The sequence below is a fragment of the Malus sylvestris genome, chromosome 13 (assembly GCF_916048215.2).
Source record: "Malus sylvestris chromosome 13, drMalSylv7.2, whole genome shotgun sequence".
Classification (NCBI taxonomy): Eukaryota; Viridiplantae; Streptophyta; class Magnoliopsida; order Rosales; family Rosaceae; genus Malus; species Malus sylvestris.
In genome coordinates this window covers 14,026,806-14,097,326 of record NC_062272.1, presented here as the reverse complement: position 1 = coordinate 14,097,326, position 70,521 = coordinate 14,026,806, and the positions used below count along the sequence as shown (strand labels likewise).

Here is a 70,521-nt window from a genome sequence, read left to right as displayed (position 1 = left end):
GTTTTTGTAAATTAAGTAGTCTGTGCTTGTCTCATTTTTTTGAGCCGTCGTACATTCCAGTTGTTAGTCTTATGCGATTCCGTTGAATGATGGTCCGGAATCGTATCCACTCGGATTCCGTTGAGAGATGGTTCGGAATCCCTTATATTCCGCGATTCCGTTGAGTGATGTTCCAGAATCGTATCTAACTTGAGTTTCATTTAGTTATTGTTATGTATTGTACTTAGCGATTCCGTTGAGTAAGGGTCTGGAATCGTATCCACTCAGATTCCATTAAGCGATGGTCCGGAATCCCTCATATTTCGTGATTCTGTTGGGTAAAGGTCCGGGATCTTACTCACCTTGGGATTTATTGAATTTGAATTGAGATGGCTTCAAAGGGGTAGGCTTCGGCAAAACTGTGTCGCTCTAACTCTACTTTTCATTGTGTTGTATGAGAAAATGGTTGTGAGATGTTGTGATTGGTTTTAGATGAACCGTTGGATGTCTGGGTGACTCCTTCGAGGTTTGCAAAAGTTGATATTGATTTCTTATGAATGATTTATATTCAAGATATGTAAACTGTGTTTGATGGTTGGCATTAACATTATTCTCACATACTTGATATTATTGTCACTCTCATAAGCTTCACAACTTATCCAGGTTGTTGTTTGCCTGGTACACCATTCTGATGGTGTAGGCACTGATCGTACAGGTGACAGGTTTGAGTAGACTCCAAGAAGTTTGTAGGTGGGGGTAGCAGTGCAGTTATTAGAGACTTTAAGCGTTAGGTTACCCTTGTTTCACTCTTGTACTTTATCTTTTGGGACTTTCTTTTGAGCACCTCATACGTGTTCTTAGTAAAGCAAAGATTATGCTTCTTTTTGGGATGTACATATTTGTAAATATTTTGTGGAGAACTTAGCCACCTGCACATTATTTTGGGTTATCAGTTAAAGTATTTCATTCCGTAACTTATACTGTATTCAACAAGCATTATTTCCTTGTCACGTGTCGATTTTCAACGTATGTTGGGATCAGGACGTGACAGAAATAATCCCTAGCTACGGGCTGAGGGACACGGAGCAGGCATTGGGCCGGGAGTTGGTAATCTCTGGCTATGGGTGCAGAGACCACGGTGTTGGCATAGGGTCGGGAGATATATATTTATTCAGTGATCTTACTAGTAGTACGTTACGCTAAGAGACGATTTATGAGACGTGTGATATTTTGTGTTCCACGATATGTCTCTTGAGATATTTTTGGCATGCTAGGATTCTTATTAAACTGTAAGGGTTAGTATCTTGATAACTGTTTTATTATTATTATATATATGAACTTGGTCCACTCACCTTTGTTTTGAACCCCTATTCAAGTCTTAGAAACGAGAACTACGACACAACGTACGAGGCATTCCCCTACCAGTAGTAGTCTATCACTCACATGAGTGATATCTTGTAATGACCTTTCCTTTTGTGATATTGTTTTAGATTGTATTCTGTGCACTCTAGACACTTCCTTAAACTTTATTTTTTACTTCTAGATTCTAATGATTATTCATGCTTATGTTCCTTCTAATCATTACTCTTGTATTCAGTAAATGACTTTCGTCACCCTTAGGTGCCAGCTAGCACATGCCTATCCGGGTATTCGGGGAATATCGGGGTCGGGATGTGTCAACTTCCCACCGTGGTTAATTTTAAGAGTAAATAATTTAGGCATGCCTGCAAAGTCAAGGAAAAAGGTTTTAAAACCCAAAAAGTTAACCCATGACCATGAGGACAAAAAGGTGAAAACAAAACCATGGGGACCATGAATACATGGTTTTTTAAAGGCTGCAATTGAGACCACAAATGAAGACAAAACCACATGCACATTGAAAACAATTAACAATGCAGGAAACCCACTACAAAACACAATTCCATAAACCATAAAAAAAAAAAAAAAAAAAAAAAAAGGGATTGCAACTCACAATTCCCTAAAATTCAAAATTGGAAAATTGGAAAACCTAAACCCATATTATCTACACTTTGAAAAAGGTAGGTTACTTACAATAAACTAGTGTTTCAGCTACTTCAATCCTCCTTTTTTACCACCACTTTGTCAGCGATGGCTTCATGACAATCTTGCCTAGAAATGGTGCCCCTTCTTTGATATGCAAAGGTGTGCGCAACGTACAATGGCATGCAACCGACATCGAGTTGGATCGACGGCGAGGTGGAGTGATGGCGAGGTTGAGCGACGGTGAGTTGGACCGACAGCGAGGTGGACTGACGACGAGTTGGTAGGGTTTCAGATAGAGATGGGGGATCGAGATTTTTGGGGATGTGGGCTTCGAGTGAAAAGTGGTTTTCACTTTTAATTGTTCCCATTCTAAATTTTGAATTTTGAAATTTTGGTTTTTTTTTTTTGAAATTTTAATTTCCACGTGGACCCCTTAGTGACACGTGGCACCCAGTCATTGTCCACATGGGCGCCACAACATTAGTTAAAGGGAGACTTAAAAGCCAGACTAACGGATGTATGAGACTGTCCCAAAATTAACACTTTAGGCATGGCTCTGGGATGAAAAAAAACTTCATGTATTAAATGTTGAAAACCACAAAACTTAAAGGTAATAAACTGAGATTTACCCTATAATTAAATTAATCGCAAGGGCACGAATCAATACTCGATGGTAATATAGATATGCAAGCACGAGGACATCAAATCCAACACCTAATACTCCTAGCCCCAATATTCTAATTATTAGCCATTGAAATTCTTATTTATGTTAAAATTTTCGTACACAAGTCTTATTGGTCTCGTCATGTGTCATAGTTCTACAAAAGTATGAATTCCAACTTACTTGTCCATTGAGACTCTTGTAGCCTTATTAGGCCATCTCTAATTGAAGAGGGTCAAAGGGATATGTTTAGCCTTATAGTTTTGCAAGAAATTATATTTTAAAGAATGGTGTCAGACCATATTTTATATCATCTTCAATCGAGAGGGTCAAATGGTCATATGCCAAACATAGCTCCCTTAATCATTTATTATTTTAATTGAATTATTATAATTAATTAAAGTAAACTACCATATTAAAATAAGATTTTTGAACATATTTTGAGTGTCACTTGTCGCCAAATAAATAAGCCTCCGAATTTCTTACCTTTATATAATCTCAATAATTTTTCGGATATGATTTCGAGTGACACGTGTCTCTAACATGAGTAACTCTCCAAATTTGTAGGATGGAATGGTGAAAAGGATGTGAGAAATGGTGTAAGAATGGCTTAGGTATTTATAGGAAAAAAAATTAGAATTTTTTTTTTAAATTTGTCCAAAAAAAAAAATCAAATTCCAACAGTAACCTTACGCCAGCTAACCATTGCTAGCTAATGCCAGGTAACCGTTGGCATTCAAATGGGTTGGGATGGAGGGTTGGCAGGAAATGACCATCCCACTGGCCTAATTTTGGTTTTTTTTGGCCCGGTGGGGCCCACAAGCCCATTGGCCTAACTCTCGATTGGAGACAGTTTTCATGTCATCATTTCGAGTTATTTTTAGCCCTTTGACCATTTGGTCAAGTCAGTTGGAGATGGCCTTAAGTCCTACCTCACTTTTTGGTTTGGTTCAAGCAAAACATGTAAAATTCCACTAAGCATAGAGAACAGAGAACAGAGAACATACAAATAAGACGAATATCCAACTCTTTCGAGCATTTACATATTCTAAATTTACAACTCCTAATTATATGGCACTTTAGAAAATATCTACTCTTTGGTTCAAGCCTCATGCATTCCCTACCAAATAATCTACTTTGTAAGCTTCAAAGATCATGTAAATAGATTGATAAAATGGTGATTAAGAATTTAACAATAGACTAAAACCCAATAGGTTGGCAATTAAAATTAAAGGAAATTCATACAAAGGGCTTCATCTAAGCTCTAGCAAAATAAATATTTTCAAGTAAAAGTAAAAGAAAGATAAAACCTGGAATCTATGACAATGCATGTCTCAGACTCTCAAGCTCTTCTTCTCTCTAATACTTGAGTATTGTATATTGAATATAGTGACCTTGTAGAGAGCTTAGGCATGCCTTATATAGTAGAGAATAACAAAAACCTCTATAAAAAGGTCTAAGAAAACTCTCTTGAAACAAAACAAAGTCCTAAAACAAGCTAGGAAAGAACTCCTTGACTTGGGACATATCATCCATTTTGCACGCTAGATTTGGAGGGTCGTTCCACCTTTTAAAACTTCTGGAAAATTATGGAAAACATAGATTTCGTGATAGTAAAGACAAAATATTCTTAAACGGGGATATACATTGCTAAATATTTAAATTTCTCGCCATAGTAAGGACAAATTTAGTGATCAAAATTGGGTTAGTTTGCGAGAATCGGAGAATATTGCCAAAAAGGCTTTATAGAGAGAAAAATGATTTCTCGCTACAGATTCCTTAATTTGCTGAAAGAACCATTTGTTGTAATGTATATTATGACACATGGTGTACTACATGACATGTTTCGGATACACATAAAAAATTTATCCATTTGAGATGTATAAGAGAAAATAATCAATTATTAATTATAAGAAAAAAAATTAAAGAGACCTATAACTAATAAATACAAATCATCCCTACCTATTTTACATTGCAATAATCAATCTTAATTAAAGTGCTTGATTCCTACATATAGAAATGAAACTCACCTATACTTACGTGTGAGTAGGAGTATTAAGGGCGTAAGATGGGTGTTGTACACGTATTAGATGATTTCTTCTTTCTTGATTACCATTTGACATTTGTCATTTGCCAAATACATGCAGTTTATACGTGCCAATTTAGCAGGTAGGAAAAGTTTTCCACAACAAAACATGCAGGTAGTGGTTCTTCTCTAAAAACACTATATCCCAGTGATCCGGAACTTTCCCAATACCAAACCCAAAAAATGGCGAGAGAAAAGAAAGGAAATCCAAAGAAAAGAACAGAAGGCAGTGCAGCAATCAGCAGCAAAAACAAAGAGAAAAGAGAAGAAGGATGCAACAAATTCCTACAACTTCCAAGGGCTTTGATCGTGGAGATTCTCTCAAGGGTATTGTCCATCAAAACCCTCCTGAATTGCAGGTGCGTTTGCAAAGAGTGGCTTTCCTTAATTTTCGACCCCGAATTTACTCGTCTCCACGCTTCAAGATCACCCATTGGCATCTTGATCAAGACCTATCCCCCTATAAGAAAATCTAGGAGACTTGATTTCACCCATATACTAGATTCTGCTGGTTCTGATTTGCAGCTCGAGAAAATAAGGTTTAGTCCCAAAAATAGCCTGCCCATCGGGGCCATGCCCGAATTTCGCTTGATAAACTCATGCAATGGCTTACTTTGCTTTTCTGGAGCTAATAGAGATTACCCCTGTTTTGTGTGCAATCCGATATTAGGTGAGTATATTACTATCCCACATACTGATAACACTCGAAATCGAAATAGTTGCTTTTTCGTTGGACTTGGTTTTAGCTCCGCGATGAATGAATATAAGGTGTTGCGAATGACCAATGGGACGGAGGCTGAGGTTTACACCATTGGTTCGGGAGTGTGGAGAAGTATTGGAAATGCTCCTGGAGACATTGATCAGTTGCCATTCAATGCTTTTCTGCATGGAGCGCTTCATTGGGTTTCATATAGTAGTAAAAGTCCCGAGTTTATACACTCTTTCGACTTTGAAACAGAACAGTTTCGACCCCTACCCGTCCCTAGCTTACCCGTGAATCAATTTTCGGATTGTTTCCTTTTGGAAGTGATAGGAGGCTGTCTCCATTTGTGTGTGTTTGGGGATGATTGTAGTAAATTTGACATGTGGGTAATGAAGGAATACGGTGTCCAAAAGTCTTGGACTAAAGTTCTTGTTTTCGAAAAACTGTACGATTGTGTAGAGGAACTGTGCTGTGATGTGTATGAACCAATTATGTATTTGAGTAATGGGGAAATCCTGATGTTATACAATAACCGCGCTATAGTTTGTTATAATGGAGAAAGAAAGAGTTTCAGGGAAATAAAGATTACTTGGACTCAGGCGCCCTTCGAGGCAATTGCCTACAGTCCATCCTTTGTTTCACTCTACAATGTCTCAAATGGTGAAGATATGAAGAGGTACTAAGTTTACATTCCAAATATAGACATGTAGTAACCTAGTTACATTTCTTTACTGCGACTTTTATTTTTCGCTTTCTGCATGTGGAATTTAATGTTTCTTAGGCAAATCCAACCTTCGAATTTAATGTCTAATTATCTTCTTGAGTCCTTAGCACTTCTACATTCCTAGTACTATTTGAACACCTTTGAGAAGAAAAAGATAACATGTTATTCATATTGCTCATAATACATGTAACAAGTTCACTGCCTATTATCTATTGAGACATTAAGTATAATTTTTCAAAATTTCTCATCATGAGCCCACTGGGGTAGCCCATTGGTGAGGGTGGGTAGGACGATGTACAGGAGCAGGTTAAGTCAAGTGTTCCACTTACCCATGTATGCTTGACTGCTGTTCAGACAGAATTGACGATCAGTTTTGTTATTGTATATTTTGTTCAAGCATTTTGTTAGCTAGGAATTTGAAAAAATACACGGATGCTTCAATAGTGGTTGAGACATTGGTCACTGATACACTCTTTTTGGCATGCTTACCATGTGTGGCATGAAGGGTACAACGACATGAAAAATCGCTGTTTGCTGAAGGGAGTTACAATTCTGCCAGTTCTTGGATGCCACCCCGAAAGTACACAAAACTGAACTCAGGTTGTGGCTGTCCTTTTGAAGAGGATCTTCCTTGAGCCGTAAGTTCTTCAGTGCGTTGTCATAGTTCCTATTATGAATCTGTTTTCTTGTGCCTGTTTGATGGTTATTATATCCTTTTAATTTCGTTTCCTGAATGAATGCTGAATGATTTTGTTTCTTTTCAGCTGGATTTCACTGAGTGCATTCACTCTATATGATCGGCACTTGGGTTTTGTTGTAATAGTTAAGGGTTCCCAATTTCTCAACAATGTTTTGAGTAGCTCTTCTTCGATCTCTTCCACAGCAGAGAAAGAAGAAGACTGTCTTTTTGTTAAGTAGCCATCAGAAAAATTCTGCTTGTAAATGCAAGTGATGGCTTGTCTAGAGGACAACGGCGATCGGAAACTTTTGTTAACGTCTGTTTTATAGTAATGTGTAAGTGTGAGCTGGGGGTTGCCCATATGGTGTCAATCTAGCCTTTTTTGTATGAAACTCGAACGAGGGGTCTCTCGTTTTTATTCGTTCCTTTTCCCGTTGCTTTTCGCGACGAGTACTAAATGAAGAAGCTTTCTCTTCACCTCTTCCTTATATATCACACGAACTAAGACTTAATGTGTTTGAGCAAAAAAAAAGACGTACTTTGTTAAATATTTGTAACACATTTGCACAAAAATCGAAAATTTCAGTTATCAACTGCATTTTGATCCACTGAAACAGATTTATGATGATTACAAACAAATTTCATTCAGCTTTTGGAGCTACTCAAATACGATTTTTACCACCTGCAAAAGTAAGAATAAAAACACTTAAAATACTTAGTACAAGGTACTTGTAGTATAATTAGCTCTAGCAATGTCATTTTCCACCAGGATTGAATGAATAATTTAGGTTAAAATCAATTTCTTGATATGATTTTTACCACATGCAAAAGTAAAAATAAAAAACACTTAAAAGACTTGCAAGAGTACAAAGTAATCATAGTAAAGTAATCGTAGTGTAGTCGGCTTTAGCAAGGTCGTTGTCCACAAAGATTGAATGAATAATTTATGTTAAAACCAAATCTTAATTAATTATTTGAAAACAAAGTTTAGAAAAGATGATTTTATAACCTAAAATATTAAAAACGAATTTAATTAAAAACAATTAAATAAATTGGTAAAGTAAATAAAACAAAAGAAAATAGTTTGAAGGTCTATTTAAGCATTAGGGTTCTGCCATCACCTTAATAATCCTACGTAGTTCTTCCAATTACTTATAAATTACTCATACATATTTTGAAAGTTAGGTTTTCCTAAATATGTCCTACTTGGAACCTCCAACATAGAACATATATCTAACATGCAACCCATATGTGGTGTCCAGATCAAATGTGAACGTGCAAGACTCATTAAGTTTTGTGAAAACTTTTTGAAAAACCATATAACCCTTAAGACGTGTCGTTCATCCTAAGAAGTTACACATATTAACCACAAGAAGTCTTAGTCAATTTCAGGAGTAGTCCTCTGCCAAAATTGCATTAAATTACTTTTCTAAATATCCTAATGGTGGCCAATCATCAAGACAAATAGATGTTACAAACACAGTTTCAAAATCTGCATGCATAATATCATAAGTAAATTGGAAAGAGACTACATATTATTGCTAAGGCTCGTGGTCTCGCCCTAGCAAACGGAATTAGTTACGAACAATCATAAAATAAAATATTAGTAAGAACATGGATAGAAAACACCTTGAAAATAAACTTGAATCATCAAAAGCTCTGTAAGCCGAATTCTCCAAAGTAGTCCGTTCTTCCTAAAGTAATGTGTTCATTTTTTTTAACCCTAATGGCTAAATAGCCTTATTTAGACTTACTACAAAATAAAATCCTATCTAAAAAATGTTTTCTAAAAACTAGGAAACATAATAGAATAAGGATGCGTTAGTTGCACCGGACTATCTCAGATTGGACTAGCTTCAGGGACTAAGCTGGACTAGTTTATACTAGACCAAGCTGGACTAACTTAGTGAAGCGTTTGGTGCAATATCGGATTAGAAGTAGGATAATAAAAATAATAAAATGAATTCTTTTTTTTTTCTTTTTCTATATCTTTTTCCTACTTGAAACCTCTTTTCCCTCTCCTATTTTTCTGTCCAAACTCATAGATTCCAATCACAGCTTTTCCTTCAGATAAAGCTCTCCGTCCAAATTCCACTACTTGCAACCACATCTTTCTCCTCTATTTGAATCGATAAAGCTCCCAAAACACAAACAATCAGAAACTCAATTTCAATCAAAATCGCAATTGCGTTCCTTGTATACCCAACGACACTCTGATTCGAGCATGACGAGGAAAGAGAAGGAGAGGATGTGATCTAGGTTGGGTCATGCAGATCGGCTCGGCATCTAGCAGGACGAGGAAAGAAAGGGAGAGAACGTGATCTGGGTTCGGGAGATAGGGAAATGACGCAAGCATTAGTGAGAGAACGAGAGAGAAGACAGGACGCGAGAGCACAGAGAGAGGGAAAAGGAGAGACAGAGAGATGAGAACAGCGAATGAGACAACGTTGTGAGGAAAGAGTTCTTAGCAATCCCATGGTTCAACGTCGAACTAATTGGACAACCTAACGAGGCCCGGAGTCTAAACGAGTCCGGGTTAGTCTCATTAAGTTAGTCCCCAAGCATACTAAACATGGGACAATAATCCTAGCCAGTCCAATCCCACTTAAGAAGGTAAAACAAACACACCCTAAGATAACTAGGAAATACATTCATATTCTAACTTTGGAAAATCTGCCCAGCCACAAAGAATCCCACGTTTCTGGATCTTCAAGGCTCCAAAATAGGCCCCAAACGACTAGAATTAAAGCTTGAGATGTCCCGAACATAATTGCAGAAGGCCTTGAACCCAAAAGACAGTGACAGTATTGCCGCAACTCCTTTATTGCTTCACCAAAAATTATCCGCTTGGTAGAAAAACTTGAAACTTTGATACAAATAAGTTGAGAGACTCAAGAACATCCTCCAATTGGAATCATTTCAAAATTTGTCCGTTTGACCACTTTTTGCTCCAAAGGAAGTCGAATGTCCCACATTAGAAATATAAATCAAAGTATTAAAATTCTCACAAAATAACCAATAAATTAATACTAAGAATAAGGCAATATATAATATAATATCGACTCATCACCCACAAAAGTTTTGGAGCTCCCAACTTGTTTGGAATCTTTCGATTCAACTCTAGTGAGCCTTGGCGCAATGAAAATGTCATTTTTTTATGACCAAAATGTCATGGATTCGAGTTGTAAAAATAGCCTCTTTGCAAAGTAAGTGTAAGGTTGTGTATGATAGACGTTCCTCCTCCATCCCTAATAAAGCAGGGAATCTTATTGACTTTTAGGGTCGTCCCTTTATCCTTTCTTGAGATATGCTCGATTGTATGTAAATAAATAAATACCAGTTTTTATTGCAAAAAAAAAAAAAAAAAAAAAGAAGCATTTCTAATTCATTGGAGAGGTGGGGATGAGGCCGTGAGGTGGTAAGTAGAGTCAAATAAAAAGTTTTCTTGTAAATTAATATTTTGTTTGTTTCTGCAATAAAAACTGAGATAGAGCTCCTAATGATCCTAGAACGGACAACAACCGTCGTTGGTCCCAATTATTTAGACCCTTCTCCAACTTTGCCGATATATTACTTGTAATAGTCTCATTTAACTAACTACTACAATGACTAACTATGATTAAGCTAATCAAGGTCATAACATTGCCTACCCCTTAAGAACAACCTTGTCCTCAAGGTTGAATGATTGAAAAACTTGTTTGAAACGAGCAGCAACTGAGTCTTCTAACATAAGTGTGGATTTCCTGTTTTTGTGAGGGGTGTGAGAATTCTTTTGAGCCAAAGTTGTGTTAACATCTCCAAAACAAGGGAGAGACTTGTTGATATACTGTGCTTCTTTCCTCCTATCTCCTGTAACTCTAGAATTTTCCACTTTTACGCTTCTCGTAAGGTCCACTAAATGAAGGCAATTGCGTGGAGTACCTCTAAAAGTATCTTTCCCCTTCACATGGACTATTAGGACACTATAGGAACAGCTGCTGCAGTCACTGAATGCGGTTGAACTAACCATACAATTCCTTTCACCAAATTTCATGAGCTTGAAGGCATCAATGGTAGACTTCACTGAATGCATCGTAGCATCTGAAATACTCCAACCATTATCCCCAGTGCGATTACTTCTCTTTAATTGGGCAATGAATAAGTCGTCTGTCAAAATCTGAACCATGTTGTATATTTTCTAATTCTCGTTCACCACCTTGTGATACCCAAGTGAGGCAGTAGACCACATCCCATGCATGTTTAGAAAGGATAATCCCATATTGAATTTGAGTAGAACAATGATTCCACTGTCATGGAAATTGAGGTAAGCAATGCCTACATTAGCATTTCTTGCACCTTCTTCAAGAATATCTATAATCTTAATGTTTTTGCACCATTTCACAAACTTATCCAAAAACTCCATTGACTGTAATTCAGTTTGTGTCGGTTATAGACTCTAAATTCTCATTAGTAGTATACATTACAGCCAATATGAGCAATTGATATCGATTGTTCACAAAAGTTGAAGATCCCTGAAAATGGACAGGTGCATACATAAAAGCTTCCAGTGCATCAGTCTTGGTGGCATAGGTCTTACCTGCAAGGATCATAAGCCTCCTAGAAGACACAATGCTTAAGCTTACCACCTGAAAGTTCGTAGTAATACATAGGTGCTTGCCATCTATCATCTCGGAGTCCACCAAATATATAGCACAACTGCAACAATCATTTACATCCACAACTCCCTTTTTTTCCAGTAGCATTTTGCAATGTTCTCTTCCATAACCAATTCTTCCACCATCGTAAAGCATTAAAGTAATAATTCTTTTGTTAGTGAAATATGCCAACACTAAAGCAATGGACTCAATGGCAGCCATCGATTTTATAGGTTCTCTTGAGCCTTCCACCAAATTGTCCATACAGTGCATCCTAACAATTCCAAGAATAAGAATTAACAAGTAGCATAATGCATATATAAGCTTCACACTAAACCATTGTTGGCCGAAGGCATCAAATAAGAATTCAGCAATGGAAATACTTCTGACAATGTTGAATGCATATTGTCGAACAGCTTCAGAAACATCTGCAACCTTAGCAAAAACTCTTATGGATTTGGCTGATTTGGTGAAGAGGTGATTTTTCAATTGCGTCACAGTTTCAGCGCTGTTTACAACTGACATTGGAATAAGATCAACACCTTCAAAGATTCTTAATTCAATGTCACGCCAATCCAGAATATACCGAGTTGGGAGCTCATAGTTCCTCTTGACCAGCTTAAGTCTATGATCAAGCCACTGAAATTACACTAACCCTTCATCATCCCTTGCTATGCAACCAAGTCCTTTAGGAGTATCAGGAGCAACCTTTTTTAACTCAAAACCTATCTTATCAGCTCGCAACTCCTGTATTCTTTCCTTTATTGCTAGCTTTATGTTATTATAAGATTTCCCAGTAATGGCAAGGAATGTGGGTACAGAAGAAACCATAATCATATGCCTTGCCAATTCAGCCATGTATTGCGGAATAGAGCTCTCTAGTACAATGGGAACATTTGTGCCAACAATAAGGAACATAGCTACAGTAATATTAGCTTCATTGTGCTCCTTGGACCAGTTTTCTTCATTATATGTTTCCAACTTGAAATCAGAACAGTGGAGCTGGATGGCAAGACAACCAAGTTGCTCAACTAAGGCTTTCTTTTTGTACCGCTCAATCTCATAAAGCAATGCCTTTCTTATGTTACGAGACACTGTTAACAAGTGCAAAAATCTTTGGACATTGAAAAGATTATCCATATGCTTACCCTCCTTGCACTGAAGATAGAGCATCAGCGTTACAGCTTGAGCCAATGCATCTCCAGGATCCCATACCGGTCAAAAGTTGAGGCTACTAGTGCACAACTGTTGACCCTAAAAACTACCAAGCCTACGTGGCGCGCAGGCCGAGTAACTAATGAGCTAACTACATCATTCGGTTGATGTGGGTTGTGCCAACTCATCAGTCGAGCTCGATCGAGGAGTAAAATGTGTTGATGTTGCATTGAGCGCACAGGGGACTTCTCGATCTTGTGACTGCGGCCGAGGAAGGAACACTCTCGGCCTTTAAGTTCTAGAGCCTGAAGACAAGGGTACTAGTTCTGCGAAGTTCATAAATCGTCGGTGTCGGATTCGGTCACAGTGATTATATTCGTAGTATAAGCATGCCGAATCGACACCAGACTATATGGGCATAAGTACTCAAAACAAATGTACGTCTTGATTGTGAAAGTCGTTCAACCGTCAGAATGCCGAACTCTAAAACCTACTTGTGAATAACCAATAATAAACAACTCGGAGTTCAATGTGCCGAGCCCAGTATTCGTCACACCTCACTTCGTCGAGAAGGCTAATAAGATGACCTCTGCCAATAAGGACTCGAAAATCCTTCTCGACTGAGACTTGGATAAATAACCAGTAGGTCTCGACGCAGTGCTGTTTATCCAAACTAAAGGTGTTCCGCGATCGGCTAATTATACGGCAACAGTGCTGTTTATCCAAACTGAAGATGCTCACCGATTGCCTTCACAATGCTGTTTATCCAAAATGAAGATATGTCGACGGAAAAAGAAAATAAAAATCTCAAGGTTGTTGAGAGGTTTCTCGAAAACAAAGGTTTACGCATGGCAGTTTGTGTGTTTAATTAAAGGGCTTTAATGATGTCATCTTCCCTCTATTTATAGTAGTCAACCTGCTTCCGATCGAATCATAAACTTACTCGGACTAGAACTCATTCCCCCGATCTAACCTTATCTCGGCTACTCCTACTTCTACTAGGACTTTGAACTCAACCCCCTTATCAGGCCGCATTCAATTCCAAACTTCTACATCCTTATCCTGTCGAAACTCCTTCTCGTATCAAGATTCAACCACCCATGGACTCCTAATAGGACACGGTCGTGCTTGGCTATGTGGCCCATAAGCCGGATGACCCTCAGCGACTCTTAAGCACGGTCTCTGGGCTAAGAACAATTCTAAACTCGGCTCAAACCAATATTTTAGGCCCAAACATTACCCCTTCACTTCTGAGGTCGTTGACCTACACTCATTGGTTCGAGCATCGACCTTGAAGAAGTGAAACTGACCTAAAGATAATCATTGAATCCTCTTAAGAAATACTACCATGCGCATTTATGAGACATAACCCCACGATCTTGATTTCCCAACCGTTCTGCCACATGTCAGTCCCCTGGTTAACCTAGCAGCCCTCAATCATGACCCTAAAAAACATGCAACCGCCGAAACATCTCTCTTACACTAAACCCGCCGCAACATGCAATCGTGCGTCCTCAAACCGCGAAAACCTCAGCCTTTTTTCCTAGATTCTCTGAACATCTACAATGATTAGCAACTTTCCCGCTCAATTCTATCCTTAATTTTGAAAATCAAACGTTTAGCCTTCTTTCCCAAATGACTATAAATACCCGAATCCCTTCCACTCGTACCTCACGCTTTCCAAAACCCTTGAAATTTTCTCGCCACTTTACTTTCAAAACTTTTAAAAACCAGAAAATCCCAAGCTTTCATCTCAGAAATCTTTAAGCCTTCATCAATGGCCCCCTTCAGCTCCCAGCTCTCAAACAAGTGCAACAAGTGCCCTTCATCAATCGGAACGTCATCAAGACTCTGCATTTCAAGAGTGACCTAAACACTACTCACCAAATCATGGGCCCACTCTTTAAGGACGCAGTGTCATCGTCCATCACCAACCTATTCAAAGAACACTGCCAGGCACATTTGTTGCAAGGATTTGATTGGTCAAAGTGGTGCCTGACAAAGCCTCAAAGAGCCTAGCCTTTGACCAACGTGAAATGGGAGGCTTGGGTCGTACGAATGGAAAAATTCTTTGGTAAAGAGTAGGAGGCTCTCGGCATCCACGACGCCATTAAGCTCTCGACCATGGACATTACCATGGATAAAGAACTCCTTATGGCAACTCTAAGCCTCTGGTGCTCGACCACCAATACCATGGTCCTTCCGTTCGGCCCTATAACCCCTACCATCCTCGACATCTCAGCTATTCTCAGGACTTCTCCTTCTGGCATTCCAATAAACACCACCCTTATTGGATGCCCATCAAACCTCGACCTTAAGGTACTGTTCGACGAACGGGCCATCAAGACATTAAGCCAAGAAGGTCAAGAGCCTTCAAAAGAGGAAGTTTAGAAGTTGCATAAGAATTTCCTTCACTACAACACCATTATCCTCCATTTTGCTCATTGAGGGGAGACGAGTCTACGAAAGGGAGAACATGAGGCCTTCCTATTTTACTGTTACAACAAGTTTATCTGTTGTACCAAGTCGAATAAGTGCTTGGTTGAGAATATGCTAGTGGCGGAAGCCCTGGCTAGTGGTCACTCTCTGGCGCTCAGTCCCGCTAACCTTGCCAACCTTCTGCACTGCCTAGCAGAAACGACCATCAACAAAATCAACCCGCACCAGAATGGACCTCTCTGGGTGTTCCAACTCTGGCTGTAAGTTTATTTCTCCACACTTCAGCCAGAAATCTCCAACCTCCAGTCCACTGTAGCACTCGGCCTTCAATTAGCTCTTCAACCAGTGCCTCCTTACCGTGCTAAAGAAGTCTTCAAACACTTTTTCAGCCTAGACGTCATTTTCGACGACAAATTTTTGATATGTCGTTGTCAGGAATACCCCCACTTCGTCAGACTTCCCACATCAACTTGGAATGAAAGCGAAGATGCTGGTTTTTGTCAAAATTGAGGGTCGTTTGTGTTAACTCACGACCTTTCCCTTGGTTGCGATGCTCACGAAGCAAGTTAGGAAGTTTACCACCCCCACTTTGCTGCCCGACAGCTTGGCTACCTCCAAGGTTACCCCGTGCCTCTACTTTCTTCCCACTCCCTTTTAAGCCGATGACGCCTCTTTGGTTTCTCAGAAAGGGAGTGCAGAGACACCGAGAAGAAATTTCAGGAATGGTGTAAGAAATTCCTCCTTCAACCAACTGTTCTTGAATCTCTCGGCACCAACACCTTCGGTTATTAGTGGGAAAAATATACCCACGACTTTTTTAGCGCTTCAGTCGAAAACATAGTCAATAAGATTTTAGGTGACTGACCCAAAAAAACTTCTACCCCTCCATCGAAAGAGACGCCCCAGGGTATACGACTATCTCTACTTTTATTCTTCAAACACTTAATCGATTTTACTAATTAGATTTCGCTTTCTTAAGCAGTCGAGTATTGAAACAGGCAGACATGGTCACCCCGGCTATGGCCAAGAAAAAATTGGCCCTTTCATCCAAGAAATCTAAAACTGCTGCTCAAGACACACCGAGCAAACGACCTCGCTAAGACACCAAAACGGCAGGTAAAGCCCATCGCCCTACAAAACGCGTCAAGAAATTGGCGAGGAAATGAGCATGGGAAATTCACATTATCTCCGGCCATACCACTAGAGCTACCGTTCCTAGTGCCTTTCCTCCTGCTCCTGTTGTCCACTCCTTAACGGAGAAACAACCATCTTCAACCAGCCCGGCAACCCAAGCTCACCCGGCCCCTGAGGTTTCTGAGGTTGTGGTCGAACCAGTTGATGTACCGATGGTCGAAACGCCTGCAGCTCCGGGGCCAATCGTAACACCTGTACTAGAAGAGGCAACCCCTTCGATCGGGAAAAATCTCCCCAAAAATCCAAAACAATCAGCAATCATCTTAGAAGAGGTATGATTATGCTGGCAACTCTCTTCACTCATTAAATTCAAAAGTATTAACAACTCTTTTATTTCAGGATGACGAGAATGACGAGATTCTGCCGGCTAGTCGCTCTTGACCAACCAAAACTTATTCCATTGATCTTCCCCTTGTGGTTGAGGCGACCGACCAGGTTGGTCCTCCTGCAGCCGATTGTGGAAAAAAGCCCATCATTGAGCCTGAAGCGACATCAGAAACTCCAATTCACCCACAAGACCAAAACCTTGGTATCCCCTCTCAAGAAGCGACCTCGGCTTTTGTAAGGCTCGATTACTTTCTCTTGTTAATTTTGTTATAACAAGTCTGAAACGAGAAAAATATTAAATGTTAGGTGCCCAGTTATTCATTTCACCAAAAATTCCATGCGTTAAAGGGTGTTATATATATTTCCTAGCCATCTCAGTAGCCGCCGAACGTAGATAACCTTCATCGGCCATGTGAATTAAGAAGCAGTCTAAAACATTGAGCTCGGCCATTAAGCTTTCTAGGTTCGAGCAATGAACCAGAAGACATGGTCGAAGTCTCCTCTCGGCAGGTCTAAAACAAATTCTCTTTGCTACCTTCTTTTATGATTTTCCTTTTGCCTAAATTCTTTTCGTGTGCAGCCTTCATGGGAAGTCGAGTTTGATGCTCTCCTATCGAGTACTTCGGGAGCAACTGGCCCTTCGGTAGCTACAACCGAACCTTCCGTATCAACAGCCAAATCGACTGTTCTTGTTAGGTTGCAGGAACTATTGTCTCTTTCAACTTTACAAGTTCTCGACCACCAGGGCCTTGATTCAGTGGGTGCATATCTGAACGACCTTGCAGCTGATGGTCAATTAAGCACTGAGGCTATTACTCAAGCGTCTTCTGCCTTGGAACGAACCCAAGAATATTTCAGTATTTTTTAGAGAGCTCTTCGGGCTAAAGACGACTTGAAAGCTGCAATAGCCGTTTGAGACGCTCTTCATCCATAGGTTGAAGTTTTAAAGGTGAAAAAAGAGACCATGGCCTACCTTAACCGTTAAATTACCGAACTTCAAAATCGAAGGTCGGCAATTGCTTCTGAGCTTGCAAAAGATTTTGAGTCGAGCGGCAAATCTTGCTCAACCAAATATGCGACTAACGTGAGGCGAGTCGAGCAGCTGAAGATGGATAAGAGGAATCGGCAAGTTGAGGTCACAATGGGCGAGGTGCGGTGGCTGGAGTTAAAGGCCGTTCTTAAGTCTCTTCTACCTTCATCACCCTAGAATTATTTGATTGTAACTGATCGACCCACTCCATTTGTATACCTTTTTGTGAATTTAATGAAATGAACTTTTATTCCCGCATTTCCCATGTGACTGGATAGTATTTCTTTAAAAACCTCATGTTGATTGGCAACTTGTGAACTACACCAGTTCTATCCCAAAGACGGTATGCTCCCTTGCCGAGAACTTTATGAATAATGAATGGCCCCTCCCAATTTGACGACCACTTACCGAACCTAGGGTCTTTAATTCCTACAGGTAGTACGGTTTGCCAAACTAACTCTCCTTTGTCGAACATTTTTTGTCTGACTCGTTGATTATAAGCTCGCTCGGCGGTCGTCTTTTGTGCCACTAATAAGTTATAAGCATCGAGCTGAGCTTCTTCTAAATCTTCTAACTCTTGCTTCATGGCCCAGTCGTACTTGGCGCTGAACAAACTACTTTGTTCAATTACTCGCAACGAGTTTATACTTAGCTCTACTGGAAATCGTGTCTGTAAGTCAACGCGTAAGGAGTCATTCCAGTGTCTGTCCATAGAGAAGTTCGATCAGTCCACAATGCTTCATTTATCTTTAAATGCCACACACCCCGCCTTTCTTTTATCATCTTTTCAAGAATACCGATTAGAACCTTATTACTCACTTCGGCCTATCCATTCACCTGCGGATAATACTGCATAGATTGCTCAAGTCAAATCTTTAGATTTGCCGTATATTCCTTAAACCTGTCGGATGTAAAGATCGTACCATTATCTGTTATGATTGTTTATGGCACGCCGAATCTAGCCACAATGTTTTCCTCAACGAAATTACAAACTTCTTTAGACGTTAGCTCGGCATATGACTTAGCTTCGACCCATTTGGTGAAGTAGTCCGTTGCAACGAGTATCCATGCATGTTTGGCTGCACCAGAAGATGGTGTGATTTTACCGATAACGCCAATGGCACATCCTCAGAATGGCCATGGTTTAGTGATCGAATGTAATGATTTGGCTGGTACTCTCTGTATAGGCCCATGGATTTGACACTGTATACAACCCTTTGCGTACTTAATACAATCCTTCAGGATACTCGACTAGAAATAGTGGTGCCACCGAAGTAGCCAACATATTTTTCATCCAGATTGGTAGGCTCTACAAATTCCTTCTTGTACTTCTGCCATTGCTTGAGCAGCTTCATGCGGGCCGAGGCACAGCAACAGTAACCCATCCTCACCTTTTCGATACAACTTATTCTGGTATAATACATAGTTTATGGCATGAACCTTTGTCCGTCGATCGTGTTTTTCGTTGGGGTCAATATATCGCATAATTGTCATTCTCCAATTGTCTGGTAATGCCTCAACAGCACAAACCTCAATAGTGTCTTTCCATTCTAACAACGAATGCAAGGACATGATCCGTGTACAGATCACGCAATCACGTTGGAAAACTTACTAATTAATCAAGGCCGAATATGCTTGTCGTGACACAGATATTCCTCGGCCTAATTTACCCTCCATGAGTTATGCTCCGAAGGCTATTTGAGCTAGTTCGTTGGTGTCGCTGTTATGAACTCGTGAAATGTGTTTAAAAGTAACACTGTCGAAAGATTCAGCCAAATAGCTGGCAACCATGTGGTAAGGCGTTAGAGTACAACTCATGCAACAAAAAGTCTCGTTGAGTTGATTAATGACAAGTTTAAAGTCACCAAGAACAAAGACAAGAGTTGCCCGTAAATCATGTAGCACACCAAGGCCGATGACAAGGGCTTCGTATTCGGCTTGTTTATTCGTACAATCGAAATCGAGCTTGAGAGAAAAATACCAACGATTATGAGTGGGGGATTGAATAACAATCCCAACGCCAGCCGAGACTGAAGTTCTGGAACCATCAAAGTACATCGTCAATAATTATCACGTGTTTCCACCATGCCGATGTCAACGTTATTGCCCCCGAACTCATACGAAGAAGGGTGTTGGGCCAAAAAATCAGTCAGAGCTTGACCTTTGACAGCTTTCTAGGATACATATTGCAAGCTGAACTTGAAGAGGGCCATCGTCTACGTGCCGATTCAGCCCTTTACAATCGACCGAGTGAACATGTAATGAATGACATCCATCTGGGCGATGACCTGAGTGACTAACACGAGCATGTAATGTCTGAGTTTTGACGTGGCAAAAAATAAAGCAAGACAAAACTTCTCGACAGCAGAGTAATTAATCTCTGGTGGGTTGAGATTACGGCTAAGGTAAAAATGGCCTGTTCTCGCCCATCGTCATTGTCTTATGCAATAAGGCATCCGATGGATTCTTCGACCGCCAAGATATATAGCTTAAAAGGTCAGCCTCGTCGTGGTAGGACGAGGATGGGTGGAGTTGTTAAGGAGACCTTGATCTGCCTAAATGCCTCTTGGTGCTCTGCATGCCATTTGGAGGTGTCGGAGTCCTTAAGTTTCAAAAACATGGAGAATGCTTTCATTTTGTCGGCCGAATTAGCAATAAATCGATGAAGAAAGTTGATCTTGTCGAGCAACGATTGTAATTATTTCTTAGTCATCGGGGGTGGAACAGTAATGATTGCACGAGCCTTGTTGTCGTCTACCTCAATACCACGGTGATGTACGAGGAATCCTAAAAAATTACTGGCTAATATGCCAAAAGCATATTTGGCAAGATTCATCTTAAGACTGTGCCGACGCATACGCAGGAACGCCTGGCGAATGTCATCCAAATGTGTCTGCCAACGTGCTTATTTGATTACCACATCGTCGATATACATTTTAACGATGGTACCAATTAAATCATGAAAATAGTGTTCATAGCTCGTTGGTATGTGGCACATGAGTTTTTAAGGCCGAAGGGCATGATGACCCATTTGTATGTGCCAAGTGCCTCAGGGCAACGAAAAGCGATTTTATGGACATCAACTTTGGCGATGAAAATCTGGTTATACCCAACCTAACCATAAAGGATAAGATCTCGTGGTATGCTGCAACGTCAATTAACAAATCGAAGATCGGCATCAGGTATTCATCTTTGGGTGTTGCCAAGTTTAGATTACGAAAATCGATACAGATGCGTAGGGCGCCATTTTTATTTAGCACCGGGACGATATTGGCCAGCCACTTGACATATTGAGCGGTCTGAATAAACTCGATTTTAAAAGTCGAACTAGTTCATCTTTTATGCCGAGCTGTACTTCGATCGAGAATCGACGATAGGGCTGGCAGAAAGGCTTACAACCTGTTTTCATGTGTAATTCATGTTCAACAAGGGTCTGATCAAGGTCCGGCATCTCACAATAACTCTAAATAAAGCAATCTTTAAACTCGTTGAGTAATTTACAGAGTTCAATTTTCATGGAATAGGGTAACAATGCACTAACAAATAACTACCGAGAGTCGTCGGTCGTTCCAACACTTATTCTTCTAAGGGGTCCCTAACTTGGGGTCGACTGTCCTCGAGTTTGGTCGGTGTGACTTTAACTTTATCTAATGATAGTACTGGGCCGTTATCTTCCTCGGCCAAAAATTCGATTAAGTTGATACCCGAAAGTGGATGCTTGGAAATAGTATACCAATGAGCCAGCAGTCGTTCCATCGTGGATGAAACCGCGGCCCGACGTCATTCTCTTGTGGCGTCAGTCATCAATGTAGGTAATTAAGTCGGCCAAGCTGAGTCTTGTCGAATCTTGGTGTACAGTCTCGGTGTCTACTTCGATGGCTTTCTGGACTGAGATCCAAGTCGGCCGTCCATCTTCATTAAAACCCTAGAGGGTAATGTAGTTGACGTGATCGTCATAATAGCGGGCCTGAATCATGTTGGTTTTGAATGGCTGATTATCGGCTGGGTGGACCACAATCGATTTACGTCCCAAAAAATAAGAACTTGGTATAAGGAAGAGGGAATGCAATTCATTTGATGAATCCAATCCTGACTGAGCAAACCATTATATTCGGTCTTGGAGTCGACGATGAAAAATGTTGTCACGTGATTACGACCTGCAATGTTTATCTCTAAATGTAGCATTCATTTGGTGTGGGACTTATCATCGATGAAGCTGCTCATGGTTATCCCTGATGGGATGAGTTCATCATTAGATCGTCGTAATGCTTTCATGATGGATACGAGCATGATATTGATCGTCGCCCCGTAATCGACGAAAATTTTAGAGATTGGGTAACCTTCAATATGGGCCGTGACATACAATGGCTTTAAATGTTGAAGATTAGCCGAGGATGGGCAAGGAAACAATATGGCCAAGGCTATTTTAAGTTTGTCGTCGTTGTTTGATTGCTCATCTTCGGTGGTGGTGATGAAATCGACTTGTGTTGTTTCCTCGGTCACCACATCACCATCCAAGAAATTTGGTTGGTGTGTAGTTGGCTGGAATTCCGCATGTAGAAAATGAACCATGCTGATTTCCATGTTCTCAATGACTGAAGGGCCCCATTAGATCCTGGTCGTCGTCTTCCGGGTTATCGAGGACTGCAGCATTGTTCGTTAGAATATCTTCGGCTTGATTATCGTGTGTCTCAACACGTTCTTGCTTTTGTGCCAAGTAACTCGACCTTGTTTCATTGTGATTATTGTTTTCGTGCTCATTCGTTTCTGGTGTCTGATTTCGCCCTTGCAGTGCTTTACGAGCTCGTTCCTCATAGGCGATCCAGGCGTCCTTTGTGTCTAGGTAGGCGTCCAGACGTGCCACCCGATCTTTTTCATAGGTCGTAAGACTGAAGAGACATACGGCCTAAAAGATTTCGAAGTGGTGTTGTAAATATTGAAGGTCTTCAAGAGAAAAAGGGAGCTCAACCATATCAATGTCCGTGTACGGCTCGACCTCGAAGCCAAAGACCCTAACTTCTCATATATGCTGAAACCTGACTTTCATTGCTGGATTAGTGGTTTTTTGGATAATTTGTTCAGCATTAGGGCAAGTTAGTGCCAGGTCGAGGGCTTCTTGACATGCCGTAGGTAGGTCGTACAAGCCATTGGCAGAATGTTCCCTATGAAATTCGCGCATGTACTCCAAGGATTCGCCGAGGAATAAAGGGTGTAGATTTTGCCGGACCTTTATTAATGGAACATGCGGAGGCAATGGGGAAAGCTTACTTTCGGCTTCTTTTATGAAATGCTTGAAACGAGATTTCATCTCTCCGGGCCGAATAAGGAGTTTGATGCGTTTCTCGAACTCTTCAATGTTGGTTTCAAAGTCACGATCAACTGCCTTTTTCTCTTGAAGTAATTCAGACATGATGGTCGAGGTACGTCGAGCATCGTCGCTTTTTATTGCCTCTTTCGGCTACCATTTAGTAGTCGGAATAGCTTGTGCTGCCTGTCATCGAGCCATGCAATCTATTCGCTAGCGTCGACGTTTTTGAGATTTGGATAGTGTAATATACATACCAGTGTACGAATTATAATTGTACCAACGTTGGTCACGCGGCTCGGGCGGTTTGAAGGCTTTTTGATTCGCCGATGAACTCTAGCTGCTAGAATTACACGAGTAATAATTCTCGTTATAAAACGGCGTGTCAAAGTTAAGGCACCGTCTGGCCGAGGTAGGACCATATGTTCGTTCCTGAGGGTTGAGCCTATCAAACACTTTCTGGCGCTGGCTTCCGCCAAGTTCCTTTGGGGGCGTTGTCGTGGACTTGGATAGTTGTCGTGGTGTTGATCTCTCCTTGGGTTCGGTTAATATGACACGTGCCTTACAATTGCTACACAAAACTATCAGCCCGTCAATTTCTTCTACACTGGAATCTGACATAGATTTGACTACAGCCGGTCCCAAAAACTCAGTGGGTGGTTCATTGGAAAATAAGTCAATCTTGAGTCACGGCTGAGAGTTTTTCTTTGGGACGTGTTGTACTGGATAAACTTGGCCTTCCTTTTCCCTTTGCTCTTGGGCAAATAGGCGTCTACCATGCCAACTGTTGCCAAAAAGAATGGATCAGTGTCAACTGTCATTCGTTTTTCGGGAAACTTTAGCTTGCCCTTGTCAATCCAGCTTTGAATATCATCACGGAATACGACACAGTTGTTCGTGGTATGCTTAGTCGAGTTATGGTACTTACAATACGTCTTCCCTTTAAGTTCTTCGGTTTAGGAAATGTTATGTCCTGGCCAAAGTTTGATAATCTTTGCTGACAACAATTGGTCGAAAATTACCTCGGCCTTTGTGATATCAAAAGTGTAAACTTTCGATGTTTTCGCCGTTTCTTCAGTGATCGAGTGGGTTTTGGCATCCTTGGAATTCATTTGAGTCAATGCCTTGCAAACATATGGTTTATCTATTACTATCTCGATCGCATCCACACTGACGTATTGGGAATCTTCGCCTTCGACCGATGCGTAGCTAACCGTGGGATTTTTGTAAATCGTTCCTCGGGATAAGGACTTCGAGATTTTTTTCTTCTCGGAGCAAATAATCATATTGCTCGACATGTTGGGCTAATTCATACATATCTCGAAAGTTTGCCCCCAGGAATTTCTTTTTGTACTCCACGTCAAGCTCATTCAGAGCAAGCCTAACAAATTCAACTTCGGGAAGAGGTACTCGGCACCAATTCTTGGCCGATTTAAACCTTGCAAAATAATCCATTAGTGACTCATCAGATGCTTAAGCCATCCTAGCTAATGAAGAAACTGACGTTTCCATCCCCGGTCGATAGAACTGTTCGTTAAACTTCTCGACCAACTCCTCCCAACTTTGGATAGAATTAGGTGGGAGGTTGATATACCATGCGAATGCTGAGCCTATCAACAAAAAGTTGAACAACCGTAGTTTATGGAAATCACTATTGACATCTCTGCATTGTGCAGTGAAACGGGCCACATGTTCTAACGAGGATAAGGACGACTCTCCAACAAAAAAGCTAAAATCTGGAATCTTGAAACCTTTAGGATATTCGAACTTTTCCACATAAGCTGGATATGGATGGATGAATTTCAAGAACTTCGGCCTCTTTTTCATGGTCGAATCGATCATCTGTTTGACCTCGGTCATATTGATGGATGTTGCTTCCATTCTCTGGTCGGATCTATCTGACCTACTACTTAATCCTCCCCTTTTTTCTAGGTCAATCGCTTTGGGCCGAGTAAACACTACTTCGCCCTGTAGTGGATGATTACTTTTAAGTGGAAGCTGCCAAGCCTGATCAGCAGGTCCTCCTTCGAATACTCTGCTAACTAATAATTCGAGCAATTTGGTATGGGTTTCACCATTACTTCATATTACCTTAAGCAAATTGTTCATTTTTTGGATGACTATCTGTTTAACTTGTTGAGATTGCTCATCAAGTCACCTTCGAAGAAACGACCTAGTTGGAGGGTCAGAACCTTCACCACCGTCTTCGTCGCAGTCCTCCATTATTCCTTCAATGAAAACACCAGCGGTTCGGTTGAGTACTTCTATGTTTCGAGGCTAGGTACCGAGGCAAACTTCCTTTTCTCGGTGTGTCACACTTGCAACCTCAAGGGTCACAGCAACAAGAGGATTTCACGCATGTGACACTTATTGTCCAGGACTCTGAACCGGCAGATCGGTTGCTGATTTTCCCATGGTTATTTTCTTTTTTACTGACCGTGTCTCAATGGTCATGAACTTCGTAGTTTTAGCACTGGGTCCCACTAGGTGTGCCAAAATGTTGACCCTAAAAACTACCAAGCCTACATGGCGCGCAGGCCGAGTAACTAATGAGCTAACTACGTACTTTGGTTTATGCAAGGCGTGCCAACTCGTCGACCGAGGAGTAAAATGTGTTGATGTTGCATTGAGCGCGCGGCTGACTTCTCAATCTTATGATTGTGGCCAAGGAATGAACACTCTCGACCTTCGGGTTCTAGAGCCTGAAGACAAGGCTACTAGTTCTACGAAGTTTATAAATTGTCGGCGCCGGATTCGATCATAGTGATTATATTGGTTAAAGTATAAGCATGCCGAATTGACACAAGACTATATGGGCATAAGTACTCAAAACAAATGTACGTCTTGATTTTGAAGTGGTTCGGCCGTCAGAATGCCGAACTCTAAAACCTAATTGTGAATAACCAATCATAAATAACTTGGTGTTCAATGTGCCGAGCCCAGTAATTCGTAACACCTCACTTCGCCGAGAAAGCTAATGAGATGACATTTGCCAATAAAGACTCGAAAATCCTTTTCGACCGAGACTTGGATAGATAACCAGTCGGCCTCGACGTAGTGCTGTTTATCCAAACTGAAGGTGCTCCGCGGTCTGCTGATTCTACGGCAACAATGTTGTTTATCCAAACTGAAGATGTTCGCTGGTTGCCTTCACAGTGTTGTTTATCCAAACTGAAGATATGTCAGCGGAAAAAGAAAATAAAAATCTCAAGGTTGTTGAGAGGTTTCGCGAAAGCGAGGGTTTGCACACAGCAGTTTGTGCGTTAAATTGGAGGGCTTTAATGATGTCATCTTCCCTCTATTTATAGTAGTTAACCTGCTTCCGATCAAATCACAACCATACTCGAACTAGAACTCCTTCCCCCGATCTAACCTTATCTCGGCCACTTCTACTCCTACTAGGACTTTGAACTCAACCCCCTTATCAGGCCACATTCAATCCCAAACTTCTACATCCTTATCATGTCGAAACTCCTTCTTGTATCAAGATTCAACCACCCATGGACTCCTAATAGGACACGGCCAGGCTTGGCTATGTGGCCCATAAGCCGGATGACCCCCAGCAACTCCTAAGCATGGCCTTTGGGCCGAGAACAATTCTAAACTCGGCCCAAACAACAACATAGGGAAATCAGCATGTAGATCGACAGTCAAGAAACCAAAATTGATTTCCCGATGATCCTTAAGAGAGAATATGAATTCAAATAGGTGCCCATAGTGCATTCACTTTGTCTATTAGACTTTTCATCAAAATCATGAAATAAGATTGAAGCAGTTGGTAGTGCTATCCATCTAACCCCCACATTCTCAATTGCCTTTGCAACATGATCGAACTCCACATTTTGAAATTGGGAAAGCTTATCCCTAACTTGTGGTCCACTTGTAACATATTAGTGAAAAGTAGCAAAGATACCTTGAAATTGACTTATTAAAAGCTCAACAACAATTGTGCAGCCACAAGAATTCCAGATACAACTAGTGTTCTCGAAATTGTAGAGATCTCTCTAGTGAGATATTTCATTTGGTCTTCACTCCCTTTCTCAGACATTTTCTCAAACACTTCCAATGCATAAAAATATTTCTTCACAAAATTTCCCACAAGATACCAATTAACTCATCCAAATTTATCTTTTAGGTATGCACTATAGTTATCATTCAAAAGAGAAGAGAATTTAGCCTCCGAATTTGCTAAAATGATACTCAATTTAAGAACTACCGCAGGTCCAATGTTCGTAGTATCAGAGAACGAGGGCTTATGTAGTAGCTGCGGACCAGAGGTCATCGTCTTCGATTCCAGAAGCAAGACTGTAGATGTAGCGGAGTTGTTCAAGTGTGGCTTGACGGTTGAATTTGTTAGTGCTCACAACATCGATGAAGATGAGAGCAATGGCGGAATGGAATGGTCGTGGATTGTTGACGGAATTTGCAGTGGGTTGTGGTCACCGTTTGGAGGTTTGTGGTGACCGACCTCGATCGATTCAGCTTCCTTGGAACACATCGAGGCTGGATCAGAATCTCCCTCGACGCCGAGAGCCAAGCCATGGCGTAACTGAGCAAGGTCACTGCAGAGTTTGTTGAGTATAGGATTCACAGCCTTGTGAATGGCGGCGAGTGTAGAAGCCATAGCTTCGCGGACCACAGAATACACCGAAGCTTTAAAGGAGTCGATTGTAGCTGAAAGGCATCCATGGGAGGAAGATAGGGTCGGGTGGGCGTGCACAGGAGGGAAACCAGGATTTGAGAAGGATGATACCATTGATACAACCCAATTCTCAATTCCCTTAATCAACCTGCAGCACAAGAAAGCTATGGAAGAAGAGGGAATGAGAGATGAAGGAGCAAAGCTCTAAATACTTTTGTATTTAATTTCTTCTTCTTTTTTATCAAATTAACCACTTGGAAAAGTCATTACACATTCGACTATTTATAGTACTCAAAACCCCACTGCCAGCTAGCAGAATCTAACAAACTTTTCTAATTACCTATAATAGTCTCATATAACTAACTAATACAATGACTAACTATGATTAAGCTAATCAGGGTCATAACACTGGGCGGCTGCCATTGTCGTCCTTCTTGTTGTTGGTTGCTGAACGTCGACGGTGGTGGTGGTGTATCTGCTGCTGCTGCTCTTTTGTTTGGATTCGTAGGGCTTTTCCCTTTCCATCCTCTCGGCATTTTTTATTTCCGGCGGCAGAGGGAAATGAGGAGGCAATTGGCAGTGAAAGTGAGAGGTTGGGCCGGTGTCCTTCACTTGTAGGCTTGGTTAACCAGTTGGACTAGTCAAGACTTTTGAGTTTCGAGTTAGCAATTTTTATTTTATTTTATTAGATTAGAGATTAGAGTAGAAAGTTTACGAAGTTGAACCCTATTGTGATGTTAGACTTCATAACCGGATAATTTTCACGATGACCCGGCGTCGAAGAATAATTTTCACAATGAAATGCTCGACGGGAATTGGAGGACTCCTCAATAGGCCTCGAGTGGTTATATCTCTAATCACAGAAGACGAATTCTAAAAGGTTTGTTTTCCAAATTTCCCATCAAATAATTGCTTAAACTTGGAGCACTTCTGAAACCGATTCTAGGGTACCTACAAGCACCTGGTACCGATGTTTTTTTAAGCCATTGGATTCAAAATCCAACGATCGCCAATCACGAGTTTCAAGCCGTTAGATCAAACAAACTTTCAATTGTGCAACGCCATTCGGTGCCTGTAGGTGCTGAAGAAAAATCACATTGACACAACCAAATGTTGTTGCTGGTATAGGCAAGAAAAAATCATTCATGCAACACCCCTGGCCATGAAACGAAACTAAAACAAAGAGATTTTATTGGCACTTTAGCTAAAGATAAAGTATCATAACAAGCGACTCACAAACACTGCATTTCAGATTAAGGTTTAAGCGCCTACGAAAGCAGCTTGATCTGAGGAGATGCAACCCCAAAAGACCTCATAGTGCAGACGTTTCAGGAACAAGCTTGATGGAAACGCTGTTGACACAGTGGCGTTCATCTGTCGGCACCTTGTGCCCTTCCCCTTTAAAAACATGTCCCAAGTGACCGCCGCAAGCTGCACATGTGATCTCAGTTCTCCTCCCATCTGGGTCAGGCTGAAGTACATACATAGTTGTTTCAGTTACATCCAATGTCAGCAAAATGCATTAGCTAGAAACAATAACAAACGACATTTTCATTCAGCAATAGGAACACACCGATCGGTTTATGGCTCCAGGCAGACCCTCGTAGAATGCAGGCCAACCGCATCCGGAATTAAACTTGGTAGTTGACTTATAAAGGGGTGTCCCACAACCAGCACATTTGTAAACCCCTTCTTCAAAAACCTTGTCATATTCCCCAGTGAATTTTAGCCTGCATAAATCCAACCGTAAGCAAGTCTAACCTAATCAATTCACACATTGTGCAGATACTAATATCCCCCAATATTGTAATCAAGGCGAAGGGATTACATAACATGTATTATATTGGTAACTGGTCTACAGGAGTAATTTCCTCTTTAATCTAATTCTATTTATACATAAGTAGGGGAAATTTGAAAGACTTAGGAAAAGACTCTAAGGTACGGAGTCCTGGGAGCTAACGGAAGACTTGACTCAAATCCAAGTGCAAATGGCATTCTAGAAGTCATACAGCCGACCTCACTAAGAGGGATAAGGCTTTGTTGTTGTTGTTATTGTAGCCAAAATTTAGTCATGGTAAGGACTTTTAACCAAATTTTGCATCTTTCTGAAATTTGAACACTGGATGATTCTCGAGTGTAGTTCAATCACTGCTGGAGAGGCCTCGAATGGGATCTTAAAAGAAAGAAAAAAGTGTAAAGGTCCTCAATGTGTTAACAAAAAACGAACATAAAAACTAAAAACTGAAAACGAAACAGTTATCAAATGGCTCTTAGTTTTTTGCAAGTAGACTAAAAAACAGTTGAATACCACCAGTAAACAAGTAAACACTAAAACCCTTCATGGGTCTTCTTCTACCAATTGGTCGCAGATGCTACTTTTCTGTGGCTAACAAATTATTAGACTTGGAATTTGTTATACAATCTTGCGATTCATAACAAGTTTTTATGAGTTAAATCAACAAAAATACAATAAATTTATCAGAGAAACAGAAGATTCAAACACAATACTAAATATTCCATCCAAGAACAACAAAATCCATAAATTTCTTCAATCAACCAGACTAATCACAAAATCCAGAGAAAAGATCAGTACCCATCAAAATCCAAACAGCATATCAGACTTAGCTAAACAGATCGCAGCATAAAATACGATGACCATAATTAAAATTAGGAACAGGCAAAGAAGAGAGAGAGAGAGAGAGAGGAATTACTCAGTTCCTTTCTCGCGTAGAATCCTGAACTGTTCCGGGGAGAGAACAGCCCGCCATTCTTCCTCAGTTTTCTGAAATGGCCCTGGTGGTGCAGGTGCAGGTGCAGCCATGTCCTTCACTCTCCTCACTGATTTTTTTCGGTCGATGGGTTTTCTTGGTAGACTTACGTGGAAATTCCAATATTGAACATGGACGGGAAATCAACCAAATCGCCTGTTAGAGCATCTCCAGAAGATTCCAAATTAGTCGAAAACACGGCACACCCCATAATAGAGATCATTTTTTCTCATTATTAAAACTAGTATACATCTAATTATTTGTTATGTGTCATTTCACATAACTTTGGCAAACTTTCATATTAAATATTACTTTTTCAATTCTGAAAAAAATTAACCAAAATTAAATGAAAGAACACGCGACAAATGTTTAGGTGCATGGTGAGAATTTTTTTTAATTATTAAATGGGAAATTTTATTTAAACTCATGCAACCTCTTTTTACATCCAAATTAAAATTTTAAAATGTTCAATGTCTATTTTTACCCTATTGCATAATTATTATTAAGTACAAAATGAAATTAATAATAAAACTCAAATTTATCAATAAATCCAAACACTATAATTAAACTCTACGATCACTCTTTGTTTATCCTACGTTCATTCTGGCTTAAACCCTAATAGCTCTCATAGAGAAAAATAAGTTTTTCTATTGATGGATGGTGATTTTGAAGTTTTGAATCCTTCAACCAAGGTATGACTCAATTTATGAATTTTTTGTTCGTTTGATTTCAATTTTTTAGAGTTTAGAAGATGAGTATTTTGGTTTTAATTTTTTTTTTTCAATCAATCTTGCATAATTTGTTTATCCTTTTATAACAGGAAATTGCTACAGTCGGTCTCCCACTGTCCATTTGCACCCCAAAAAACCAAAAAGACTTGCAGATATTACAAGGACCTTGGATTCGATTTGCTTCTTCTATTTTTATATTATTTTTTTTCTTCTCAATCGGTGTAGTCTGACTACACCTCAAAATCATGGCATCAATGTAGCTATTGGTGCAAATAGTATTGCCTAAAAGTCCTAATACAAAGTTTGCACCCCAAAAAACCAAAAAGACTTGCAGATATCGCATCTCTAACTCTTAATCCAAAACCACACAACAAGTTCATCCTGTTGCCTCTGTGTCCCATCACCACGAACTTTGGCCATTTGTATCCCCATTTCATTTCTTCACCCTCATCTTTCACACCTATTCACACATCCAAAATAAATAAATAAATAAAACCCAATTCCAAAAGTCAGATTCCTCTTGCTTTTTTGTTTCTTGAATTCCAAGTAATTAGTTCGAGGGCAAATGCCGAGACCTTGAGCCAACCACGAAGAATGTACGGCCAATGCGGCAACATTTTCTATGACTTGATCGAGGTTTGGAACATCAGAGACATGAACGGCCTTGAGAGCCATTGATTTTTATCTTGCAAATTTGCAGACTTGCAAAAATGCAAGCTATGGGAATTCAAGAAAAATGAGGACACTAAGAAAAATTGGCATTCGGTTTTGAAGAATACAGAGGACAGAGCGTAGGGGTTCTGCACACCTGGAGAGTTGACAAAGGATTTAAACGTTGCATTTCCAGTACCATGCGTGAAAAATTCCCGACATAAGGATCTAAGAAATGAAAAATAAGTGAGCTATCAATGGTATTCCAAGAACCAACGACCTCTAATTTGTCGATAACTATTCAGCAGTCAAGTGGCACAGCTTACTGCAGCAGCTTCTGAGTTAAAAATCAAATGGGTGTAAAAATAAATCCACATATTGAATTGGGTTTATGGGGGTATTGTTTGGACCCAAATTTACACCATCGACCCATGCAATCAAGGCCGTTAAGTGAGCATAGTTTCACATCATCAGATGAAAAGTGGAGATAATTCATTTTGTTATTATTAAAGGATAATGTTATGGTATTTTATCATAATTATCTTTTAATAATAATTTATTATGAAAGATGAGATATGTATTTCCAACTAGAAACATGGCAGCACAATTCAAGCTGATTTGGATGTTTTGGCGTGTGAATGTGTGGGTGGGATCAATTTGGTTTACTGACAAGTGGTGTGTTGCAAACTGATTATTATCCATTCAAAGTATGGTGGGGATCAGAATGCATGCATTGGTAAAGATTATGAAGAAGCCTAGATAGGTTTGGTTTCTAATGTGATGTGATAAGCCTAACTTTTATTAGGTTTGAAAAGTCAAGGAACAAATCCCATAGATCAATTTGAAGGATATGCATTGGCTTCTGACGCAGATCAAGTTCAGTTTCGTGAATTAGAGTTGCAGTTGGACTCTACAAAATTATCTGGTCGAGCCACACAACATTTACTTCTAAATACAAAGTCGTGGACAACATTCAAACCCCCTCCAATTCAATACACAAACTGCCCTACACAAACTCTCACTCTACGCGAAACCTCTCAACAACTTTGAGATTTTTATTTTCTTTTTTCACCAAAACATCTTCAGTTTGGATAAACAACACTGTGAAGGCAGCCGGCGACATCTTCAGTTTGGATAAACAGTACTGGAGCTGTAGAATCAGCCGATCAAAGAACACCTTCAGTTTGGATAAACAACACTACTTCTCGACCGACTGATTACCTATTCAAGGATTTTCGAATCCTTGTTGGTAGAGGTCATATCATCAGGTTTCTCGGCGAAGTGAGGTGTTACCAGGTCACTAAAGCTGAATCTGATATAGAACTTCGCAAAACTAGTATCCTTGTCTTCAGGCTCTAGAACTTGAAGGCCGAGACGTTTTCCTTCCTCGGTTGCAGTCGCAAGATCAAGAAGTCAGCAGCGTGCTCAACGCAACATCAACACATTTTATTACTACCCAACCGAGCTCGACCGACGAGTTGGCACACCCTGCACACAACCAAAACACGTAGTTAGCTTATTAATTACTCGGCCTGTGCGCCACTTAGGCTTGGTAGTTTTTAAGGTCAACATTTTGGCACGTCCGGTGGGACCTAGTGCTAAAACTACGAAGTTCACATGATATATCTCGATCAGGCTTCATTGGACGAGATTTGTCGCCTTTAAAAAAGCAAGAAAAACTCCTTAAGAAGTGGTGTAGAATTCTTGAAAGGCAAGAGGCCATGTGGCAATTTTTCGCTCCGGCCACAACCAACATTCGACCTAAGAAGATTGTCAAGACGGCCGAAGAAGAACCTAGGCCACCTATTTTTTCGGTCGAGACTGCAAGTTTGGTAAGCCTAGAAGAAAAAGTTCCTGAGCCAAATACAAAAATTGACTCAAAAAATGATTCGTCAAAGGAATGCTCCAATGACGAACAAGGCAGAGACATAGGCCTAGCTGAAAAAACCACGCCAATTGATATGATTATTGGCAATATGGCCAATATGGAGAAATCCCAGTCGGCTAAGTTACTAGAGTTAAAAGTCGAAATTGGTGAAATAATTATGCACATGAAGCTTAATTTTTCAATACATTTGGCAGCTGAAAATAAAAAATATTTCACCAAATCAAAAGTATTTGGAAGTGATTCTTTATTCGGCCTAGAGCGAAATCAAATTGAGAATTTTGATATAAAAAGATCTCGGCTCGGAATAAAGCATCATTTGCCTCCTCCTGATGATGATTCAGCCGTTTTTATTTTCTTTTGCTAAAAAAAACAAGAAAAAGAAAGCATATGAATAAATTATTCTCTTAACCATTCGGCCTTTTAGGCCGATGCATAAGAAAATAAGGGGGGCAACATTGGTATGATCGACATATGGGATTATTTGCTGCAATTGCTGACTTTGATTGGTGATAGGCCGAGCTGCCAAGAATGGTAGAGGTCATCTCATCAGCCTTCTCGATAAAGTGAGGTGTTACCAGGTTACTACATTTGTTACATTGAAAGTCGAATCTGATATTAAACTTCGCAAAACTAGTAGCCTTGTCTTCAGGCTCTAGAACCTGAAGGCCGAGACGTGTTCCTTCCTCGGCCGCAGTCGCAAGATCAAAAGTCAGCAGCACGCTAAATGCAACATCAATACATTTTACTTCCAAGCAGAGCTTGACCAATGAGTTGGCACGCCCCGCACACAACCAAAGGATTTAGTTAGCTTATTAATTACTCGGCATGCGCACCACGTAGGCTTGGTAGTTTTTAGGGTCAACATGTATATTAGGTATTAAATTTGGGTTTAAAGAGATATTAATAGTTTAGTTAAAAATCAAATGGGTGCAAAGAGTAAGTTGGGTGTATAAATAATTTAGATGGGTTTAAATAAAATTTCCCTTATTAAATTTTCTAATTGAGTGAATTGGTTAATTATTAAAAGGTGATGCTATTCACACTCTTTTTATTTCTTATATACTTTCTTTCTTTTTTGTCATTTGCTCGAATAAATTAAAAATATATATAATAAGAAAATTAACAAAAAAATATGTAAAAAGCTAAAAAAATGTGTGAATAGTATCACTCATTATCGTTTCTCAAAAAAACCAATCACCACTCATTATTAAATTCAAAACATTTAATAATCAAATTTAAATTAATTTAAATTTGCTATCAATTTGGAAAGCAAATGTGATGGCTGACGAATCAGGTCATGCAACATTTGATTTGAACTTTTTGTCATCGGATAGTGATGCGGCCCGTGTAACTAAAGGCCCAATAGTTCCAAATGGGCTGAGTGGGGCTTGAATCTGGCCCATTACCCACATCGTCACTTCACGATTGGTGCTTTCAAGATTCAAAGCTCAAAATTTATAAAGATTTTTTAGTGTGATCGTCACATAGATGATACATCACGTGTACTTATATAAATAGTGTAATATGTGTGTTAAAATATTAATAACTTAAAAAATAAAATTTCCCACCACTTATATAAAAACACGTAACGTACCATCTGTTCCGTCGCAACTAAAAATTTCTCCAAAACTTGGTGGCTTTCTCTGCGACTTCAAAAGTTTGAAACAAAGGAAACAGAGCAAACCATCAGCAAGAGGAGACACACTCTGATCAGACAACTGTACCCGGGATTTGGCAAGGTGTCAGGACCAACAGGACCGCCGGGATCGCAGCCACTTTTCGGAAACTTTGGCTGCGGTCGGCCGCCTTCGCCTTCTCCACCGACCAACCCTCTTTTTCCGGCGCTGCTCCGCTGCGTTTTCCGTCCAGGTTCTCTCTCCCAAGTTTTCTTCATTGTTCCTGATATGGGTTTCTTTGGGATATTCGAAATCCAAAGTATCAATCTTGTTTTTTTAATACTGGTCTCTTTATGTTTGCATGTCTGCTCATTGCTATGGGATCAAGGCCGGTACTGAGAATTGCGGGCCCTAATACTAATGAAGTTGTCCAAGAAAATTCACATTTTCCTTGAGATGACTATAAAACTTGTACAAACGTATGTTTTTTAGTAATGGAGAAATCCTAATGTCACACATAGTCCGCCAAGTTAGCTACACTTCTGTTCTACTGTTTTTATATTAGCTTTGTTTTCTGTGAAAGTTGATATTTTTTGTGGGCATATGCCACTGGTTTTTTCAAACCTACACAGATATGTCTAAGTATGTTATAGTTAACTTCTGTCAATCTTCCCTGATATGTGAAAGTTTGAAACAATCTATATAGTTTGCTGAAGAGTTGGTGGTTCATCTTGCTTAAATCTTCTTGTGACAAATGCTGATCTTGCTTATCTTTGCGGGATTTATTCTCGATTCTGTTTTGTTACATAAGATATGGGTTGCCTTTTCATAAAAGTCAAGTGGCAAAAGGTGTTCTTTGTTTAAAGAACTTTCCCCTTGATGCTATGTAGTAATAATCAAAACACTATATCGAAAACAACTCCTAACAAACTTAATGATTGTCATTTAGTGATACAAGGATATGTTTATTGAGAAAATCTGCACGTTGATTGCAAATACTGCGATCGTTTTGCTGTTTACTTATCGGAATGAACCCCTTTGCAGTGCTGTCGTGACTCGCGATACATATTTAGAGTTAGGGTTAATTCAGGCTTTTGGTTTACTGTATGTGCATTTGTAAAATAAATGGATGTTTTTGTAAGGAGCTGACTTGGTAACTGACCTTTCCAATTCATTGCGGCATGCTTGCCCTATGATATGCAAGCTCCCACCCCACAAGTTCTCTGGCAGGTCTGCTTAATAACCTAAATTCCGATGTCCTCTTAATGGTCGAACAATATGTTTCCATAATGCGTCAACGATGCTTTGATGCCAGTTTCTTGTGAGAGGTCTTTCGTTGCTCGTGTAAAGGCTGATGTAATGCTGAAGCAGTTCTTTTGTTTCCTCATCAAAGACTAGAGCTGCATGCCTCCATAGCGACCAAACTGCAAGTGAAGGAGTTTTTTTTTTATTTTTTTATTTTTTTTAATTACTTATTTACCATATTCGGCTCCTGGTTTTATGTTTGTACTAAACTATAGACTCGATTTGGTTTGGTTTGGTTTACAATTGGATTTGACATTATTCAACCTAATTGTTTACTGATATTTTGGGTTTGGATCAGATAAAATATGCCGGACCAGACCGTCTGGTTTCCAACGTTGTTGGCTGTTTCTGTTCAATCCATTTTTGGGTGAGTTCATTGCCATTCGACTCTCCCGTAAGGACGTCAGGAATCATACGGTAAATGAATGTTTTGTTGGACTTGGTCTTAGCGTCGGGACCAATGAGCACAAGGCGTTGCATACTTTCAGTTCAAGAACCGAACCCAGACCATCCTCCAACTCATACAATAATCCTCAAGACTGAAATATACACGATTGGTTTCGGGATTTTGGAGAAGCATTGGTAATGAACCTACCCAGTACTAGTGAAAGTGTCGAGTTATCGTTCAATTCTTGTTTACATGGAGCTCTCTCGCGACTTAATATCTTCTTTCGACTTTGAAATTGAGCAGCTTCGAACACTACCCTTTTATGCGTTTATTGCGACGATAATGGTGTCCAAGACTCTTGGACAAAAATTCTAAGTCAGTCGTAATGAATAAACAACAACAAAAATAAAGTATTTTCTCACTAAGTAGGGTCGGGTATATGAATCCTAAAACGCAATTGCGCTCGGTTCAGTGTCGCGTGTTCCGTTAGATCCAAGTACTCTAAGTCTTTTCTTAAAATCTCTTCCAAAGTCCTTCTAGATCTTCCTTTATCCTTCCAAAGTCCTTCTTGGTCTTCCTTTATCCCTTTGATTCTGAACTTCTATCCCATAATCACATTTTCTAACCGGAGTATCAATAGGCTTTCGTTTCACATGTTCAAATCACCATAACCGATTTTCTCTTATCTTTCATTCAATTTCGACCACTTCTACTTTACCTCGGATATCCTTATTCCTAATTTTATCATATCTCATGTGCCCACACATCTAATGAAGCATTCTCATCTCCGCTACACTTATTTTATGTACGTGTTGATGCTTCACCGCCCAACATTCTGTGCCATAAAGCATTGTCAGCCTTATTGTCGTCCTATAAAATTTTCCTTTGACCTTCAATAGCATACGACGGTTACACAACACGTTGGATGCACTCTTCCACTTCATCCATCCAACTTATATTACATAGTTGAAGTCACCATCCAACTCTCCGTTGTTTGCAAGATAGTTCATAAGTAGCCAAACCAGTCGCTCTTTGGTACTTGGTAATTAATAAACGATAGAACAAATTGTATGCAAAGACAATCAAGAAATGGTAACAATTTCATATATAAATCCAGTCAAAAGTTGATACAAATTGTGAAATCTCGATTGCAGCTCATCTTTTGCTATGATCCCACCTTCCTTTGTCATTTCTTCCTCCTCTCGTTGCATGCCTTCAAGGCCTGAACTTCTGATCAAAAAGTTGTTCACACAAAATTAAAACAGGAAATTCACAGTTACTGGAAAATGAAATTGAGAAATGAATTGCAAATTAGGAACCCAAATTACGTACCTGGTTGACAAGATTTCCAATTCCTGTCGGTCTTAACAAGGCAATCCTGCAAGCCACAGACCGAATTCGGGTTCTTCGTGATTTGGGGTTTAGGGTTTTAGAATTTTAGAATCTAATAAAAATTGGGGAAAATAGTTGTTACCTGTAAGGAGAGGTAGAGAACAGAGCATTGGTTGAGCTGTTTTACATTGTCGTCGTCGTCTTCTACGTCTGCGTGGAGAGGTGGTGGTTGCGGCGGTGACGGGTTGCTTTGTTTTGGATTCGGGTGGGACTGGGAATGGTCCATTTTTGGAATTCGGGGAAATTAGGGATTTGGATTTGGAATTGGGGGGAATTGGGGGGTTACGGCTGTCCAATGGGGCAGTAGGGTTTAGGGTTTTAGGGAAATTGAGGTACATAGCGTGTCCGAAGAACACAAACAAGCACTTTTCTCGTCCCAAAATTAACCTGGCCAAACGACAGCGTTTAGATTGAGGCAATTTTTTTGGTGGAGATAAAATATAAAGAATAAGAAGTTGTTTGGAACGTGGTTGTTTTGGGTAAATAATTTATTGAGTATTCTAATTAAGTGAGTGATGATAACCTTCTCATTTTAACTCATTACACATATATTATATTAGTATGCAAAATTAATTTTAATTTTAAGTGCTAATAGAAAACACATGACATAAAAAGAAGTGAAAAAGTTGGTAGCATTTTCTTTACGACCAAGTGGTTTACATTGCTGTTTATTTTTAAATGGACCAACAACTCTCTAATTCGAAGACATTTTCTAAAACACATGAGCGGCAACCATGGCATCCATCAGATGGTCACAATGTGATTTCCTATTGCTTGAGGGTCAGGTCAAGCGACCCTCCGTATCTCTCTATGCGTCCACTAAAGGAAATCGAACTCGAGCTTAAAGTGACAAGCACACTCTTCTTGTCATCCAACTCACTTGTGATCGTAGGCTTATAGATTAATTAGTCACCAAGTTTTAAAATGTCTATTAGACTAAACGAAAATACTAAGATATTATTAAACGAGAAATTAATAAATAAGGTTGTGATTTTCACACACCCTTAACTACTTTTCTCACACCCCTTCCTATTTTTTAGTACTTAATTGGTATCATACTATTTAATATTCCATATATACCCCTCTTTATTTAATCTTTCATTTATTGCCATCAAAAAGTAGGAATGGTATATATTAGGGGTGGGCACTTGGAACCGAAAACCGAAACCGAAACACGAATCGAATCAAACCGCACCAAACGGTTTGGTTTTGCGGTTTTGAAACGGTTTCGGTTTCAAAACCGAACCGCGGCACACAAAACGGTTTGGTTTCGGTTTTGGGTTTTCAAAACCGCACCGAAACCGAAACCGAACCGAAACCGCACTTTTTTATTTTTATTTAGTTCATTCAACTAGGTTTAGGTTATACTTATACATTTGGTTTGCGGTTCTGGGTTTGCGCCTCCTTGCATCTCCGCATCTGGCCTTTGCGAGCGACCTGGTCACCTGACTGTGTTAAAAGCCTGCTCAACCTGTACAATGTAGCAAGGAAGATATGGAGTGGAAGAGGTAGAAGACGAGCAAGAAACTCGTGTGAATTTCAATTAATAATACTCAAATATTAGTCTGAGGAGCAATGAGGCCATTGCTCCATTTAAGTAGCCTTTCCACTCAGAAATACCAACTCAGCATTCCATTACATAACCACTCACTAAAGGACAAACCCTTTTATTTACTAAATTGAAATTACAACAAAAGGAATAAAATGCATTTCCTAACATCACTCCCTCCTTAAAATCAACCTTGTCCACAAGGTTTCAGAGCTGAAATGTTGGGAATCTGGCATGAAAATCATCATAATCCTCCCAAGTAGCTGTGCTCTCTTCTTGTCCAACCCACTGTACTAGCAACTGAACACCTGCCTTGTCTTCCTTCTTGTAAATTCTCCTGGCAATTATTGCCAAAGGAGCATCTGATGGATGAGAGTCCCGCATCTGAGCTTCATCTGTCAGTGTTGGCAGAGCTGTTATGGGTGAATCCACATTTCCCATGTGCCTCTTGAGGCAGCTGACATGAAAAACAGGATGGATTTTTGTTCCCTCAGGTAGTTTGAGTTTGTAAGCAACAGGTCCTACTCTCTCCAATACCTCATAAGGACCGTAGTATCGAGGGTGTAGCTTGTGATAAGCATGTGAAGCCAATGTTTGCAACTGATATGGCAGTAGCTTGAGATAGACTAAGTCACCAACAGAAAACTCTCTCTCAGTCCTTTTCTTGTTTGCATGAACTGCCATTCGATTCTGAGCCATTGCTAAGTTAGACCTGAGTATGGTAAGCAACTTATCCCTCTCAATCAACTCTTGTTCCACCGAATCCATTTTTGCAGTACCTAACTCATAAGAAGTAACATGAGGAGGAGGGTACCCATATACCAATTCAAATGGAGTAAATTTTGAAGAAGTATGATAGGAAGTATTATAGTTCCACTCTGCCCATGGTAACCATTTGACCCAATTCTTAGGTTTGTTTCCCACAAAGCACCTCAGATATGTTTCAACACACCTATTGACCACCTCAGTTTGTCCATCACTCTGAGGGTGGTACCCCGAGCTCATGCAAAGTTGTGATCCTTGCAACTTAAAGAACTCCTTCCAAAAAGAGCTTAGGAACAACGGATCTCTGTCACTCACAATTGTAGATGGCATTCCATGCAGCTTGAATATGTTATCAACAAACAACTGAGCAACAGTCACGGCAGTATAGGGATGAGCTAAAGCTAAGAAGTGAGCATACTTAGTAAGCCTATCTACTACCACAAAAATGACAGTTTTGCCTTTGCAAGATGGTAATCCCACAATGAAATCCATGCTTATATCAGTCCATATTTTTTGAGGAATTGGCAAAGGTTGAAGTAAACCAGGAGGAGATAGAGTTTCATACTTGTTTTGTTGGCAAGTATTACACTCTGAGATATATGTCTTTATGTCGCCCTTCATACCTGGCCAATAAAAACCCCTTTTTAGTCTATGATAGGTCTTCAATACACCTTGGTGCCCTGCTGCAGGTGTTGAATGATGCTCAATTAAAAGCTTAAGCTTCCAAGTGGAATTGGGGCTGATTACTATCCTGGACTTGTACTTGAGTAAGCCATTATCAAGATGATAATGGGCTAACTTAGAATCACTGGTTGTTCCACTCCCCAAGGATGTAACCGCTGCCCTTTTTTGCTTGATCCAAGCATCTTCTTCATTGTATCTTCGTAATTCATCCAACCACCCAAAATAGGGGTAAGAGATAGCTTGACAACTCATGGATGAATGATTTACCCCATCAGAACACTGAGTGTCATGATCTGTGACTTGTCTTCTAGAGAGGGCATCAGCAACTACGTTATCAACCCCCTTCTTAAAATGAATTTCATAATCAAATCCCATCAATTTGGAAACCCACTTCTGTTGGAATGTTGTATGAGCCCTTTGGGTTAAAAAATATTTCAAGCTGCAGTGGTCAGTCTTGATTATAAAATGTCTACCCTGAAGATAGGACTGCCATTTCTTGACAGCATGTACAATTGCAATGAGTTCTCTCTCATAGGTGGAGAGAGCTTGATTCTTAGGTCCTAAGGCTCGACTGGTAAACGCAATGGGTCTCCCTTGTTGCTGGAGAACCGCCCCAATGCCGTTATCCGAAGCATCACATTCCAACTCAAATGGCAATGTAAAATCAGGCAGAGCAAGGACCTGTGGAGAGGTCATAGTATCCTTAAGATTCTGGAAAGCTACTTCAGCTGCTGGGGTCCACAAAAAGCCATCTTTCTTAGTCATCTGGTAAAGGGGTTGGCAGATTTTGCCAAAACTAGGCACAAATTTCCTGTAATAACCTGTGAGACCAAGGAAACCTCTCAATTCTTTCACTGTAGTAGGCTTAGGCCAGTCCATGATAGCCTGAATCTTGGAGGGATCAGCCTCTACACCTTTGCTTGATATGACATGGCCCAAATATTCCACTCTACTTTGACCAAAAGCACATTTCTGCTTTTTAACATAAAGTTGGTGCTGCTGCAACACTTCAAAGGTCATTTTAAGATGTAACAAATGGTCCTCCCAAGTCTTACTGTAGACCAATATGTCATCGAAGAACACAAGGATGAAATGCCGCAAGTAGGGTCTGAATATATCATTCATAAGGCTTTGGAATGTCGCAGGAGCATTAGTGAGTCCAAAAGGCATCACTAAGAACTCATAGTGACCTTCATGGGTTCTGAAAGCAGTTTTTTCAATGTCTTGAGGATGCATCAAAAGTTGATGATAACCGGACCGTAAATCAAGCTTCGAGAAAAACAGAGCACCATGTAGTTCATCTAAGAGATCATCAATCAGAGGAATAGGGTACTTATCCTTGATTGTTATGGCATTAAGCTCCCTGTAGTCCATACACATTCTCCAGGTTCCTTCTTTTTTCTTCACAAGGAGAACTGGACAAGAGAAAGGACTGTGGCTTGGTCGGATAAAACCTGCCTTAAGGAGTTCTTGAACTGCTTTTTCAATCTCAGTCTTTTGCAAGGGACCATAATGGTAGGGTCGTATATTAGGGGGCTTAGATCCAGGAACGAGTGGAATTTGATGATTGTGAACCCTACTCGGCGGTAGCTCAGTAGGTAAGACAAAAATGGTGTCAAACTGCCCCAACACTTCTTGTAGTTGCTGAAGTTGCAAGGGGTTTAAATCACAAGCTTCAACCATTTTATCTTCAATGGAGTAAAGGAACAAGCCCAAATTAGAGTTGAAAATCTCTTTGTCAAGCTGTTGAAGAGTCACCTCTTGAATCAGTGGAGCAGGTGAGTCACTATGAATGAGCTTATACTGAGAACCATTCTTGGCAAATTCCATAGTTAGTAGCTGGAAATCCCATAGAACCGGGCTAACTGAGGAAAGCCATTGGACCCCTAATACTATGTCACACCCTCCTAATGGCAAGGAGTATAGATCCACACCACATTCATAACCCCCAATTGATAAAGCAGCATCAGTGCAGCAACCTGAACTACTAACCTTACCCCCATCCGCAATCATCACTTCAAATGGTTTAGTAGGTTGAGTGTGCCAAGCAAATTTCTTAAGGAGTCTAGAATCCACAAAATTATGGGTGCTTCCAGAATCTAAGAGAACTGTGACTTGGTGACCATTCACTGAACCGATGACTTTCATTGTTTTCACAGTGGGCCTAGCAAGTGTGCCATAAAACGCACATTCACTAAGTTCCATTTGTAAAATTTCAGGTGGTGGTTCTTCTAGCAATGGGGTGGTGATCTCCTCTTCAGGGTAAGCTAGATCAAGCATGAGGAGTTGCTTATTAGCACAATTATGTCCCATGCGCCACTTTTCATCACAAAACCAGCACTCACCCTTCTCCCTTTTGCGCTGAATTTCCGCAGGAGTTAACCTCTTCACAGGGAAATTAGAGGGTTTAACACTAGGAGTGATGTGTGGTGTAGTAGGGGTGTGTAACCCACGAGGCTGTGGAAAAGGCTTAGTATAGCCACTCTTCAAATCACACAATTTAGCATCAAGTTGTAAGGCAATTGAAATGGCATCATGCACATCAGAAGGGCGCAGAAGCTTAACATCATATTTAAGTTCACGTTTCAATCCACCCAAGAAACAACTCTTTAACAATAGAGGCCCTAAATCATGGGTTCTATTTGCCAAACGCCTAAATTCAGTGATGTAATCTTTGAGAGTACCTGATTGTTTCAATTTGAAGAGCGCTTCGGCACTGTCTTCAAACTCAGAGGGCCCAAATTCTTTGCAAAATGCGTGTGTGAAATCCCCCCACCGAGGAGTGGTGCGCAAGCAATCGTGCCATCGAAACCACTGAAGTGCCTCTCCTTCCAAGTGAAACGAGACCGTTAAGACCTGCTGAAGCTCAGGAATGGAATAGTAGGTGAAAAACTGTTTCGATTTATAAATCCAAGCAAGTGGGTCTTCACCCGGAGTGAATCGGGGAAAATCGATGCGAGGTTGCCAGTTATGGCGAGGCCGATGAGGATCAAGGTCGCCGGAATCGTGAGGATTGGCGATGAGTGGTTGGGGAGGAGGATCAGTATCAGAAGTGGAACCTCCGCTCCCACGAGCGCAAGCTTGCTCCCGACGAAATTGTTCGAAGAACATCGCCATTTTGGAATCGAAGGAATCAGAGAGTGCAGCAACAGAAGATTCCAAAGCAGCAACTCGAGCGTCCATGAGAGATAATCGAGTGTTGGGATTGTAGCGGGGCATACAAAGAGGGATCCAGGATCAAAATTGGGTGATACCAATGTTAAAAGCCTGCTCAACCTGTACAATGTAGCAAGGAAGATATGGAGTGGAAGAGGTAGAAGACGAGCAAGAAACTCGTGTGAATTTCAATTAATAATACTCAAATATTAGTCTGAGGAGCAATGAGGCCATTGCTCCATTTAAGTAGCCTTTCCACTCAGAAATACCAACTCAGCATTCCATTACATAACCACTCACTAAAGGACAAACCCTTTTATTTACTAAATTGAAATTACAACAAAAGGAATAAAATGCATTTCCTAACAGACTGCGTGCGAGCGACCTGGTCACCTGATTGCGAGCGACTGCCTGCGAGCGACTACTTCTGCTTCTGCGACTGCTTCTGCGGCTTGCTTTCATCTCTGCCTTGCCTCCAATCTTGGAGTCGACACACGCAGAGGTGAAAATTTCTCATCCTCTGTCTGCAATTTCATATATGTTGTTAGATTAAAGGGGAAAATATGAGAACAAACTCATGCACTGAATCATGATTGATAATTTAAAATGTGCATTTCTTTCGAATGTTAGGCAGGTTTGGGTTTGGCAAAGTAAGTAATTTTTTTTCGAAAGTTGAGATATTAGTATCAAAATTGTCTGGTCTACTTGGGTTAGGCAGGTTTCAGTGCTGTACACTAGTTTTTCTATGTTCGTAATTTCGATTGTAGTAGAGGAGGAAGAGGAGGAGGAGGTTTTTTCTGGGTCCGGTGAGTTTATGTTTCTGTTTCTGTTTGGTTGCCGAGAAAATGGAAGAAAATTGAATAAAAGAATCCGATATTTTTCACGTTTATTTGGTTGGGATGTTTGGAAATGGAGAAAACGAGCTGAAAATCGAAGATTGAGGAATTTCTATTTTGGGAATGAATAAAATTTGGAAAGGTCATTTGCCTGTTGTGGAGAATTGCGGGTTGAATTGGAGCTGAGATGAGGAATTTCTATTTTGGGTATTCGAGCTGAGATGAGCTTTACGTTTCGGAGCAATGCGGGTTGAATTGGAGGGGTTTTGGGTGTTGGTTTTTCGTGGGGTGTTTTCGGATCTTGAGGAACAATGGCGTTGTTTAGGAAGTTCTTCTACCGGAAGCCGCCGGACGGGCTTTTGGAGATATCTGAGAGCGTTTATGGTATGCTTTTCTGGGCTTTAATTTCTTTCAAATTTGGTTTATTGAAGATGATGTTTGTTAAATTGCGTAAGGCTTGAATGTGGTTGGTGTTACTGGGACTTTTCCTTCTTTTTGTTCGTTTTTTCGTGTTTTGTTATTAGAATCTCAACTAAGAGCTGCTTGTTTGCAATTTGAAGATGTCTATATTTGGGGATGCATATTTACTGTGTCTTTTGGGATTCCTAAGAATGAAGTGAACTGCATTAGTTGGACAGAGTATGCATGAATGGAACTGCACTAATTTGACTGATACAAACTTTGGGGAGGCTCCGTTAATATGTCCTGGGAATAGAAGGGTTCAGGGTTGATTTGTGGGCACGTTTAAAGTTCCCGTGTATGCCTAGAAACTTTTTTACTGGCAATTAACTATTGTGCTCTAAAGTTGATAGAAGAAATGAATCTAAAGTCAGTACTTCATTTCCACTCAGTCACAAATTATGAAATTTTTGTTTTTGGTGTGGTGATAGACAAATTTTGCTCAATACAATGTGTGCACTAATGTGGAATTTATCCATTTTTTATGCTCTGTATATACATGCTAATATGTATATCCTTCAACAATTGAACGCTGATGACTGTTTCAGAAGGAAACAATTTGTTTTGTATTTGCTGGCTTGTTCTCGAGTTCTGTGTGTCGTTATGCACTTACGCTGCAGAAGAATTTAAACTATGTGTATTTACATGTTGGTAATTGTTTCGCTGCAGAAGAATTTAAACAGAATGTGCTCTTGATGCATTGTGAACGAGGTGGGTGGTTGGTATTGGCATTCATGCTGGCTGCACTCTTGATTTACAGGAAACAGTACACTGAGGAGCACAAGACGTTGGACATGATTTACAAGCAAGCACCTAGGGAACTTTTGCAGTTAATGCCACCGTTGAATCCAATGCCTTCGCAACAGAGGTATTTGCAGTATATAACAAGAAGAAATGTGGGATCAGAATGGCCTCCACTGGATAGGGCGCTTACGTTGGACTGCATCATCATTAGATTCATTCCGAATATGGACAGAGAGGGAGGTTGCCGTCCAATATTTAGAATATATGGACAGGACCCTTTTATGGCTGCTGATCGAACTCCTAAAGTTTTGTTCTCAACACCAAAAAGGAGCAAACTAGTACGACATTACAAGCAGGTGGTTTAAGTCATTTTACTCTCATTTATATGTTTTTTCCTTTGGTAATTGTAGATTGTAGTTTTCTCTTCCTGAACAAGAAAGAGTATTTTGTTGGTAATTTATTCTCGCGTACTTGGATTGTTTACTCTTCCCACAATTGTACTCTTAAGTTCTTAATTGTACTATTGGAAGTTGCTGGAAGTCTGTTCTCGTGTGCTATTAGCTTAAGTAGGATATTTGCATATCATGGTTTCATTTATCTATATGTTGATGCTTTGCCTTGAACTTCATTTTAATTCTTAACTTCTTGGTGCAGGTTGTACATTTTTTTTCTCAAAAACCAAACCGAAACCGTTTGAAACCGCACCGAACCGAACCAAACGGTTTGGTTTCATTTCGGTTTTGGCTTCAAAACCGCACCGCACCGCACCGCAAAAAGTTTCGATTTCGGTTGTGGTTTCACTCGAAACCGCACCAAACCGCACCGCGCCCACCCCTAGTATATATGGAAGATTAAATAGTACGATACCAATTAATTATTAAAAAATAAGGAAGAATGTGAAAAAAGTAATTAAGGATGTGTGAAAATCACAACCCCATAAATATTGGTCAAAGAAAATGAGCTAACCAGTAAAGTGGAAGTTAGGTGCTTCGCTTCACATAGGCCCCAATCTGGCCTAATCTCTATTAAGTTCCAAACCAAACGAACGAACCATATCGATATGGTCCCTTCTCACTTTCTTATATACTGGCCTTCATGCATGCGCGTGTGAGTGTATTTTTTAAATTACGGCGTGTTACGCGTGACTTACATGTTTTAAATGTATTTATTTGCGTAAATTGACAAAAGGAAAGTCAAATATTTGAAGTAAATGAATAATTTTAGATCATGCTGGAAGAAACCCCTCATAAACCAATTAAAGCAGTTGAATTCACATAATAAAATCGGTCTCTATAGAATTTACATTAAGAATAGAAAAAATAATATTTAATAAACAATTGATTGAATCACATTATTGCTAGCTCATTATGAGGCTAAGCCCACTCCACCCCCTTAGTATAGATAATATTGTTTGTTAAAAGAAAAAAAAAACAATCATTTGAAAATTAATTTAATCACATTATTATCCTCATGCGAAAAACCTTTTTTATAACCGGCATTACACGCCTCTTAAGATGTTTTGAACGTGTTTAAAATTAGAGAAAATAATATTTAATAAACAACTTATGTAATCACATTATTAGCGCTCATTGTTAGGCTAAACTCACCCCCTTCCCTTTAGTGTAGATAATATTGTTTGTTAAAAAAAAAACAATCATTTGACAACATATTTAATCATATTATTTTGAATGTGTTTAAAAATGGAAAATTTGAATCACATTATTGCTAGTCTATTATGAGGTACTAAATATAAAAATAAAACTGTACCAAAAAAATTACTATTAAAAAAACCATTGTTAAAAAGATGAAAATACCTCTACCTTATTTAATGCATTATTTTGGGATGCCTTTAAAGTTTTTTGTTTTGGGGGCATTTTTGTCCAAATATTTTTGTTGAAGCTTGGTGACACCAAAATCATTGTTTACCTTTTGTTTTCTCTTTATATATGAGATTCCTATTTTTCATTTTATAAGCTGAAAAAAAAAACTTGAGACCTCGTACTTAAAATTAAATAATTGTTTTTATTTGAACGATATATACTATTTCTAATTTGGATATATGTCCATTTAGAAGTTACATTTCCTCACATTGAAGAAGTTCTGTGCTTTGCCAATATATATACATATATAATTTCTTAACTTAGTTTCTTTTTTTTTTAATACAAAATTTCTTTAAAATGTATCTAATAATTCAAGATACGATGACAATATAACAACATTCCTTTGAAAACCAAAGAGAAGAATAACTTGAAGGGAAAAAATTGGAAAATGATGATAACTTTTATATAATCATTCAAAATTAATTAAACTACTTGTTAAAAGAGGAAATATAAAATAGAATGTTAAAAATAAGTTGGTTGGGAGACAAATTATAGCACATGCATTACATATACAATGTATATTCGTAACATGTACGTGTAATGAACAAATGTGAGTCGACAAATAAACAAATAAAAAAGGGTAAAGTGCAATGTATCCCACAATGTGCATGGACATAACTTGTACATTGCTAAATGATCACACTATAGAGGAAAACTCCCTCACCTAGTATAAAAATCAAATATAAGTCGTGTAAATAAACAAGTTCTGTATTATATGATGTGATAAACGACGAATTAAATTTTCAAATAACTCAAAATTGCTTTCATTTTAAAAATATATATTCAAAGCATATCTACATCTTTTAAAGAGATACATATGTAAAAAAATATGTTAACAATACGCATCGAAACACGGGTCAAGGGGCTAGTTGTGAAGTAATTCATCTACTTGGGGTTGGTGGCTAATTTTCCTTAACTATGATTAGTACAAAAATGAAAATTCATCAAACCTTGGTTTTTTTTTTCTTTTCTTTTTTTGTCGTTGAAAACATTGGTTAATTGGTCTGGTCATGACAAAAAAAAAAAAAAAAAAAAAAAAAATTATGAAATTTACCGCAACGAAACTTTTGAGAGAGACGGACGTTCAAAGCTCTCTTATTTCTCTTTAAGCTAATAATTAAGAAAATAAGAAGAAGAAAAAAAATAAGCAACTATAAATTCTCTTTGTGATTCTATGGTGTTCTGAGACTGGTTTCTACCTTTGATTGCTCGAACAATTAGCTCAAATCGGGTGCGTCTCGATCGTATATGGCTTCTGATTAATCACCGCAAATTCTTGTATTTGTATTGGGGATCTTTAACTTTCATGAACACCAGATTCTGCATTTTTTTTTTTGCTCTGATTCTTCTATTTTGATCTAATTTTCCTGATTTTATTTTTGAGATTTGTATGGAGTTTCACATTGGTAGATCATAATTTTCGTCTAAATTCAACTGGGTTTCTTGCAAACGGATTGATTGTTCAGTTTTTTCTTCTGGGTAGTCTTTTTTTTTTCTCTCTGATTGACGTGTTCTTGTTGATTTTGGTTCTGGGATGTTAAAAATCGTTAATTTTAATACTGGGATATAGCTTTTAGTAATCTGGGTTTAATTGGGTTGTTTAGATTGACCAGTTGGTGATGTTGCGACCTGGATTTTTTTTATTGATTGCAGCTACGAATGTTGATTTCAGTAGTTTGTTGTTTGATGGATTTTTTATGGAATTGATGAATTTGGTGTTTTGGTATTGCTTTAAGAACTGATAGATAGAACTGGATGCGTATATGGATTGAATGTATTGAGATTAGATTGTTTTGTGCAGCTGAAATGGCATCAATGGTGGCCAAGGGCAGTAGTAGTTGCACCACCCAAGTCTCTTCCTCAATAGCTGTTCAAGAAAAGGGAAGTAGGAATAAGAGGAAGTTCCGGGCTGATCCGCCTTTAGGTGACCCGAATAAAATTATTCCCTTATCTCAGACTGAATGCACAAGCTATGAGTTTTCAGCTGAAAAATTCGAAATCACGCAGAGTCATGGACAAATTGGTGTCTGTGACCTGTGCAGTGTTAATCAAGACCATTCTGATGGGTTGAAACTCGACCTTGGATTGTCGTCTAGTGCTGTTGTTCCATCCGAGGGTAGCCCAAGCTGGCCCAGAGAGGAACTAGAGGCAGAGTTTCAGGATGCCGATTGGAGTGACCTCACAGAAAACCAACTTGAAGAGCTTGTTCTAAGCAATTTGGACATGATTTTCAAAAGTGCAATAAAAAAGATTGTTGCTTGCGGTTACACTGAAGAAGTTGCTACAAAGGCTGTTTTGCGGTCTGGTCTTTGTTATGGGTGTAAAGACACCGTGTCTAATATAGTGGATAATACTTTAGTTTATCTAAGAAGTGGCCAAGAAATTGATCCTTCGGGGGAACACTGTTTTGAAGATCTACAGCAGCTTGAGAAGTACATATTGGCAGAACTGGTTTGTGTTCTTCAAGAGGTTAGGCCTTTTTTCAGCACTGGTGATGCAATGTGGTGCTTGTTGATTTGTGATATGAATGTCTCTCATGCTTGTGCAATGGATGGTGATCCCTTGAATAGTTTCATTAGTGATGGAGCTTCAAATGGAAGTTCCTCCGTCCCGAATCAACCCCAGTCAAAAACAGAAACCAAAAGTTCGGAATTGAATCTTCTGAATCCTTCCAAGCCAGTTCCTGGTTCTCATAGTTCACAGTCTGAGACACCTATGATTGCAGGTGGGGTTTCAAACATAGCTAAACTGAAAAATTCCCTTGTTCATAGTGGATCGTTGTCTGAGAAAGAGGGTGCAAAGTCCACATCTGAGAATGGGGATAAATCTTTTGGTGCATCTGGAACATTTCAATCTCCTGTGGTAGAGGAAAAGGTTTTAAGTAGTCGAAAGGTTCATTCTGTTACCACCAAGAGAGAATACATGCTTCGGCACAAGTCACTTCACTTGGAAAAAAGTTACCGGACTTATGGATGTAAAGGGTCTTCAAGAACGGGGAAGCTGAGTGGTTTGGGTGGTTTAATCTTGGATAAGAAACTAAAATCTGTGTCAGACTCTACCACTGTTAATTTGAAGAATGCTTCCTTGAAGATAAGCAAGGCTATGGGAGTTGATGTGCCTCAAGAAAGTGGAAACAATAATCTTTCTGCCAATGCCGGGCCTTTTTCTCCTAGAGCATTTAACCTGGATGTTGAAAATACTGCTTCTGTTTTGCGTAAGAACAGTGTCACGTCCATGTTACCTTCTGTTTGTACAACAGCACTACCTTCTGTCGGTACTTCAACAGCATTACCTTCTGTCAATACTTCAACGGCATTACCTGTAGTCAATACTGCCGCAGCATTACCTTCAGCAAATACTACGCCTGCATTATCAGTTGCTGATACTGAGCTTTCCCTTTCTCTGCATCCAAAAAGCATTTCCAATCCAGTTCCTATTAGCTGTCACTCTGATGCAACTAATTCTGTTTTTGCTGGGATACCGTATGATAAATCCTTGGGGCAGTGGGTCCCCCGGGACAAGAAAGATGAAATGATTTTAAAGTTGGTTCCGAGGGCACGGGACTTGCAAAATCAGCTCCAAGAGTGGACAGAGTGGGCAAATCAGAAGGTTATGCAGGCTGCGCGTAGATTGAGTAAGGACAAGGCTGAACTTAAGTCATTGAGGCAAGAGAAAGAAGAAGTTGAGCGGCTGAAGAAAGAGAAACAAACACTGGAAGAAAACACCATGAAGAAGCTTTCTGAGATGGAAAATGCTCTCTGCAAGGCTAGTAGCCAGGTTGAACGGGCAAATTCTTCCGTCCGGAGGCTTGAGGTGGAGAATGCTGCCTTGAGGCAGGATATGGAGGCTGCTAAAGTACGTGCTGCAGAGTCTGCTGCAAGCTGTCAGGATGTATCTAAAAGGGAGAAGAAGACACTGATGAAGTTTCAGTCATGGGAGAAGCAGAAAACCATGTTCAGTGAAGAACTTGCGACTGAAAAACGCAAGTTAAAACAGCTGCTACAGGAACTAGAACAAGCCAAAGATCTCCAGGAACAATTGGAGGTACGTTCTAAATACGTGATTTCCACATACTCCAAATTGGCATTCATGCATGTGAAATTGTGAATTTATTTGGTTTGAGGTATTTACACTTCTTTGGGATGACGAATTATGAAATCGTTTGGAATATAAGTGGTACTTGTGCATGTTTTGTAATGAAGATGATTTAGTCTTGTCATTTGCTTGCTACATATTTGCTTTCTCTTTTTGGAGTTTATCATTATCGTCTATTAGCACACATGCATGTACATGTGCAAACACACATTTTGTAACTTGAAAATCAGTCTCACATTGGAAGATATAAATTAGACGAGGGGATTGATGGACCGATGGTGTGAACTTTGAGAAAGGGCATGTAACGGTGTTGTACAGCTCATTTTGATGAAAGCTTGAAAATGTTGTGTTGTTGGTTTTACTCTATTTTCTTTCTGAATAGGTTTAATTCTGAGCTTCTTCTCACAAAGGTCAAGTATGTCGCAGGCTAGATGGCAACAGGAAAAAAAATCAAAGGCAGAAGTACTTGAGCAGGTCAGTTCGATAAGAAAAGAACGGGAACAGATAGAGGCTTCAACAAAATCCAAGGAGGATATGATTAACCTGAAAGCAGAAAACAATCTGCAGAAGTACAAAGATGATATTCAGAAACTCGAAAAAGAAATCTCTCAATTGAGACACAAGAGTGATTCTTCAAAAATTGCTGCGCTGCGGAGGGGCATTGAGGGGAGCTACACCAGCAAAGTAACAGACATCGAAAATGGCCTGGATCACAAGGGGTCCCGGATGCCATACATCTCGGAAGTAGTGAAGGATATTCAAGAGTACTCTGAGACAGGAGGGGTGAAACGTGAACGGGAGTGTGTGATGTGCCTGTCTGAGGAGATGTCCGTTATCTTCCTCCCGTGTGCCCATCAAGTGGTTTGTAGAACATGCAATGAGCTCCACGAGAAACAGGGCATGAAGGATTGCCCGTCTTGTAGGAGCCCGATACAGTGGCGAATTTCTGTACGTTATGCTCGTTCTTAAAAAAGTCCAAAGAATCTGAGTGGAGTGTTCTGAATAAAGATTTGTGGGACTCATATAAACTGAATAAATGCGTTTGGATCACTCCGTCGAGGAGTTTTTGACGGTTAAAAGTTGCCTTGTATTCTGAGGTTTGATCCTCTGGGAGGTTTGATCCTCTGCGTGGTTTGATAAGTTTTCACATCATTGTACTAGTTTGAAATTTATAGAGGGCTATGAGTTGTTAGCTCTAAATTTTGTTCCCACATAAACAAACGTTGTATGAAACCCAAAAAGAATGTTGGTAACTGTAGTTACATTTACAAAAACTTGAGATATTATTGCGGAAAGTGATTTTCGCACACCTTTGACCTTCTGCACGTTTATGCTTTAATTCTCATTTCATTTTATTCAATTTAACGTCTAATAGAAAAAGAGGGAAGCGCATAAAACACTGACCATTCTTTTTTATAGTCATAGGGTTGAATCCAAGCACGACATGACTATAAATAGGTCGGCAGACCAAAAACATGAACACAACACTTGGCAGACGAATAACATGAACATGACACGATCCGTTCACACAGATTGTCACACTTGCTATATTATGAAGAAAGCATGCCTCTTTTTTTATTTTTTTTCTATTTTTTTCTTTATAATTTTAATCATCAAGATTTTAAATTGGAAGGAGAGTGTCAAGTATGTGTGAACAAGGTCCTAAAAGGCGATAGGCGCTAGTTAGGCGGCATATAGGGGCTTAGCGCCTAGCTGTCTAGGCAGGGCCTAGGCGGTTTTTTTAATTTTAATTATATTTATTATAAATTTCCTCTTATACTTAAAAAAAAAAACATAATTGTATTGGATACATAAATTGCAAAATAAAATTACATATATATATATATATTATAAAGTATTTGAACATATTAAAAACATGGAGAACAAGCATATAATGAGTGTTCATCTAAGTATTTAATAAGTCTTTTACAATTTATTGAAAAAGTAAAATGCAAAATAAAAGTTATCTAGTTTATGTCTAAATGAGAATCGTGACTTAGGCGCGTGCCTAAATGGGTCTAAAGGGATCTAAAAGAGCTAGGCAGGCGCCTAGGTAAGTCTAAACATCATTTTTAAATTTTCAGAGTCTAAAGATTAATTAAGGCAACAAGCAGCTGCTTAGCATCAGTTTTTTTATTTGACAAAAAAAAAAGAGATTTTTTTAGCAATGTGTGAGGATAATAAAAGAGAGAGCGGGATTCCATGGTGACGATTGTCCACCAGCGAACCACGTGGCATGAGCTCTATGGATTCAGGTTTTCTCCGGAGGCGGGGGAGGGGACGGGCCCCACCGTAACGACCTTTTTTGGTCAAAATTACATTGTAAGTTTTGAAATTGTAACTGCCTTGGACTCGAGTTTGCCAAGTCTTCATCTCAGCGTCAACCATAATAACTGACTTTTCCCTCCCTTTTTTCTCTTTTCCTAAGCAACCTGAAATACCTAAAACACCCTCATATCTCTTCCTCTTCAAGATGTGGTATCGATAAGTGTGCAATATTTTCATTTTATTTTTTTAGACAGCATCATTGTATTATTTATTTATTTTAAATATAAAAAGTATGTAAGCGACTAATATGATATCATATTTTGGTGTCCAGATCAAATGATACATTTTTATTTAAAATTTTATTATTATTAAGAAGAAGGAGATGATTCGAAATAATTACGATAATTTAAATGACAGAGAGTTTTGAACTCAGGACTCATGAGTAAAAACCTAACACCCTACCCTTTAGAATATTAAACACATGCGAGTCAAACGATACACTAAAATAGACTTGGTGGCCTCAAAGAAAGCATTTAAAGAATTCTAGCTTGAGTTCACTTTTCACTAGACCAACACTTAAAGGTTATTTGCCACTCTATTTACCATTATGAAGTTTCTTGGTTTTTAACATTTCATACATCAAGTTTTTTCATCTCAATCTTGTACCTAATATCATAATTCTGGAACACTTCATACATCCGTTAAGTTTTCTATCAGAATCTTCGTTAACTGATGATGTGACTCCCACGTGGACGATGATTGGGCCCATGTGGATAATAAATAATATTAATTTTTCATTTTTAATTTTGAATTTTCAATGTTTTGATATCCACATGGCACCTATATTGACATATGGCGTCTAATTATTGTCCATGTAGGCGCCACGTCATCAATTACCAGAGGTTCTGATAGAAAATTTGACGGATATATGAAAGTGTCTTAGAATTATAACTTTAGGAACAAGACTGGAACAAAGAAAACTTAATATATGAAATGATAAAAACTAAGAAACTTCAAGATAATAAATTGATTGCGCCCGAATCTAGTATTAGTATTATCAAATAAGTTAAACATTATCCAAACCAGTGGAACAACTTAGATTGCGTCCATATCCGTTTTCAACTAATCGTAAACTTCAAAAAAACTCTGCATATTACTTTTTACAACAATATGATTGGTAGTTGATTATGTTCCAAAATTTTGTAGGCGCATGAATTGTGAATGGGCAGTTTAAAAGCTGAGTTAGCGCTAAAATTTGGTCCACTCATGTCACTCATCACACCAGTTACAGACAAAACAAAGACAACACAACCGCCATTTTGCTTCTCTGAACAAGCTCTACACCTCAATATCTCTTTGCAACTTTTGCAAATAGAAACTCACCTCCTCTGATCAGAAAAGCACTTCTATCTTCAGCAGGTATGTGTATGTGTGCATATTTGATCAAATGATTTCGGGTTCTGTTTCACTCTTTAATCCTTAACAAATTATTTCTGCAAGCTGTTATCGGCACTCTAAAATATCCACCGATCATGCATTGAGACAAGCGCTAATACGAGAGACGGAGGAGTGCACGATGATTATTTTTGCATTGCTAATAACAATTCATGTTTGAATTTTTTGAAGATTAATTTTTATTGCATGGAAGTAAACTAGTACTGATGAGTTACAGATTTTAGTATGATCTGTATCCATTGATTATATTTACTTGGGTTTCTCAAGCAGAGAGGGTATAAAAATGTCATCCACTCTGAAAGGCATGCTCATAAGGACACCATCTGAGGTTTATAGGCAGAGATTGTTGAAGGGAAAATATGTGGATCAATTTGATCTTGTTAGAGAAAACCCTTCCTTCCATGGCCTCAACTCTTCGGGTCGAGTTGGCCTCAAGCACTGTCACCGGCAGCAGATGCAAATTGTAAACGGGATCATGAACCCAAACCCGAAGAAGAACGAGCCAGGACACATCGAAGCAAAAGCTGTTGTGTCCCCAGCTGCAGATCAGACTGCACCAACAACCAGAAAGGTACATATATTGCATCCTTTTATTCAAAAGATGAAAATACCGCGTCGGATGATTCTAATCCTTGCAGGATCTTGGATCTCTTCATCCCTTGCTAATTAGTTTTCAGTCGGATGATTTAGTTTTGACTTGGTGTTAGAATAGTTTGTGACGTTAGAAATTGTAAAGTCCCGCGTCGGAAACCTGACAAAGTTAAAATAGAGCTTATATTAAGTGGTTTCATTCAACTTCCACTAATAATTTCATCGAGGTCTTTTGTATAAAACCTCACAATATTCGGATTGCACTCTAAACTCATAACAATATCATGATCAATTTGACTGGCAATCTGAACTATGTACAAGCATTTTGTTCATGGTGCCTGAAAGGTTTTTGTTTTGTTTCTACAGCGAGTATTTACATTTGGAAAAGGAAAGAGTGAAGGCAACAGGGCAATGAAGTCATTGGTAAGTTTTACTTCACTTTAGACATGCTACCAGTATGAGAAATGAAAATTCTAGCATTTTAGTTTGGCCCGATTTTGGATAAGGAGTTTTACTTATATCTCAATCAACCAGAAATTTGTGCTACATAACGGAATTGTTCACTTTGTAATTGTCCATTGATCTACATGTCCGATTTAGTCTTAAAAATTGTTCAATTTGTACTTGTCCATTGATCTACATGTTCGATTTAGTCATAGAATCTGAATTTTGTTCATCATGCCTATGCATCGTAGTTAGGAGGGAAAGGTGCAAACCTGGCAGAAATGGCTAGCATTGGACTATCCGTCCCACCTGGACTTACTATTTCAACAGAAGCATGCCAAGAGTATCAGCTGAATGGCAAAGATTTACCGCAAGGTTTATGGGAGGAGATACTAGAGGGCTTGGGGAGTGTGCAGAAGGACATGGGTGCTATTCTGGGTGACGCTTCCAAGCCTCTCCTCCTCTCCGTTCGCTCTGGTGCTGCGGTAAGAGTTCTTTCAGTTGCAACTACAGCCGTAGTGTCATTAGTTCACAAGAGCACATATGGAGAAGAAACACTAATGTAATTTTAACAATGACACATTCACTACAATCTGTTTAATAAAAATTAGTTCATGTCGTGCACCAACTGATTTTCACTCTGTATACCTAGATTTCCATGCCTGGCATGATGGACACTGTCCTCAACCTTGGACTCAATGACAATGTGGTTGCTGGTTTGGCCGCGAAAAGTGGAGAGCGCTTTGCTTATGACTCGTACAGGCGTTTTCTAGACATGTTTGGAAATGTTGTAAGTGCTTTTATTGTTGCATTTCATAATGTTCATGTGTCTAAATTATGACTTTTTTTTTTGTTCTTCCCAATTTTGGCATGATAAACTCAACCTCATCTTTTCTGTTTCGAGATGTATTCTGAATTCACCTGTTTTACGTTTGAAGGTTATGGGAATTCCACACTCATCATTTGAGGAGCAGTTGGAAAAACTAAAAGGTACAAAAGGAGTTGAGCTTGACACAGAGCTAACAGCCTCTGATCTCAAAGAGCTGGTAGAACAATACAAAAATGTCTATCTCGAAACCACCGGTGAAAAGTTCCCTTCAGGTACAAAGTAAAACGCCGTCAACTTCCTCATATTTTCCACTTTTCCTGTAGCACAACTCTGTATGTTTATATGTCCTTGTCCGCTTGTATATCTGCAGATCCAAAACAACAGCTTCTCTTGGCTGTTAAAGCAGTTTTTGATTCTTGGGACAGCCCAAGAGCCAATAAATATCGGAGCATCAATCAGATAACGGGTTTGAAGGGAACCGCGGTTAATATTCAATGCATGGTTTTCGGGAACATGGGAAATACTTCTGGCACAGGTGTTCTGTTCACTAGGAATCCAAGCACCGGTGAAAGGAAGCTTTATGGAGAATTTTTAATCAGTGCTCAGGTTTTTGATACCACTATACCAAAGTTATCTTTCTAAGTCAATATAGTAGAGACTATTTTTTTTATGGTTTTGTGAGAGTAACTTAATAATGGAATCGAATAGGGAGAAGATGTAGTTGCCGGCATTAGGACGCCAGGAGACTTGGATACTATGAAAAATTGTATGCCAGAAGCTTACAAGGAGCTTGTAGAGAACTGTGAAATTCTAGAAAAACATTACAAAGATATGATGGTATGAGTTGCCATTTTTATAGATGATCTTCCTATCAGTATTACATTCACATTTTTCGGTTTTGGGGAACACATGTTTTTGTAGAACTAAAACATGGGGTATGTTTGCAGGATATCGAGTTCACAGTCCAAGAAAATAGGTTGTGGATGTTACAATGTCGCAGTGGAAAGCGTACTGGTAAAGGTGCAGTGAAGATAGCTGTAGACATGGTGAACGAAGGGCTTGTGGATAAGCGCACTGCAATCAAGATGGTTGAACCACAGCACCTTGACCAACTTCTTCACCCACAGGTCAATTTGTAGTTTGTAATGTGGCCTTAATATTGACAGGCCCAACGTGCATATGCGTTTATCAATGTATCCATGTATGAAGACATTCAGGACTTACGACTTCCTTTTGTATAATTTTGTCTGGTCAGTTTGAGAATCCAACTGCTTACAAAGACAAAGTGATCGCCACTGGATTGCCTGCATCTCCAGGAGCAGCTGTAGGGACAGTTGTGTTCAGTGCTGAGGATGCCGAAACATGGCATGCACAAGGAAAGAGTGTCATCTTGGTAAAATTTTTATCCATGTTCATCTTATTCACTGTCAACTTTTTTCTCTTTCCGACACACTTCGATAACTGAATTGTACATATAACTTTAGGTAAGGACTGAAACTAGCCCCGAAGATGTTGGGGGTATGCATGCAGCTGCAGGGATCTTGACAGCTAGAGGAGGCATGACATCTCATGCAGCTGTTGTAGCCCGTGGGTGGGGCAAATGTTGTGTTTCTGGCTGCGCTGATATCCGAGTAAATGACGCTGAGAAGGTGGTTTCCACTGTTTTCTCTATATAAACATGATCTCTTGTAGTTAAGCCCACAGAGAAAATGACATAATTTGGTTTATTCATTGATGATACAGCTGGTTGTGATCGGGGATACAGTGGTCGAGGAAGGAGAATGGCTCTCACTCAATGGTTCCACTGGGGAAGTCATATTAGGAAAAGAGCCCCTTTCTCCTCCGGCTTTAAGTGGAGATTTGGAAACCTTCATGTCTTGGGCTGATAAAGTCCGGCGTCTCAAGGTACCATATTTTTGTGCATTGTGGTTTTCATTGTTACCGCTAGTAATTACTCAGTAAAAATTGTGTGGTAATGCTATAACAGGTTATGGCAAACGCGGACACACCTGAAGATGCGCTAACAGCAAGAAATAATGGTGCCGAAGGGATTGGACTTTGCAGGACAGAGCACATGGTAACTAATTTTAGTTACTAAAAGTGTTTGGCTGGATATCCGTAATGTTATATGGTCTGCTGCAAGTTCTATCAATGTTGTACTTTTGATTCCTTCTTATTTCGTGTTAACAAATCATATCAGGTTATAGAGCTCTGCTGATTTTGTCACGTTTTTTATCTTTCAGTTCTTTGCTTCGGATGATAGAATAAAGGCGGTAAGGAAAATGATCATGGCAGCTACAACTGAACAGAGGAAGGCGGCACTGGACCTCTTACTACCGTATCAAAGATATGACTTTGAAGGAATTTTCCGGGCAATGGACGGTATTTTCACAAATGTTGATTAAAATCTTTGAAATCTATTTGTATTTTTACCTCATGGACCAACTATAAAACAAAATTCCCAAGGATTGTTAGGCTCTAAGACTATATGTTTTAAATTCCTTAGATTTGTAATTGTAGCTTATTTATCACATAATTTATGAAATTTCAGGTCTTCCAGTAACAATCCGCCTGTTAGACCCTCCACTTCATGAATTTCTTCCAGAAGGTGACTTAGAACAGATTGTCAGCGAACTAACTGCAGAGACTGGCATGACTGAGGATGAAGTTTTCTCAAGAATTGAGAAATTATCAGAAGTAAACCCCATGCTTGGTTTCCGCGGCTGCAGGTTTGGTGGCTCTTCAATCATCACATGAGTTCTCCAGTCTAAAGATTTACTCAAATCTGTTCACACAAAAAAAAATCTACTCAAATTTAAATATGTTCAGATAAAAGTTCTTGATGAGCTTCATTCACTTTGTTAATTAGCTTCATATGCATCATTACTTGTTTTATCCATTTCAGTTTATTTTCACTCACAAAACATGTTTACCTATCACTTTGAATTTGTTATAAACGTAGTCCGGAAATATGGCACAATTTTGATATTTCAGTGTCAGATGTTTCCGCTGCGGGAAGGCTAATATGCTTAATGTCATAAACTTCGAGTGAAGAAGTTCATAGATGCACAAATATGATCTCCTTGTTATTGATGGAAGGAATGTTTTGATGTTTCAAAAGGCTAGGGATATCATACCCAGAACTCAGCGAAATGCAGGCACGTGCAATCTTTCAAGCTGCAGTCTCAATGAGCAACCAGGGTGTCAAAGTTTTCCCTGAGATAATGGTTCCCCTTGTCGGAACACCTCAGGCACGATCCTGCAATTCTTGTTCCTCATTTTCTCGTTTCTCGTTATTTACGTATGATACTAGATTCATAATTCATTCGTATGGATTTGTGAGAAATTGTGAAGTGATGGAAATTCAATCCTCAACGAAAATTTTCCTTTCAGGAACTAGGACATCAAATGAGGCTCATTCGAAGTGTCGCGGTAAAAGTGTTCTTCGAGATGGGTACTGCCTTGAGTTATAAGGTTGGGACTATGATTGAGATCCCCAGAGCTGCTCTGGTTGCAGATGAGGTAAGGCTAAATTGATAGGCTGACTTCATTATTTTCAACACAATATTCATCATCTTTTTTTTTGTTAATTTTTTTTTATATCAACGATGATAGATTGCGAAGGAAGCTGAGTTCTTTTCTTTCGGGACCAATGATCTCACACAAATGACATTTGGCTACAGTAGAGATGATGTGGGCAAGTTTCTACCTATCTACCTTGCGAAAGGCCTTCTTCAAAGCGATCCATTTGAGGTTTGTCACATTTTATGCAAGTCCGCGCAGGCTCATTGCAGTTGGGTTTTTCCCCAAAAGCACCAGAATCATCTGGATAAGACAATGAAAACAAATTTCGACTCTAATAGTCAAAATGCACTGCTTTCAGGTCCTTGATCAAAGAGGTGTTGGGCAGCTCATCAAGATGGCCACAGAAAAGGGTCGCGCAGCTAGGCCTAGCTTAAAGGTAACTGGAAATGCATAGATTTGGAACATACCATAACAAATTGGGATGTCAATTTATATCGATGGTGTGTCATATACAGTCACAAGATTTTATTTTTTTTCTGTTCTTCTCTGATATTTTCGCACGGTGATTATAAACTAACAGGTTGGAATATGCGGAGAGCATGGTGGGGAGCCTTCTTCTGTTGCATTTTTTGCAGAGGCCGGATTAGACTATGTTTCTTGTTCTCCATTCAGGTTCGTTTTCTTTTTATCTTTCTTATTTAAGTTGCATGGACTAATTTTATAACCAGATCAAATTCCTGATGCTAAATTCTTGTACAGGGTACCTATTGCTAGGCTAGCAGCAGCTCAAGTAGCTGTCTGAGAAAGATTACATAACCGGCGACTCTGCACTTGTAAATATATGCAGTTTATTTGTTGTTCATACAAATCCTCTATCATTATGTAGAAACCAAACTATAGGGGAAAATAACATATATAATTTATTTTTCATATTACTTTACAAGAACAGGAAAAAAACTAAATTAAGGAATGTGGATAATTCTTCGGCTTCGATGTTTTGGGAATAAATTATGTGTAATATTAAACAACGTATGACTTGGTGTAAATGTACAAGTTGCATAGGTAAAATGTTATTTAACTCCCTGAACTATTACCACAATTGAAATTGACATTCTAAATTATTTTTTTTTGGTAAATTAACCCTATGAACTATTTTAAATCAGTCAATTAACATCTTGCCGTTAGGTTCCGTCCACCATCTGTCATTTCACATTATTTTGTGTCCATATGTCATAAATATATTAGTGGTTATAGTTGACAAGTCAGAATTGATGATGGAAAGATTAATTTGCCCTTGAATTTGACGAAATAGTGGATGAAATCTATTGATAAGGGGTTAATTGGCTAATTTTTCAGCTGGGGTAATAGTTCAAGAGGTCAAATAGCAGTTTACCCAAGTTGCATTCCTGAGTTTGGATTGATCATATAGAGCAATCTACAAACGCTTAAAACTCAAGCATTGCTGCAGACTTAAACATCTCCCTAGAGGGCATGCGTGAGATTCGAACAGATCAAACTTGAGCCAGAAGCAACATCTTCGGTAAATTAAAATAAACTTGGTGCAGAGAGGAGGACTATGGTAGTAATTATATGACATGTTTGTTAGAAGGCTTCCGACACCACCAAAATTTAATGCGCTTATAAGCAGAAAGCACTTCCCATAGAAGCAGATTGGAAGGACAAAGGGGGGAAACTAGGATTTTGATCGTAATTTAGCTTGTCATTAAGCGTTCTGAATTCACATTGACAGAGTGGTGCTTATCAAGGTTTTTATGTGTCTGCATTAGCTTGTCAGCAACCAATAGAAGTTTCAAAATTTATCCTCTTAGCTTTAGCTTGTCATCAAATTATGTTTTTGCACTTTTAATTTTTCTTCAATTCTTATTTTTAATGTTCATGTCTGCTAAGAATATGAAGTTCCACGCCAAAAATTCCGGCCTTTCAGCTAATAAGAATGCAATTCATGGTACATTTCCATCCACCGCTTCGGTTTCACTCCTCTAATCGTATGTTTAATATACAAGGGCCGGTGATTTGAACTTGGAACTTCTTCCAACTTAAAAGTTTAGTAACTTATGCAAATTGAACTAATAAGATAGTTTGCGTCAGAAATCATATTTTCAATAAATAACGGTGATTCAAACTTGGAACTACTTCCAACTTTTAAAAACAATATACACAAATTGAACTAATAAGATAGTTTGCGTCAGATTCAAACCTATAAACATCAAAGTGAAGAGTAATCGAAATTATGATCAAAATCATAGTTTGCCTTTTTTTTATGGTAAAAAAATAGAAAATCAGCATAGTTTAGGTTTTTGAGTGAAAAATAGAAGAAAGTAATAAATTAACAAAAAAAAAAAAAAAAAAGAACGATTTTTTCTAAAATCAGCAAAAGTGTAAAATGGAGGGTAGAGTGTTAGAATTCCTCTATCCCACATCAGCCAGAAGGCTTGAGAACAAGCCCCTTAAATAGAATTACCCCACTCTAACTATCATCAAGGCCTTTTGTGATAAAACCTTACACCTGATGGATTGAGCAGGTGGCCAAGTGGGGACAATATTAGTGTTGTTGGAGTGGGCCCATGGCCCGTTTACCTGAAATTTAAGATGGTATTAGAGCTAGGGGACGGGCCTGTACTGCTACGTGAACGAGTGGGTCCCCTTTGGCCCCGCGCAAATGGATGAGCCCCGACATGGCTCCATGTAGGCCAAGAGATGCCACGTGCCACTGGCCCACCTCGAACAGGTGAGCCCCGGCTTGGCTCCACGTGGTTGCCGATGTGTGGAACTCCTCGTGTGACCCATAAAATAAGGTCTCACGTGCTGGGAGTGTTAGAATTCCTCTGTCCCACATTGGCCAGAAGGCTTGAGAACAAGCCCCTTAAATAGAATTACCCCATTCTAACTATCACCGATGCCTTTTGTATTAAAACCCACACCTGACGGATTGAGCATGTGGCCAAGTGGGGATAGTGTCGGTGCTGTTGAAGTGGGCGCATGGTCTGTCTACCTAAAATTTAAGATAGAGTGCTATGCAGTGGTGCCCAACAACATAGCTAAGATGTATAATGTGGGTAGGCTTGGCTGAAGTGCCACCTCTTTTAACGCTCAGAGCTCATTTTGATCAACCACCGAGACTTTAACGCCTTCAGTAGTCATGACTCCACCTCACACACACCTCATCTTTTGCCTGAAGTAGGTACAGTTGATGAAGTCGTTGGCACAATGAGAAAATGCGAGTCTCAAATCAACAGAAGAATCCATAAAAAGGTAAAACTCATAAAACCTCGCTATGGTAAAACCCAAGGTGGGAGAAAAAACCCATAAACTAAGAAGGAAAGTGAGAAATTGCATTAAGTCAAAACTATACGTCTTTTGGACGCAAGTAAAAGAGCTCACAATGGTATGATGAGCCCAGGATAGGTGCCTCGTTAAAACCTAGTTACGTAGCAAAAACCCAGTGAGAAAAATGCTCCTAATCGTAGGGAAAAAGAGTACATTAAGATCAAGTGAGTATACTTCTGGATACTCCCCTTGAGTTTGGCATAACTTATAAATGAGAACTACAAGCATTGCATATGATAGTTAGGCATAGCAATTCCTCGGAAAAACTTATGGAAAGTTGACTTCGGCAGTGACGTCTTGTAGAGGTCGGCAAGGTTGTTTGGGATCGGCTTGCATGACTTCAATCTCTTGATGCTTGGCTGATGTAGATGTAGATGCAATATGACTTGGCGTTGACTTCGTTGATGTATCATGGCTTGGTCAAGTTGATACATGTGGCACAGTCTTCATGGATCGTCGTTGGGACTCAATGATAGATGAAAATACAGCGTACTTCGAATATGCTCAACAAGAACTTCTAACCATGTCTTACTTGTGGTGTAGTGAAGTGAGAAGAGTCTTGGAATGATTTGAAAATTTCATAACTATGGTCATATCGTGGACTTCCAAGATATTGCAATATCCCTAACGGTAAAGACATAACCATTTGGGGAATTTGCCTTGTGTGAGTTTGATAAGTAACCAACATTAGCATAACAAACAAGGCAAACATCATTCTGAGGATCAAGGGGGTTGGATCCGCTCAAGATGCAATGGGATTTGCCCTCGTAGTGCCTTCAGGGTACGTTTTTAATACCAATTCAGTGGTTGCATGTAGGCGCAATGTTGATTAACAACGAATGAAATGTCTTATCTAAATACAATGAGTTAAGTACAATGAAGCGCAAAGTTAAACTCCACATATGGAATTTCGGATTCCATAACCTCTTCAAGGGTCTCATTTGCATATAATGTATGGACGATCAAATGTATACTCAAAGGTGACACATTCGGGGTGTAGTTCGACTAGTAGACCAAGGTACCGTCAGAACAACGCTTGAACTTTAGGTCAACGACATAAACTGTAACTCTAGCAATTTGGAATAAGACTTCATAGTTTAACACGCAAGGGCATAATTCATCCCTGACTGATCAAATAATCACTTAGACAGGTATACCACATCCGTCGGATTGTAAGTGAATGCCTCAAACAAGTTAAGAGGGTGTTCCGTGGTTTGGAACTATTTGAACTAGTCCATGTAATTCTTCGAGAATTTACATGTAAATCTCCGTATCTATATCCCCATGGAAAAAACACAAACCACATTTTATAATGCTGCTATCAATCACATGACGTTTTGAAAGAAACCTTGCGCCGTAAGTCGTGCATCATATCGCACTATTTCATTCATCTCATAACGCTTCCTTTCCCACTTGTAACATAACAAGGTTACCTTGGGCAGTGTAGGAACAACAGGTCCAATACACACTTTGGTAAGGAATTTGATCTGGATTGTTATTTTGGTTGTCTAATCAGTTCTATGTTGTCACTTAATCAACGGGAACAACAGGTCCAATACACACTTTGGTAAGGAATTTGATCTGGATTGTTATTTTGGTTGTCTAATCAGTTTTATGTTGTCACTTAATCAACGGAACATGGTTCAATATTGTCGTTTTTCATTTATGTCGGTAGCTACCATATAAGTGAAAACATCATTGATGGTAATCTCATTTCAATTCCATTTAGCTCATCTAAACTAGTATACTGGACCAAGAACTTCTCATGAGATGGAAATGATTTCAGACAACGATCAAGTATAGATTCATTGTTGTGCCTTGTTTTCCTTTTCTAGGGAAGTGAATCCTACGAATCGAATGATCTGTCGTGCTCCAGGCCAAGACAGATTGATTGGCTATCTGCCGATATACTGGATCGTCCAACAGGGGCGGCACACCCTTTAGGGATGTTGACTCGACGTCTGTTAAGTACGTCTATCCTTGCAGGCATGTTTCCAGCTGGTATATGATATTGTCACTTTAGCTAGATTAGAGGAATGCGTTTGGAGCAACATTTTGAAAACTAGAATTCATCGCACTTGCTTATCACACTTGTGTGGTATGGGGATCGAGATGAGACATAGTGGGCAACGTCCACGCAAATTTGCGCTGTTCTCCAGGAACTTTGACATTCTTATCTCCCCCTAAACGGGAAGACTATCTCATTAAAGTGACAACCTGCAAATGAGTGGTAAAGAGATCGCATGCAAGGGCTCGAAGAGAACTAGTGTGAAGAAGAATCATAATCGACAAAGATTCATATCCTTCTTTGAGGACCCAAGTTGGTACGTTGCGGCGGCGCAACTTGGCACAAGAAATGCTCACCTAAATGCATAAATACGAAAATTGTTAGGTTCGTACCCAGTAACCAACTGTAACGTCAAATAGGTTGGGTGGCAATGAGCCTCAAGGCAGACCAACATAGCTGCGTACAAGATTGCATAGCCTTAGGCAGAAACCGAAAACTTGGTACGTTCATCAAAATCCAGGTGATCATTTAAATTGTGCTTTTATGATCACTAGGCGAGGCTATTTGGGGTGAACATGGAAATTCAATGTTCAATTATAAACCCAAAATACATGCAATACTTTATCGAAAAACTATCGATATAAACTCTCCAGCATTATCTAGTCTCCTGGACCTTAAGGGATAAGTAGGGTGGTGAGCCCTTAATCAGCCAGGAGGTTTAGCAGCAATGTGTGTGGATAAACATATGACCAGTTTGTCGATTCATCAACCAAAACCATAAGTATTTATATGGTTCGCATTTTGGTTGGATTAGTCCACATATATTTCCTTGAATCCACTGTGAAAAAGGGTGGTTTCGTATCTTTGCAATAAATACAACAACAACAAAGCCTTTTCCCACTAAGTGGGGTTGGCTATGTGAATCCTAAAACGCCATTGCGCTCGGTTTTGTGTCATGTCCTCCGTTAGATCCAAGTACTCTAAGTCTTTTCTTAGGGTTTCTTCCAAAGTTTTCCTAGGTCTTCTTCTACCCCTTCGGCCCTGAACCTCTGTCTCGTAGTCACATCTTCAAACTGAAGCGTTATTAAGCCTTCTTTGCACATGTCCAACCCACTCATTCCTAATCTTATCCTTAAATAAACGTTCCTAAATGCATTCTACTCTCTTGAACTCTACCCTTCTGTCCTAGCTTCTTCAACCTCCTCCGTCTAATAGGATCAAAGTACTTTTTTTTTGTGTCCTGTGTAAAGTTGATAGGAGCATATGCTCCCAAACAACTTTGAGTAGAGTCGTTCGAAAAGAAGTTTCTATGGCCCCCTTGCTCATTTAACACTGCATCCGGATGCCAATGGAGATACAGCGACCCTTGCTCACTTATCACTGTGCTCGGGCCACACAGCGCGCCATTTACGGGTGACGCCCTAGCTTTAGCACGATTTCGTTATGGATTCATTTTCATAAGGATTCGACGTAAAATAGGAGTGCCAGCTGTCGACTACCTGACGCCCTCCCCCTCCTCCTTTATCTGGGCTTGGGACCGGCAATGTAAGATAAACTTACACAGGCGGAGTTATCTTTGCAATAAATGATATAAAAAAATCAATTTCCCTAATGAGCAAGCTTGGTAAAGTGTTCTTGTAGGCACAAGATCCTTAGTTCGGGTAAGGAGAAGTGTCGTAGCATCATTGTTCGACCTAAGTGTCCCAAAAGGTCGTGCTAAAGCAAGTAAATTGCTTAATCACCAGGTTGTAGGTCGGCCACATGTGGTGAATTCCCAGTTGAGAGACAACTTACTGGCCCCAAATCAAAGCTTCAGGCTCATTTTTGAAGGTGGTGCAAAGATATTCACTCTATTTTCTTCAGTGGTTCATTTATGATCATTGTCATCTTGAATATCCTTATAAACTCAATGACAGGGAGAATTTAAGGTCCCTTGAATGGTGATGCAGTACCATTCATACAACGAGGAGCATGCCAATGCTCTTAATCAGGTTGGATAGACCTGAAGTCGTTGTTAGAGATATGATTTAGGTGTAAATTTAGTGTGCGTAGTACGCATTCATCCAGACAACTAACTTTCCCACATTCCTACCTAATCATGTGTTTAATTGAATTGGTCACATGTATTAAGAAAGATGATTCAATTAAATCATATTCGAGGACAATATCAATAAGATTATCCATAAGTAAAACATACACTAAACTTGAATCCATGAACATGAAAAATTGTTCACAAAGTAAGCCAAAATTACTAGGGTGGATTCGGCCAACAAGGTCATCCATGTCAAAATTCTGCTCTTCCAACGATGTTTGGTAGAGCAAAATTAGGCTCACAGATTGTCTACTAGAATGGTACCCCTCAACAACATTGGTAGGGGCACAAATATGTGCATAACCAATGATCTATTCCATTGAGACAGAAGTAGATTCTGCAGAGTTAAGGTTTGGGAATATTATCCCTTATTCTTGAAGTTTTAGGTCTTAGGTGCCAAAGATCACGCTTCGGGCATGATGCCACACATTGGCAGGCCATGATTATACCATATGTTTGTGGTAGTAATCAGATCCAAGAATTTGGTAAACTTCTGCTTTCTACATTGATGCTTCAGGAGCGAGTTAGAAACATGGAAGGACGAGAAAAGTATTCTTTAGTCCAAATTCGATCAGATTTATAAATTTCAGAATTGTACTCATTCATGGACGTTATCATGGTATGCTTCAAGCAATGTCTTTCATGATTAAATGGTCCATAGAAGCGAGCCAAAGAGCCATGGAATATGCTGATTTAAGTGTAGTGGATATGAGGTTCTTCGGGAATTCAAGTGTGAGAGTTTTGTTACTACGAAAGTATGTTACAGTTCAAAGTATAAAAATAAATTATTGAATTGTTAATGTCCAAAAGTGATATTTAAGTCAATAATTTTGGATTCATTATTGGATTAATCGATTGCTGGTTACTTTTAATTAATTCAATAAATCGGGTCATACAGGGTCGATTGTAGAAGCGAAATAATATTAAAATAATATTATTAGGTTGAAAAATAGTATAGCTAAAAAATTTTTGGGTGCTGTGAGTAAGCAAGGCCCTAAAGGCCTCGAGAGTGGACTACAGGCTACGGGTCTGGGTAGGAGATAAAAAACAGTAGCCCAAGCTGCTGGTTTGGGCTTCAAGGGGGTGCGGGTCAAGGCCCAGCGAAAGCTGGTCTGTGAGTTGAGGCACGGGAACCCAGCCATGTGGCTAGTGTCATATTTAGGGTCGCAAAAAACTAAGCCTAGCCTCATGGGCTGGTTGAGGGAGACACGGGCCATGATAGAGACAAAGCCTAGCATCACAACTGCTGGCGTGGGCCGAGATTGGATGACCAACCCAGCATGTGCTGATGTGGGTCGAGGTTACAGGCCCGTGGTCAGAAAACAGACCAGGCACACAGCCTGGTTATCCACAGAGGCAACGAAGCCTCAAAAAGCTTCGACATAAGTCTAATACGTTGTCTCAAGGGGGGTCTCCACACTGTAGTGCCACGACAGTGTTGCCGTACAATCCCATAATTCCTATCTTTTTTTTCTTTTCGAAATCCCTTAGG

General features: G+C 39.5%; 5 protein-coding genes, 1 long non-coding RNA gene and 1 pseudogene across 8 annotated transcripts in view; 5 read left to right on the top strand and 2 right to left on the bottom strand.

The window, feature by feature from the left end:
• Window positions 1-899, top strand: part of LOC126597301 (uncharacterized) — a 2,023-nt gene extending 1,124 nt beyond the window's left edge. The window contains exon 3 of the long non-coding RNA XR_007614208.1: window positions 680-899. This is a non-coding gene — a long non-coding RNA (uncharacterized LOC126597301). The remainder of the gene's footprint in view (window positions 1-679) is intronic.
• Window positions 900-16,083: 15,184 nt separating this feature from the next.
• LOC126596089 (uncharacterized) lies at window positions 16,084-16,858 on the top strand (annotated as a pseudogene).
• An 11,878-nt stretch (window positions 16,859-28,736) lies between these two features.
• On the bottom strand, window positions 28,737-30,520 carry LOC126597809 (peptide methionine sulfoxide reductase B5-like). Its single transcript, XM_050264645.1, has 3 exons — window positions 30,274-30,520; window positions 29,136-29,292; window positions 28,737-29,033 (listed from the first exon to the last, which is right to left on the bottom strand). Exons 1-3 carry the CDS (start codon window positions 30,381-30,383, stop codon window positions 28,875-28,877), a joined length of 426 nt encoding a protein of 141 aa, XP_050120602.1. The 5' UTR covers window positions 30,384-30,520; the 3' UTR covers window positions 28,737-28,874.
• A 7,471-nt stretch (window positions 30,521-37,991) lies between these two features.
• Window positions 37,992-38,675, bottom strand: LOC126596961 (uncharacterized). The gene is made up of 3 exons (XM_050263682.1): window positions 38,384-38,675; window positions 38,242-38,287; window positions 37,992-38,139 (listed from the first exon to the last, which is right to left on the bottom strand). The coding sequence occupies exons 1-3, from the start codon at window positions 38,525-38,527 to the stop codon at window positions 38,096-38,098; spliced, it is 234 nt and encodes a 77-aa protein (XP_050119639.1). The 5' UTR covers window positions 38,528-38,675; the 3' UTR covers window positions 37,992-38,095.
• Window positions 38,676-44,716: 6,041 nt separating this feature from the next.
• LOC126595691 (formin-like protein 18) lies at window positions 44,717-47,033 on the top strand. 2 transcript variants are annotated; one of them, XM_050262000.1, is made up of 2 exons: window positions 44,717-44,957; window positions 46,511-47,033. In XM_050262000.1, the coding sequence occupies exons 1-2, from the start codon at window positions 44,809-44,811 to the stop codon at window positions 46,857-46,859; spliced, it is 498 nt and encodes a 165-aa protein (XP_050117957.1). In that variant the 5' UTR covers window positions 44,717-44,808; the 3' UTR covers window positions 46,860-47,033. The 2 variants fall into 2 exon arrangements, with proteins under 2 accessions (XP_050117957.1, XP_050117956.1); XM_050261999.1 differs by lacking the exon at window positions 44,717-44,957 and adding an exon at window positions 44,970-45,675 and having other exon boundaries at window positions 46,420-47,033.
• Window positions 47,034-49,437: 2,404 nt separating this feature from the next.
• LOC126596704 (putative E3 ubiquitin-protein ligase RF298) lies at window positions 49,438-53,743 on the top strand. 2 transcript variants are annotated; one of them, XM_050263372.1, is made up of 3 exons: window positions 49,438-49,605; window positions 50,176-52,418; window positions 52,896-53,743. In XM_050263372.1, exons 2-3 carry the CDS (start codon window positions 50,181-50,183, stop codon window positions 53,436-53,438), a joined length of 2,781 nt encoding a protein of 926 aa, XP_050119329.1. In that variant the 5' UTR covers window positions 49,438-49,605; window positions 50,176-50,180; the 3' UTR covers window positions 53,439-53,743. The 2 variants fall into 2 exon arrangements, with proteins under 2 accessions (XP_050119329.1, XP_050119330.1); XM_050263373.1 differs by having other exon boundaries at window positions 52,852-53,029.
• A 2,250-nt stretch (window positions 53,744-55,993) lies between these two features.
• LOC126597639 (pyruvate, phosphate dikinase, chloroplastic-like) lies at window positions 55,994-62,511 on the top strand. The gene is made up of 21 exons (XM_050264445.1): window positions 55,994-56,156; window positions 56,463-56,763; window positions 57,150-57,206; window positions 57,479-57,712; window positions 57,880-58,017; window positions 58,166-58,328; window positions 58,427-58,662; window positions 58,765-58,893; window positions 59,004-59,183; window positions 59,312-59,449; window positions 59,541-59,705; window positions 59,800-59,961; window positions 60,044-60,133; window positions 60,300-60,438; window positions 60,608-60,785; window positions 61,178-61,307; window positions 61,450-61,578; window positions 61,672-61,809; window positions 61,940-62,017; window positions 62,162-62,253; window positions 62,341-62,511. The coding sequence occupies exons 2-21, from the start codon at window positions 56,476-56,478 to the stop codon at window positions 62,381-62,383; spliced, it is 2,907 nt and encodes a 968-aa protein (XP_050120402.1). The 5' UTR covers window positions 55,994-56,156; window positions 56,463-56,475; the 3' UTR covers window positions 62,384-62,511.
• The last annotated feature ends 8,010 nt before the right edge of the window (window positions 62,512-70,521 follow it).

What these genes read in the sequence shown, in the direction of transcription:
- LOC126597809 (XM_050264645.1), bottom strand. Translation starts at nt 30,383, where the DNA reads ATGGCTGCACCTGCACCTGCACCACCAGGGCCATTTCAGAAAACTGAG. An exon ending in CTACGCGAGAAAGGAACTGA is followed by an intron (nt 29,293 to 30,273) that starts GTAATTCCTCTC and finishes GGATTTATGCAG; the next exon opens with GCTAAAATTCACTGGGGAAT. An exon ending in CTGGAGCCATAAACCGATCG is followed by an intron (nt 29,034 to 29,135) that starts GTGTGTTCCTAT and finishes TATGTACTTCAG; the next exon opens with CCTGACCCAGATGGGAGGAG.
- LOC126596961 (XM_050263682.1), bottom strand. Translation starts at nt 38,527, where the DNA reads ATGGACCATTCCCAGTCCCACCCGAATCCAAAACAAAGCAACCCGTCA. An exon ending in TTCTCTACCTCTCCTTACAG is followed by an intron (nt 38,288 to 38,383) that starts GTAACAACTATT and finishes TGTGGCTTGCAG; the next exon opens with GATTGCCTTGTTAAGACCGA. An exon ending in TTGGAAATCTTGTCAACCAG is followed by an intron (nt 38,140 to 38,241) that starts GTACGTAATTTG and finishes CTTTTTGATCAG; the next exon opens with AAGTTCAGGCCTTGAAGGCA.
- LOC126595691 (XM_050261999.1), top strand. Translation starts at nt 45,603, where the DNA reads ATGGCGTTGTTTAGGAAGTTCTTCTACCGGAAGCCGCCGGACGGGCTT. An exon ending in GATATCTGAGAGCGTTTATG is followed by an intron (nt 45,676 to 46,419) that starts GTATGCTTTTCT and finishes GTTTCGCTGCAG; the next exon opens with AAGAATTTAAACAGAATGTG.
- LOC126596704 (XM_050263372.1), top strand. Translation starts at nt 50,181, where the DNA reads ATGGCATCAATGGTGGCCAAGGGCAGTAGTAGTTGCACCACCCAAGTC. An exon ending in ATCTCCAGGAACAATTGGAG is followed by an intron (nt 52,419 to 52,895) that starts GTACGTTCTAAA and finishes AGTATGTCGCAG; the next exon opens with GCTAGATGGCAACAGGAAAA.
- LOC126597639 (XM_050264445.1), top strand. Translation starts at nt 56,476, where the DNA reads ATGTCATCCACTCTGAAAGGCATGCTCATAAGGACACCATCTGAGGTT. An exon ending in TAGACATGTTTGGAAATGTT is followed by an intron (nt 58,018 to 58,165) that starts GTAAGTGCTTTT and finishes TTACGTTTGAAG; the next exon opens with GTTATGGGAATTCCACACTC. An exon ending in AACATTACAAAGATATGATG is followed by an intron (nt 58,894 to 59,003) that starts GTATGAGTTGCC and finishes GTATGTTTGCAG; the next exon opens with GATATCGAGTTCACAGTCCA.